The sequence below is a fragment of the Pelophylax lessonae genome (genome assembly GCF_965119305.1).
Source record: "Pelophylax lessonae genome assembly, chromosome: 8".
NCBI lineage: Eukaryota > Metazoa > Chordata > Amphibia > Anura > Ranidae > Pelophylax > Pelophylax lessonae.
This window is the reverse complement of record NC_138775.1, coordinates 21,087,880-21,159,968: the sequence shown is the minus strand read 5'-3', so window position 1 is coordinate 21,159,968 and position 72,089 is coordinate 21,087,880. Positions and strand designations below refer to the sequence as shown.

At 45.2% G+C, this 72,089-nt stretch overlaps 1 protein-coding gene across 1 annotated transcript; it reads left to right on the top strand.

The window, feature by feature from the left end:
* The first annotated feature begins 38,311 nt into the window (after positions 1-38,311).
* LOC309561158 (uncharacterized protein) lies at positions 38,312-60,773 on the top strand. Its single transcript, XM_082264904.1, has 6 exons — positions 38,312-38,392; positions 46,014-47,228; positions 51,390-51,607; positions 56,482-56,849; positions 56,946-57,202; positions 60,556-60,773. Exons 1-6 carry the CDS (start codon positions 38,320-38,322, stop codon positions 60,702-60,704), a joined length of 2,280 nt encoding a protein of 759 aa, XP_082121030.1. The 5' UTR covers positions 38,312-38,319; the 3' UTR covers positions 60,705-60,773.
* The last annotated feature ends 11,316 nt before the right edge of the window (positions 60,774-72,089 follow it).

Sequence of the window (72,089 nt, the reverse complement as noted above, 5' to 3'; positions counted from 1 at the left end):
AGCCCAGGGTAAAGTAACTTTTTGGAAGGATGGTGATGTTGCCTATTGCAGTACAGCATCTGGGGGTGAGCTACTAACTTTTTGGGCTACTCAGCTCTTTTTTAGGAAGGACAGTCGTGTCACCCCTGCAGTACAATGCTGGAAATAAGGTATTACATTTTGTGGACTACTCAGGTTACCCCAGGGTCTCACTGCAAGGATGATGGCATCAACCCTTGCAGTAAGAAAGTTGGGGGTTAGGTACCAACATTTTGGATACTCAGCTTTCCCTGGGACCATGCCAGAAGGATGTTGGTGTCATACTTGGATAAAAAGAAAGGAGTGCCCGGTGTCCAGGGAAATGCAACTTCCAAAGTATGGTTCATAGACATTTATTAAAGAGTAGCACCATGTACATCAAGCCAACGCGTTTCAGGGGAATAGACTCCTCCCCCTTTTTCAGGGCTGTTGCTGTGTACTATTTGATGGGAACAATTCCCATGAATGGTTGTTGGATCTAAGTATCAGAAACCAGAATGGCAGGGTGCCGGCTTTAGTTGCATAGGCAGTAGGTGGTGTCAGAATGGAAGCCCAGGGCTACTCAACTTCACCAAGATTTTGCCATTTTGAGTGGCCTAACCCCCCGCAACACAGAAGTTGAGGGTAATGTACTAGCTTTTTGGGCTACTGAGCATTCCTTAGATCTCACTAAAAGAATAGTGGCATCGCCGCTTGCATTACAGAATCCGGAGATAAAGTATCAGATTGTGGGATACTCAGCATTCCCTGAGATCTTGCCGGAAGGATGGTTGCATTATCCCCTGCAGCATAGAAGCTGGGGGTGAGGTAGGGATCGACCGATAATGTTTTTTTGTGGCCGATATTTTGATAGTTTGGCCATCGCATATCGGTATCGGCCAATATGGGCCGATATTTTGTACATTTAAAGTTTTGAAAATTAAAGACAATTGTTGACACAAATCTGGTACTGAATATGTTAATTTTTGTTTAATGCTTAATGGCTGGCTTGCTGGCACCCTATGGTGGATGGCTGGCTGGCACCCTGTGGTGGGTGGCTGGCTGGCACCCTGTGGTGGGTGGCTGGATGGCACCCTGTGGTGGGTGGCTGGCTGACACCCTGTGGTGGGTGGCTGGCTGACACCCTGTGGTGGGTGGCTGGCTGGCACCCTGTGGTGGGTGGGTGGCTGGCACGCACGGGGACTGTGGGTGGCTGGCTGGTACAGGGCCTGTGGGCAGCTTGCTGGCTGGTACAGGGCCTGTGGTTGGCTGGCTGTCTGGCACCCTGTGGTGCGTGGCTGGCTGGCTGGCACCCTGTGGTGGGTGGGTGGCTGACTGGTACAGGGCCTGTGGGTGGCTGTCTGGCTGGTACAGTGCCTGTGGCTGGCTGGTACAGGGCCTGTGGGTGGCTGGCTGGCTGTTACAGGGCCTGTGGGTGGCTGGCTGGCTTGCTGGTACAGTGCCTGTGGCTGGCTGGTACAGGGCCTGTGGATGTGGGTGGGTAGGTGTATGGCTGTGATACACTCCCGCGAGACTAGTCCCGATTTCAGACGAGGCTGTCCAAGGCGAGGGAGGCGGCCTAAGAAGGCAGAATGATGTCACGAAAATATCGGCAATATCGGCCAGTTTTCCGGGGCCGATTCCGATATATCGAGGAAAGTGCATATCGGGCCCTCGATATATCGGCCTTGCCGATAATCGGTCGATCCCTAGGGTGTGGTACTAACTTTTTGGGCTACTGGTCCTTGGGATCTCACAGGAAGGATGGCGGCAAAACCCCATGCATTGCAAAAGCCAAAGGTAAGTTAAATAAACGTACAATTGTTCTTTTCTTTCCTTTTTAAAGGGGTTCCTTTAGCTGTCAGGTGTTTTATCTGAAAGGTTAGAGGAAGTTCAGAAGCAAAGTATGCTGTACCTTGAGGAGTGGGGTCGTAGCAGAGGGGGGATTTTGTTTCACTCCTCCGCTTAACCTATGCCACAAAGTCATATCACTTTCAGTTCAAATCACTTTGACTTGAGGTTGTAAGTGGAAGCGACCACAGGATACAGATCAGTTACAATAGCCGGGTGTGGTCACATGATTACAGGAAACCCTGCAATAAATACAGGCTGAGATTGCTATATGATCTGAAATCTGCTAACTCTACCTGCTCATGATTGGAATTTACACTTAGCTAAAGGGTTTTACTAGGAGGTTACAGAGAGTGATCAATATTATTTAACCACTTGCCTATTGGGCAGTTTTAGCCCCTTCTTGCTCAGGCCAATTTTCAGATTTCAGCGATTTGAATGACAATTGCGTGGTCCTGCAACACTGTACCCATATGACGTTTTTATTATTTTTTAAGACTGCTCTTTCTTTTGGTGGTATTTAGAAACCACTGTGTTCTAATATTTATTTGCTAAACAAACTAAAAAAGTTTTTAAAAAAAAGTAATTTTTCTCCTTTACTGATATGCGCTGATGAGGCTGCACTGATTGGCACTGACTGATGAGGAGGCACTGATGGGCACTGATAAGGAGGCACTGATGGACACTGATGAGTAGGCACTGATGAGGCTGCACTGATTGGCACTGACTGATGAGGAAGCACTGATAAGGGGGCACTGATGAGTAGACACTGATGAGGCTGCATTGATTGGCACTGATGAGGAGGCACCGATGAGGCTGCACTTATTGGCACTGATGAGGAGGCACTGATGAGGCTGCACTGATGAGGCGGCACTGATTGGCACTGTGGAGGAGGCACTGATGAGGAGGCACTGATGAGGCTGCACTGATGGACACTGATTGACCGCACAGATGGGCACAGATTGGCAGCACTTGTGGGCACTGTTGGGGCTGCACTGATAATCAGGACACTGCTGATAATCAGTGCCCTGATTATTAGTGTAGATGTCCCCTGTGTGGATTTGCCAGTTATCAGCTCTCCTCTCCTCAGGCGCTGTAAGCGTGAGGAGAGGATTGCCGATAACAGGAAAATCCTGTTTACACTGTGATCATCTGTGATTGGACATAGCTGGTCACATGGTAAAGAGCTGCTCTGATTGGCTTTTTACCCCTATCTGTGATCAGGACACAGCAATCACAGATCGGTACCAATGCGCGCCACAGGGGGCGCATTGGGAAGCGCGATCATGGGAGGATGTCCATAGATGCCCACCCGGCAATGTGAGCCCGCGCTGTAGGCGTCTTTCGGCTATAGCGCAGGTGGGAGGTGGTTATACTGATCTTATATTATACTAAATGTAATGATTCGTCTATTTGTCTATTATGCTTACAAGGTTAAGGCACCCTATATACAGTTCTCTACATGTCTCCTATAGAAATTTTACACCAATCAGCCATACCATAATGACCACTGACAGGTGAAGTGAATAACATTGATTACCTGATTACAATGGCATCCGAAAGTGGGTGAGATATATGATGTAGCAAGTAAACATGTTGTCCCTGAAGTGGATGTGTTGAAAGCAGAAAAAATGGACAAGTATAAGGATTTAAATGACTGTGATAAGGGCCAAATTGTATTTGTCTAGACTGGGTCAGAGCAACTCCAAAACTGCAGCTCTTGAGGGATGTTCCTGGTCTGCAGTGGTCAGGACCAACCAAAAGTGGTCCAAGCAGTGGCGGCCGGTGCATAGGGGGCGCCAGGGCGCCGCCCCCCCTGAAAAAAGGAAGAAAAAAAAAAAGATAAAAAAAAAAAAAGATTGCAAAACGAGCAATAAAGTTTGAAAAAAAAAAAAAATTGCGTTCGCCGCCGCCGCCGCCAGCCGATGTGGAGGGGATGGGGGGGTGGGGTTACCACCCAGAAGAGGCGCCGATTGGCTGCCTTCTGGGGGGCGTGGGGGGCGTAACCTGGGCGCAAGGCAGATTCCTTGGAAACCCCCACTTCGTGGATTCCTGGCTGTGATTGGTCCAGCCTCCAGCCTGGACCAATCACAGCATCCAGGACATCCAACGCTGACCCCGCTGACGTCACTCGCAGCAGTGGACCGGACCGCGGGCGATGGAGTCGGACTCGGGTGGACACCGGACGGGAGTGACGGCGGCACTGGAGAGGAGACCAGACCACCGGAGGTCATCTGCTGGAAGAAGACATCACCACCGGTGAGTCCTCGTGGTCCTCCTGTCCTGTCAGTCCTCCATGACCATCCATCCAGCTTTTCCACCGCCATCCCCCTATGCTCTGCCTCATCCCATGAGTCATGGGATGAGGCAGAGCAGAGGGGGATGGCGGTGGAAAGGCTGGATGGATGGATGGTCATGGGATGAGGCAGAGCAGAGGGGGATGGCGGTGGAAAGGCTGGATGGATGGTCATCATGGGCCATGACCATCCATCCATCCATCCATCCAGCCTTTCCACCGCCATCCCCCTCTGCTCTGCCTCATCCCATGACCATCCCTCCCACCGCCATCCCTTTGCCTGATCCCATCTCTCCCACTGCCATACCTCTGCAGGGGGCATGTACGCTGGTCACTACATTGAAAGGGGGCCTGTATACTGGTCACTACATTGAAAGGGGCATGTACGCTGGTCACTGCATTGAAAGGGGGCATGTACGCTGGTCACTACATTGAAAGGGGGCATGTACGCTGGTCACTGCATTGAAAGGGGGCATGTACGCTGGTCACTACATTGAAAGGGGGCATGTACGCTGGTCACTACATTGAAAGGGGGCATGTACGCTGGTCACTACATTGAGGGGCATGTACGCTGGTCACTACATTGAAAGGGGGCATGTACGCTGGTCACTGTATTGAAAGGGGGCCTGTATACTGGTCACTACATTGAAAGGGGCATGTACGCTGGTCACTACATTGAAAGGGGGCATGTACGCTGGTCACTACATTGAAAGGGGGCATGTACGCTGGTCACTACATTGAGGGGCATGTACGCTGGTCACTACATTGAGGGGCATGTACGCTGGTCACTACATTGAAAGGGGGCATGTACGCTGGTCACTGTATTGAAAGGGGGCCTGTATACTGGTCACTACATTGAAAGGGGCATGTACGCTGGTCACTGCATTGAAAGGGGGCATGTACGCTGGTCACTGCATTGAAAGGGGGCATGTATGCTGGTCACTACATTGAAAGGGGCATGTACGCTGGTCACTGCATTGAAAGGGGGCATGTACGCTGGTCACTACATTGAAAGGGGGCATGTACGCTGGTCACTACATTGAAAGGGGGCATGTACGCTGGTCACTACATTGAAAGGGGGCATGTACTGTGTGGTCTGTGCTAGGGGGTCTGTACTGTGGGGTTTGTACAAGGGGCCTGTACTGTGGGGTTTGTGCCACTCTGTCAGTGTATCCCATAATAGGGCCCCTGCTCCCTATTATGGGATATACTAGTACTGATGGAGCCCTTAATATGTGATATATTGGGAGAATTGGTTCACGCAAGCAAAATACAGGGGACAAAATGGGTGGGGTCTATAAGGGGTGTGGCTTCTGAGAAATGGGAGGGGCCAAAATAGAAGGGCGGGGTCTTGCGCCCCCCCATCTTAAAACTTCACCAGCCGCCACTGGATCCAAGTAAGGAAAACTGGCAACAGGGTCATGGGCATTGATGCACATGGGGAGCGATGGGTGGCACGGGAAATCTGATCCAATAGAAGAGCTACTGTATCTCAAATTGCTGAAAAAGTGAATGCTGGTTCTGATAGAAAGGTGTCAGAACACACAGAGCATTGCAGTTTGTTGTGTATAGGGGTGTGTAGCTGTAGGGTCAGGGTGCCCATGCTGACCCATGTCCGCAGCCATGAGCACCTACAATGGTAATGTGATCCTCAGAACTGGACCACAGAGCAAAGGAAGGAGGCAGCTTAGTCTGGTTAATTCAAGAATAGTTTGAGGAACACAACAATGGGTTTCATGGGTTGTCTTGGCCTGCAAATTTTCCAGATCTCAATTGTGCATGTGTGAGACAAGCTGGAAAAACAAGTCTGGTCCATGGAGGCCTCACCTTTTAACGTTCAGGACTTAAAGGATCTTCTACTGACGGCTCTTCAGAGGTCTACTGGAGTCCATGCCTCAAATGGGTACGGTAGGCGGTCATAATGTTATGATCAATCAGTGTGTATTCCCATTGCCAGCCAATCCTCTTAATTATCATTAATGGCAGCCCAGTTAGCACATAGAAAAATGCCCAAACCTCCAATAACATTGTGACAATTGTCCACTATCCAAAAAATAGCCCGCCTACCAAAGACGTTCAGCTTTAGTCAAGGTTTATTGCAACGACCGCACACCACTCTTGTCCATGGCTTTGGAAGTGAGTGAGCGCTGTGATTGCAATAAACTTTGACGGGAGTTGAACGCCTTCGGTGGACGGTTCTTTAATTGGATGGTGGACTACAGTGGAGCAAAAGCGGACTCCGCGGCCTTGGCACCCGACTGATTGCAGGAAATCGAGGAGGATACAAGCTGGCCATTGAGTGGTGAAATGGGTTGGGTTCATTTATAATTGTTTCACCCAAATTTCACCCAGTATGCACACATTTTCACAACTGAATCCAATGTGTGAATCCAGTAGGTGAAAGCAGCGTAAATCTTGTGTGAAAACATTTATAAATAGACCCACAACTCTGTCCCATGGCCTAATTCACACGGCTGGTCAAGGCCATACACCTCCAAACCCCGAAACATGTTGGGGTTTTTTCTGCTATGAACCAATTTTACCATTAACAACTTTGAACTCTTGGCGCTCTCATTGGACTGTATATACAGTACATGGATTCCAAACTCTGGGTTCCTTCCTTCCCCCCCCCCCCGCCATTTTCAATGGGTGTCCCCGTTTTGTGGAGTGCTATTGAACTTGAGCTAGTGTTCCCAGTGATAATTCAATTGACCTATTAAAAATCTGTATCTACAGTAGATCATTTTCACTGGTTTCATGGCTTGTTCAGGCTAGCTTTGGTCTCTGAAGAGTGATCCATGTTTGGATTGCTCTCCACAGAGCATTTGGCAGGCAGTAGGGAGGCATTGAATCACCTCCTCACCGTCTGCTTTAACCCCTTGATCCCTGCACTAGCATGCTACAACTGTTTGCATTGGAGACCCCATTCACTGGTGTAACACCCTACAGGTAGGTGCTAGGTAAATGCATAGTGGGCCTTGTCTGCCTAACAGCAGGGCCATGATTACTTTTTGTCAGGGTGTCATGGCTTCCAGGTGTGTCTGCTGAGAGGGGAGTCTCCCCACTGACTCTGTGAGAGGCTTCTCATAGGGAAGTGGAGGAAACCCAATCAGGGACACATTCGGGCTTGTAACTACCCCAGAAGGCAGATTCTGCTGCAAAGGATTCTGGGAGTGGGTATAAGTCTGAGGGGAATGCGTGACTGAGCGTCTTTGGCGGGAGCAGAGTCCCAGGGGGGAGAGAACGGCTGTCTCTCCTCCTGTTTGAGGAAGTGGATGTCTCGGGGTGCTGTCTGAGAATCCAGAGGATGCTGAGTTGAGCTGCGGGGATCCGGTGTGCGGAGAACCAGCAGAGGGAAAGAGGGGTCCAGTCCCAGGAAAGCCTACACCAGGGTCCTCAACCTTGTGGCCACAGGATGGAATAAGAGGACAGTGATTTCTCTATATGCTGCCCCCGCCCCCCTATCCAGGTGTACAGGGGAGCCACACAGGTCCCCTGGAGCATGGGGCCAGGTTGCAACCCCTGTAGTTATGCCCCTGCGTTGTGGCATGAGTACACCCTCACAGCAGTGCTGTGCTGGGGGGTGCAATAAAAGCGTGGCTGAACCGTAGGGTTTTACCCCAGCCTCTAGTGTGAATGAGCCCTTCGAACTTTACCAACTTGTTTCTTTCTGTCTGTGTCACCTGTACTGGTGACACCTGCCCCCCCCATTTTTTGTTTAGGTGTCACTTACACAGGAAAATCTGCTCAATGGGGTCAAAGACTAAAACAGAAACCTTACCTATTCTCTCCACAATATAAAAATGTATGGAGTTAGATCTCATTCATACACAGTCAAAAATTAGCGTACAGCAGGGGAGAGATCACAGGTGTTATGAGGAAGGCTATAGAAATCAATGACAGGTCAACATGTGCCACAGCTGTATTCATGTAGATGGACATCCAAAGGTTTTATATCACTGACTGTGCTGTTTCTCCTTTAATTGGCCAGTCACAGGCTGGGGGCGGGTCCAGCATGACCTGGGCTCTGAAGAAGTCAGTTGAATGATACTTGTCACCAGACTGAGGACATCTAGTGGTAGAAAAAAAGTACTGCGAGGAAAATCTCTAGATCAGCCTTTTTCAACCAGGGTGTCCAGGCACCCTGGGGTGCCTTGAGGTTTCCTTGGGTGCCTTGGCAAAATGCTTAAAAAAATATCAAAAATTGTATACAAGCCAGCAGGTGGATCCAGCCTACCTTTTAGTTACACAACGCCACAGGTTTTCATTATGCGCCATTATGACTTTCTAGACGCTGGCATCCTAACAACCAATGATGTCATCAGTTTATAAGGAGTATGTCTGTTGCTTCCTTGTTTGACCCTCCTGTGCCCCTCCCCCTCAGCACTGGGGTGACATTAGCTGACTGATGGAGAGAAATTGAGGGAGAAGAGAAACATTGGAATACTAGTCAGTACCAGTGTGCAACAGTGTGTGTGTGTGTTTGCCTTGGAAGTAGTGCCATCTTAAGAGCATTAAAGGGCCCCCGGGTAATGCAGTGCACTGGGGCCCCCGTCTACACAATCACCCACAAAAACAAAAATGCAAATTATCGATAAGGCGATATTTATTGGTGCCTCCAACAAAATTTATGTTTAAACATTAACACAACATTTGGACAATATAACACAAGCTTGAAAAACAAGAAATTACAGACTGAAATGGCGCAGTAAGAAAGCACTATGAATTATTTATTACATTTGCGATACTTTGGAGGGGTGGAGGGAGAGAGAACGAGGGATGGATGGAGAGAGAGAGAAAGAGGGATGGAGGGAGAGAGAAGGAAAGAGAGAAGGAGAGAGATGGATGGAGGGAGAGAAAAAAGAAAGAGGGATGGAGGGGGAGAGAGAGAAAGAAAGAGGGATGGAGAGAGAGAGAGAAAGAAAAGGATGGAGAGAGAGGGATGGAGGGAGGGAGAGAGAAAGAAAGACGGATGGAGGGAGAGAGAAAGAAAGACGGATGGAGGGAAAGGGAAAGAGAGTAATAGAGAAAGAGGGATGGAGAAAGAAAGGATGAAAGAAAGAACAAATGAGGGATGGAGGGAGAGAAAAAGAAAGAGGAATGGAGGGAGAGAAAAAGAGGGATGGAGGGAGAGGGAAAGAGAGTAATAGAGAAAGAGAGATGGAGAAAGAAAGGATGAAAGAAAGAACAAAAAAGGGAGAGAAAAAAATAGGGATGGAGGGAGAGTGAGGGAAAAAAAGGGATGGAAAAAAGAAGGATGGAGGGAGATAAAAAGAAAGAGGGATGGAGAATGAAAGAAAGTTATGGAGGGAGAGGGAAATAGAGGGATGGAGGGAGAGAGAGAGATATCACCTCCATATGATTTAGCTTTCAGGATGTAGACCGTATAAGCAACATTTATAATGACATATCACCTCAAGCAGCAGTCATGCAATTTCCCTTCCGCAGATGAAGGGAAGAGGTGGGTGCAGCCATACATTGTGTAATAGGCGCAGATGAGGACGAGGAAGATCCTCCTCCACTCTGCATGCTGGGTCCTCTCCTCGGCCTCGCTTTCATCCTCGGGACGTCACTGGTTGCTAGAAGCCAGTCGGCTGGCTATCCTACCAACCAGCCTAGCAAAGACTAAAGCGGCCAGTGGAGGAACAAACTGGTCTCGGGGCCACCATGTAAATTAAACTAAGGGGGGGGTCCGATCGGGGGAAATTGCCACCCTGTGTGGGGCACCCCAGCAAGTGGGGTCCCCGGGCAACTGCCCATCGTGCCCATTCGGAAAAACGGCCTTGCAGGGAAGAATAAATCACCTCCAACATTGGGTGCACTACGTGTGGATGTTGCTGCATTGTGTAAAGCTATTAGAATTATTTTTTACATTTTAGAATGGGGCACCTCCATAATTTTAAAGGGTGCCTTGACTGAAAAAAGGTTGAGTAACACTGCTCTAGATTGAAGGTGAATATTGCTGCAAAAGATGATTTTGTTATTTTATCTTTTAATGGTTTATTCTGTGTTATCTTGTTGTTTTTGGCTAGAGCTCTGTTTTAACATTGCAGGATTCCAAAAAGAAACTGTAGAAAAGTTTTAAAAAGTTACAAAATTTTGGCTGGTGTTTCATTTTTTTTTTTTTTTTTGATCACTGATGTGCGGACAAAACCATTACTTAACACCAATCTTCTGTGTGCCTGCATTTGATGTGGACATCTGTTTGCTGACACATCCCTGGTGGTTGTCAGACAGTTGCCCTGTATGTGTCACATTCCTCGGGACCTAAACCACCCGGGGGCCCCCCCCCCGTGTATCAGACGCTTTCCCGAATTCCGGATTCGCCGACCTGCACAAAAAAAAAAAAAACACACATGGTAACAATATGACTCCGGAGAGGCTGATTAAATGCTTTAGGTGGATCAGATTAATTGTGCGCAGAGACTAATCTCATCATAATGGAGCACTGAGAGCTCTCGGCTATTCCGCAATCTGATCACCGACAAATCCTGCAGAGGATAAGCGTGCAGGGAAAGTGCACATGCAGGAGAATTATACTATAATACAGAATGATACTATTTGTAGCCATTTATATCATACCAAGAAATTCCTCTGTGTTATTTGAAGACTTGAAAACATGCTATGCCTTTGTCCAAAAAGCTTACAATCATATCTCCCCATCGCCATCAGATACAGCACACTCTAGTCTGGCCATGGGCCTAAAGTCTATGTAATTGATTTGATTTTATTTTCTCACTTATTTGATGTCATTTTTCATGTGGCTCTTATGAGCATCCTGCTATAAATAAAAACAAGTGAACAATCAGCAAACAATGAGACTACCGGCTCCATTCACATATAGGCGTTTCGGATCGCGGGCAGAATTGCCGCGATTCTGCCCGCGATCCCGAACCATTGAAAGTTGCGGGATGCCCGTGCGATTCCTGTTACTTGCAATGGCACCCCAAACGCGGTGCGATTTTGCCACCTGACGAATCGCGGTAAAATCGTGCAAACACAATCGCGGGACGCCTGTCGCCCAAAATAAGTTCTTTTACTCCTAACACAAATCCCCCCCCCACCATATTACCTTATGTAGCACAAGCCCCCCAGATAGGGACATCTTAATGAATGGGCATGCTGGGCAGTTGCCCAGGGGCCCCACTTGCCCGGGGGGCCCCACCTGCCTGGCAACCCAGCCAAGCATTAGTCCCGATTTCCGTGTGCTTCCCGCTGCCGAACTTAGCACATGGCAAGCGCCTGTCGGCCCTGCGCTTCTGTCAGGCCACTTGGGCTGTGGAGGGGGAGCCCACAACTTCAGGAATGCCTGTCCGCCTCCACGGGAACAGGCACACACAGGACAGTCGAGTCTGACTCCCGTCCGTGTGTGTGTGTGTGTGTGCACCGGAGCTTGTGGGTGATTGTGTAGGCAGGGCCCCAGTGCACTGCATTGCCTGAAGCCCTTTAATGCTCTTAAGATGGCACTGCCCCCAGATCCCCCGAACCTAGCACAAATCCTCTTCCCCCATCTCACTCCCCCCAAATCACCATTCCTAGCACACCTCCCCAAATTTCCCCTCCTAAAACAATTCTTACCCCCTGCCACCCCTCCCAACACAAATCCACCCCCCCCCAATCTCCTTGTGGTGCCCCTGTATATCACATAATACCACGGTGCCCAGGGCAGCCGTCTCTTCTGCCCACCCTTTGTCCCGGCCCTGATTGCTACTTATAAGGCTGTGGGCTGGTGGAGTGCTGAGGATCATCTTCAACACTTACCCTCGACTTCTCCTTCTGGTGGAATCAAAGTGTGTATGACCTGCTTAGGTGAGCACATTGTATTACTTATGGATGAAGGGATTCTCACCTGAAGTAGATTTTTTAGCATGTGGCCAGATATGTACTGTGAGTTCTAACATTTTTTTAAACTGCCCACTAGATGGCGCTTTTCCCTTTCTATACACACAGGAGCAGGAGGGGGGGAAATCGCATGCGATTTGGACAGGAATTGCACCGCAGTGCGATTTGCGCCAATATTTTTTTTTTTGTATGGACACAGACACACCGCAAAGTATCGGTACTCGGTGTCGGCTAGTACTTGACTGAAAGTATTTTTATTTTAAAAAATTTAAAAAACGCCCTTACAATGGATGAAAGTTTCCAAGCATAATTGTGAACCAGGGGACGCTACAATGGGTTCCACCTGTGTTCCAGGAGGCGTAAGTGGCGTGTCACATTTAGTCCCACCCTACACGTTTTCGTCAGTGTGCGTCTGACGTCATCGGGATTCACATGTTGTTGTTATTAACCTTTTTTAAAAAAAAATACTAGAACATACTGCACTATGGGAGGCTTTGTATTTAGACCTACAGGATTACCGTCACTGATAGGCTCTTCCGGATTCATCTCTCTACAAGTGGGGATTTCTATTTCATGCAGGTTTGACTACCTGTAATGGGGGGGTCAAAACCGTCTGGTGAGTGGGATACACATATGAATGTTGGTGGATAGGAGACACAGGCAGCTGCTCCTGCGAAAACCGACGTAGGTATACGTCGGTCGCGCGCCTGCAGCTAGGGGGCGAGCAGCACACCACCAGCGGGGGGCTCCCGCCCCTGCTCGGCAGCAGGGACTCAGATTGCTGCCTGATACCCGCGATCGTTCCCCGCTGAAAAAGAAGGACGGGCAGCTGTTGTAAACACAGCCGACCGTTTTTGTCCCTGAAATGATCACAGAGCGCCTGTGATCCTTCTATATAGGATCACATGTCTCTATGATCATTTCACAAGCCCCACCCCTTACAGTTAGGATCACTCCCCTAGGCTCACATTTAACCCCTTGATCACCCACAGTGTTAACCCCTTCCCCGCCAGTGTCTTTATTACAGTAACAGTGCATATTTTTAGCACTGATTACTGTAGTAATGTCACTGGTCCCCCAAAAATGTCAGGTAAGGGTCCCATCTGTCCGCTGCAATGTCACTGTCCCGCAAAAAGTCGCAGATCGCCGCCATTACTAGTAAAAAAAAAAAACAATAAAAATGACATAAATCTTTCCCGTAGTTAGTAGGCGCGATAACTTTTGCGCAAACCAATCAAAATACGCTTATTGCGGTTTTTTTTTTTTTTTACCAAAAATATGTAGCAGAAAACAAATTGGCCTAAAATATTAAAAAATTTAGATTTTTAAATTTTTTTTTGGGGGGGGGGGGGGGAAATGTTATATAGCAGAATGTAAAAAATATTGTTTTTTTTTTTTTTCAGAATTGTCGCTGTTTATAGCACAAAAAATAAAAATTTCACAGGTGATCAAATACCACCAAAAGAAAGCTCTATTTGGGGGGGGGGAAAGGACATTCATTTTATTTGGGTACAGCGTCGCAGGAACGTGCACTAAAAGTAACGCAGTGCCGAATCGCAAAATATGGCCTGGTCATTAAGGGGGCAAATCCTTTCCGGTCCAGAAGTGGTTAATTGTCGCCAATGTCACCTTCCTCAAAACAAAAAAAAAAAAAATATGTCTGCAGCTCTGCTTCTCGGGGTGGCGGGGTTATTCTATTGGCAAAAAATGAACATATCCGTGGAACAATTCTAAAGCTGCCCATTGGAATTTTGGACATACATAGAGATCATTATCAGGTTTTTTTCCCCAGTTCTCCCCACCAATCAGTCACTGGCCTGTCTGCTCAATGTAACACAGGCAATGATACATGGCGCCATATAAGCTGAGAAAAGAAAGTCAGCAGTAATACAAATAGATGTCATTGTTACAGATAATATCAGAATCAGACTGTGCTGGCTCACATTTTTCCTTCTCCTCCTAAGCGCTTTATCACTAGAAAGCATTGTCCTGAATCTCCCATATATGTCTCTCCAATCGGAGAACTATGCAGGGAATGCAATGTTTAGATGATGTTCCCCAGCATTCGGAAACTATTAGAGTGAGATCAACTCACCGCTGTAATCAATATCATTCATTTCATCTGAACTATAGCGCCACCTGCTGGCCTCTTGTGCTTAACCACTTCTGGACCGGAAGGATTTGCCCCCTTAATGACCAGGCCATTTTATTCCGATTCGGCATTGCGTTACTTTAATGGAAAATTGCGCGGTCATGCGACGCTGTACCCAAATAAAATTGATTTCCTTTTTTTCCCCACAAATAGAGATTTCTTTCAGGTGGTATTTAATCACCTCTGCGGTTTTTAGATTTTGTGCTATAAACAAAAAAAAGCGACAATTTTGGAAAAAAAAAAAAAGCCATATTTTTTTACTTTCTGCTATAAAACATTCCCAAAAAAATTTAAAAAAAATTATTTTTTTTTCAGTTTAGGCCAATTTGTGTTCTGCTACATATTTTTGGTAAAAAAAAAAAATCCCTAAAAGCGTATATTAATTCGTTTGCGCAAAAGTTATAGCGTTTAAAAGCTACGGGATAGATTTTTGGACTTTGTATTTATTTTTTTATTAGTAATGGCGGCGATCTGCGATTTTTAGCGGGACTGTGGCATTGCGGCGGACAGATCGGACCCCTAACTGATATTTTTGACACTTTTTGGGGACCAGTGACACTAATACAGTAATCAGTGCTAAATAATATGCACTGTTACTGTATAAATTACAATGGCAGGGTAGGGGTTAACTCGGGGGTAATCAAAGGGTTAAATATGAGCCTAGGGGGTGTTTTTAATACTGGGGGTGATCAAAGGGGTTAAATGTATGCCTGTATGCTTACTGACTGCGTGTGTGTGTGTGTGGGGGGAAGGGTTTCTGTGACAGGCACAGACAGATCGGGGTTGTAGCTTAGCTGAAACTCCTGATCTCTCCCTGCCTGTCTGACAGAAGATCCGCCTGCTTTGTTTACATAAGCAGGCGGATCTTCTCTCCATTTTCCAGATGATCGCTGGAGGGCAGCAGCAATCGCCGCCTCCCGCAGCCCGCCTCCCGCTGTGTCTGAAACCACATGCACTCCAGTCACATAGTACTATGTGACTGGACGCAGCCGAGCCGCCCTGCCGCAGTTAAAAGGCGGCGGGCAGTCGGCAAGTGGTTAAAAAAAATTTAAAAAATCCGTATAACTTAGATATACGGCGGCAAAGTGGCACAGCTGCGCCCAATCACGTACCTAGTATGTGATCCGACACTTCCGGGTCTGGGGCACGCATGCGCGCCACCTGCGGCCTGCTCCTGCTGTGATCACAGCCCAGCGGCGGGTACCGTGGACTCCCGACACCAGCCGATTCTTCAGTACACAGGCAGACTGTAAGCAAAGCAGATCGCTGTTCTGTGAGTAAGGAAGGCATGGATCCTTTGTTCTCACAAAGCAGGGACATGGATCTATGCCTTCTCCTAGTTAAAGCACCTCCCCCATAGTGAGTAAACACTGGCTAGGAACACATGTAACCCTTTGATTGCCCCTGATATTTAACCCCTTCCCAGCCAGTGTTATTAATACAGTGACAGTGCATATTTTTTTTTAGCACTGATCAATGTATTAGTGTAACGGGTTCCCAAAAAGTGTCAGTTAGTATCCGGCTTGTCCGCCACAATATCGCAGTCACGCTTTAAGTCCCCTCTGCGATTTTTTTTTTTTTGCGCTATAAACAAAAAAATAGCAACAATTCTGAAACAAAAAAAAAAAAAACAATATTTTTCACATTCTGCTATATAAAATTCCCATAGAAAAAAAAAATAAAAATTTGTATTCTGCTACATATTTTTGGTAAAAAAAAAAAAAAAAAAAAATCCCAATAAGTGTATATTGATTGGTTTGCACAAAAGTTATTGTGTCTACAAACTAGGGGGAAGATTTATGTCATTTTTATTTATTTATTTATTTTACTAGTAATAGCGGCGATCTGCGATTTTTAGCAGGACTGCGACATTGCAGTGGACAGATCGGACCCTTAACTGACATTTTTGACACTTTTGGGGGGGGACCAGTGAGATTACTACAGTAATCAGTGCTAGAAATATGCACTGTTACTGTAATAATGACACTGACAGGGAAGGGGTTAGCCCAGGGGCGATCACAGGGTTAAATGTGAGCCTAGGGGGTGTTTTCTAACTGTGGGGGGGATGGGCTTGTGAAACCAACACAGAGACCTGTGTTCCTAAATAGGAGGAACACAGGAGCTCTGTGCTGATTCCTAAGAGAACAACGATCTGCTGTGTTTACAACAGCAGACCACCGTTCTCTCTTCACGGGAAGCGATCGCGGGTGCCCGGCGGCAATTGCAGCTGCTGGCCCCTGGATCGGCTTGCCCGCTGGCGAGTGTGTGCGCATGCTCCAGCGAATCGCCGTACAGGTACGCCGATTCGCTGGAACCTGCTGACCTGGCGACAAAGAACTGCTGGTTGGCAACTGGTTAAGCACCTTTTTATGCATTCCCCTGGAATGTATTTTGCTGATTTAAAATGAAAGTTCAGTGTTTGGTGTGTAGACGATTGCCAAGAAAACATGCAAACTCCATGCAGATGTGAGTTTTGTGGTAGTGTCAAACTGGCGGCCCTCCAGCTGTTGCAGAACTACAAGTCCCATCATGCCTCTGCCTATGGCAGTCATATTTGTAACTGCAAAGCCTCATGGGACTTGTAGTTCCGCAACAGCTGGAGGGCAGCCAGTTTGACACCAGAGTAGACATTCCTACCCTTCGGAGGTACATTACTCCAATGTTTCCATGCAGATGTGGTCTGTCCCCTATCCTAGCCCAGGACCCCAAGGCTGCAAAGCTATCACATATGAGACAATGTCACAACATGTCTCCAATTGGCAGCCAACTAGGTAATAAGTTCCTTTGAATTTGGTAAGCGCAGATATTCATTACAAGGAGATGGGCTGTGACACCAACCTCACCTCTTCTCACTCCTGGATACAACCTAAACCCTAATGAACTATCCACAATACCAACTGATGAATTATGCAGAATACGTCCTAATGAATAATCCATACCAGTGTAAGCCATCAATAATTTGTGTGGTTTAATTATGTACCATCCACAACAGATGCCTTTCATCAAAGTTTCACAAAGTTCCCAAATGGATCGTTTTAAACATTTCCATTATTGACAGTCTGAGAAAGAAAGCAACACTGAGAAACCGAGAAGAAACCTCTAAGTTCGTCTTTTTTTTTGCCAAAACCTATGTCAGCCGCCAGCGTTATTATTACTATTCATCTATATGGCACCATCATCGGCTGGGCAACATTTTATAATCAGGTTATGAAAAGACAACATGTGTACAACACTAATAAGGTTCAATGATTTATAGATTGAAGTCTGCATTAAAGTTTATTTGTAACGTATATCTCTCCTTAATTATAAACTTAAAGTGGAGTTCCATCCTAAAAAGCGACTTTTCCCCATCTTCTTTCTCTCTGTCACCTGTAAAACAATTGGATAATCACAATTTTTGTTTTTCTTTACTTACCTTGTTTTAGAAGAAAATATACTCACCTTACTTCCTCTTCCTCCCTCTGCGGACTCGTCCGTGCCGTTACTTCATTCTTGCAATGATTCCTGGGAGCTGAACGTCATCGCTCCCAGGAATCAATGCACCGGCCCCGACGTCAGTTCCGGTGCAGGCGCATCATTTCCGGCTAAACAGCTTCTGGGCATGTCCAGAAGCTGTGCAGGGATGACACGCTGGCCCCAGAAGTGACGGCGGGGCAGTGCAGTGCATTGTGGGAGCGAAGAAGACGGAAGAGGACACAGAAGGGGACGCAGAAGGGGACGCGACCTGGGACAGTTCAGAGGCTATCCATTGTGCACTAGCCCTAACTGTCCCGGGGGTATTTTTATCTAAAAAAAATTTTCCAGCAGGAACTCCGCTTTAAGTGCATATGACACAGAGTGCATGATTCAGGAGTGCATAATGCACAGAGCGCAGGGTTCAGGAGTGCACAGGGATATGGGAAGTGTAAGACATAGAGCAGGGGTAAGGAGAGTATATCATACAGATTAAACAGGTCAGGATTGAGAAATGCACAGAGTGTAGAGATCAGGAGAGCATAATGCACAGGTCAGTAGACAGAGTACAACAAAAAATTACTTCCCTCCCCAAGCCAAAATTTTCTCCCACAGCACAGCTCTCCCCCCTAGTACAGCTTCTTCCTTCCCAGTACAGCCCCACCCAGTAAGCTCCCCCCCCGCCCCCCAGTACAGCTCTAGCTTCCTACAGTGCCACCCCCCTCTCCAGTACAGCCCTCCCCACCCAAGTACAGCTCTCTCCCCCCCCCTCCAGTATCACCCCCTCTGAAGTACAATTTCACCCCAATACAGCTCTTTCCCCCACTCAGTACAGCTCTCTGTCCCCGATACAGCTGTACTTACTTAGTACAGCCCCCCTTCCCCCAGTACAACTTTGCCTCCCCAAGTATAGCTCTGCCCCTCCATAAAACACACTTACCAGACCATAGTAGGTCATAGTAAGGGAAGTCTTCCTACGGCTGGGTCATGTGACCAGAGCCACAGAGGAGCACCCTATCTTGCTCTGAACTAACAGGCTGCAGGAGTGGCTCCTGTTTTGAGTGCCCAGCACGGCTGTCAACACTAGCCCCCCCATATCTACACCAGTGCTCTATCTACACCAGTGCTCTATCTATCTATCTATCTATCTATCTATCTATCTATCTATCTATCTATCTATCTATCTATCTATCTATCTATCTATCTATCTATCTATCTATCTATCTATCTATCTATCTATCTATCTATCTGTAGCACCCTCTAGTGTGTGCTGGAAGTAGTTGTTAGTATAGGAAAATTTGGCTGGACTGAGAGCCAGGTCTAGGTTGTGAGTCTGGGTTGGGCTTCAGTGGCTTAGGGTTCAGTGGCTTAGGGGCTGGATGACTCATCTGACAGCTCTTCTATTTCTGCCCCCTGTTTTCTGGAACATTGGAGAATGTTCTAGATGTAGTGGGGGGAAGCTAGGAGGGGCTGTCATGCATATCTATGAAGCCTCGGCCAATCTTAAGAAATGGGCTGGAAAAGGGCAGGCCACCTCATAAATAGGCATGGGTCATGCCAGTAGGGGCAGTCGGATGAAAGATGGAGATGGAGGGCTTAAGAGGCTGTCGGTGGCCCTTGAGGGTGCTCCCTAGTCTGGGGGGGGGTGACTTTGGGCCTTGGGCTCGGGTGCTGGAAGACTCCCTCTGAAACACAAGGAGGAAACCCTTTCTGGAGGCACGGGAGCATGGAAAGGACAGCTGGAGCAGGTCAGCACGTCTGGAAGATCTCCTGAGAGTCAGCTGGGTGGGCTGCGGGGAGAAGTTGGCCTGGAGGGCTAGTGAAAGGGGCAGCTGAAGTCAGGCGGGTTTGCGGTGCCTGAAGAGATGGTGCTGGGGTCAGTAGCCACAGGAGAAATGTGAGCTGGACCCTGAACTTCTGCTACATGTCCAAGGGGCCTCGAGTTCCTGCCTATAACAGGCTATTGCGCTAATCTGACAGTGATTTGTCAGATCTTTATTTTATTTTTTTTAATAAATCTGTTTTATTAAGTTTAAAGTACTGAATAATACAACAAACAACAAAAAAAACACAGTAAGGCATATTTTATGTTGACCACGCAGAGGTGGAACTTGTACATAATCATGAGCAACACTAGTGCAACTTCTAAGTACAATCATACACAGAAAACCCTAATGTAGCACCCTACAGGAAGGTGCTAGGCAAATGTATAGTGGGCCTTGTCTGCCTAACAGCAGGGCCATGATTTCTTTTTGTCAGGGTGTCAGGGCTTCCAGGTGTTCCAGGTGTTCAGGTCTTCCTGCTGAGAGGGGAGTCTCCCCACTGGTTCCTGTGAGAGGCTTCTCATAGGGCAGTGGAGGAAACCCAATCAGGGGACACATCCCAGCTTGTAACTACCCCAGAAGGCAGATTATGTCTCAAGGGATTCTGGGAGTGGGTATAAGTTTGAGGGAAGTGCATGATTGGGTGTCTTTGGCTGGAGCAGAGTCCCAGGAGGGAGAGAACGGCTGTCTCACCTCCTGTTTGAGGAAGAGGATGTCTCGGGTGCTGCCTGAGAATCCAGAGAGTGCTGAGTTGAGCTGAGGGGATCCGGTGTGCCGAGAACCAGCGGAGAGCGAGAGGGTTCCAGTCCCAGGAAAGCCTACACAGGTCGTGAGTACTGAGGATTGCCCCTGGGGTCTGCCTGAAGTGTTAGAGGGGACCACTCCGGAGACAGTTCTAGGATCCAGATATCAGCTAGCGGACAAAGGGGGTACCTAGGTTGAGGATCCTGAAGTGACAGAGGGGGTACCTAGTCAGGGGACCCTGAAGAGTTAAAGGGGGCACCTGCAGTTTGGGCCCTGAAGAGACAGTGTGCAGTGTCTTAGTTGAGAGTTGCAGCCATACAGGATTTCACAACAGTCTACCTCAAGCCGGTGCAAGGTTGGAGGAAGGAGTTAGTGACCTTGCAGTACCGCAGTGTTCGTAGCTCATTGTTCCACAGTCCTGGATCTTCTGGACTCAAGGTCGAGGATCTAGCACTTCTTTCAAGTTACAGTGTGTTCTGAGTGTCAGTGAGCGTTGGATAGCATCGGCTGGTGTCAAGACAGCGAAAAACAGACAATTCCTGAGAAAGTCCCAAGTTGTACTTAGTTGAGCCTAAAGGATTATCCCACTCATTCCCTTCTCCCATCCCCTTAATTACAATAAAACAACAAAACAAAGATTCCGGAGTCGTTCATGTCTCAGTTCTCACACCCAAGGTCGCAGCTCACATGGGCTGGAGAGGTAACCGGTAACAATGGCAGACCCACATCAGGCCCAATGCCTGGAAAACCTGCTACACTACATGAGAAGAACCAGGGTATAGAGTTTAAAGAAGGTATCTTCAAATTAGTTGCAAGAAACGGAACACATGAAAAAGAAGGCACTGTTAATACTCAAATGACACAGACCCCCCTAACCACACTCCCATTCTAACCAGATGAGGCAGTGGAGGGGTCCACCAACCACTTGGACCATATTTTATCATACTTAGTGGGATTTCCACTGGAAGTTTAAGTATCCTTATACAGTGGGAGATTATTATTGTTTGTTTCCAGAAGGAGATAAAAAGAGGGAACCTCTTCTTCCAATGTAAGGCAATCGCCTTCCTGGCATAAAAAAGCAGTAGGCTGACCATAGTCCTGCTTGCCCTAGTCGGGATGAGGGGATCCACTAGGCCCAGCAGGCAGACATCAATTGTCAATGGGATCGGAGTCAACACAAACGCATTGATGACGAACAATACCTCCTTCCAGACCTCCACAATAGGGGGACAGGTCCAGAACATATGGGTGAAATGACCCAGAGCTGGACCACATCTCCAACACTCTGGGGATGGATTCATCATATGAAGTCTGGAAGGAGTATAGCAGGCACTGTGCACTATTTTAAACTGGATAATTCTATCTCGCAGGGAAACCAATGTGTGGAACGGGAGGTCCCAGACTTTATCCCAGTCATCAACATCTAATTGTTGAACATCTCGTTGCCGCCGGGTCCTCAGGGAGTTTAGAGGGGGCGATTTGTCAGATCTTTACAGTGTGTCATCTGGGTTTCTGTAAGCGAGAGCTGGAGGAAGAACTGGAGTGTATATATGACTGTATATAGGAAGAGTTGTCCCTGTAGTTGTTCTAAAGTCAAGTAGGCATCCCATAACCTCCCATCCCTATCCAAGTTAAATAACAAAAACAAAGTCATGGACTGTTTACTTGCGGCTCCTTAGGGGGTACGCTATCTCTGTCTGTCTGTCTATCTATCTATAGCCTATAGTGTTCTTACTTTATAGAGCCCCACAAAACTATCAGGTCTTTATATGATGAGAATAATAACTGTTATGATAACTTTTTTTATACCAGAGTTTTTGTTGTTTATGTAGCGCTACCCCTGCAGGAGCCGCTTGAATATTGTTGGTACATCACTCTACTACAGGGGTGGGGAACCTATGGCCCGGGGGCCGTATGCGGCCCTCGAAGTCATTTGGTCCGGCCCCCCGTGCAGCTGAGTCTGTGTCTCTCAGCTGACCTGTCAGAATGGAGCCGATGCTTCCTGTATAGTTCCGGCTCAGTTCTGACAGTCTGAGTGAGTCACAGCCGGAGTGATATCAAATGCACTCTGCCTGTGACCAATACAGGAAACGTCGCCTCTTCCTCCAGAGCGGCGCTGCTGCTAGCCAGCATTTCCTGCCAGCAGCACACACAGCAGTATCAGCCAGAACCAACAGTACCAGCCAGAGCCAGCAGTACTCACAGCAGTACCAGCCAGAGCCTGCAGTATCAGCCAGAACCAGCAGTACCAGCCAGAACCAGCAGTGAGCCAGCAGTACCAGCCAGAACCAGCAGTGCCAGCCAGAGCCAGCAGTACCAGCCAGAACCAGCAGTACTCACAGCAGTACCAGCCAGAGCCAGCAGTACCAGCCAGAACCAGCAGTACCAGCCAGAGCCAGCAGTACTCACAGCAGTACCAGCCAGAGCCAGCAGTACTCACTGCAGTACCAGCCAGGACCAGCAGTACCAGCCAGAGCCAGCAGTACTCACAGCAGTACCAGCCAGAACCAGCAGTACCAGCCAGAGCCAGCAGTACTCACAGCAGTACCAGCCAGAGCCAGCAGTACTCACTGCAGTACCAGCCAGGACCAGCAGTACCAGCCAGAGCCAGCAGTACTCACAGCAGTACCAGCCAGAACCAGCAGTACCTACAGCGGTACCAGCCAGAGCCAGCAGTACTCACAACAGTACCAGCCAGAACCAGCAGTACCAGCCAGAGCCAGCAGTACTCACAGCAGTACCAGCCAGAGCCAACAGTACCCACAGCAGTACCAGCCAGACCAGCAGTACCCACAGCAGTACCAGCCAGCAGTACCCACAGCAGTACCAGCCAGCAGTACCTACAGCACAGTACCAGCCTGAGTCAGCAGTACCCACAGCAATACGAGTCAGCAGTACCAGCCAGCAGTACTAGCCAGTAGTACCAGCCAGCTATACCCACCAGCAGTACCCGCCAGCAGTTCTTTTCAAAACTTACCACCACAAAGAGTCGACTGCGCTCCAAACTGACTGACGCAAACCTGGAAGACCAGTTGCGAGTAGCAACATCATCAATACCAGCTAACCTCACACACCTCACCAAAGAGAAGCAGTTGCAGCCATCACATTAGGGGTGAGTTAATTAAATGATTGACCAAATATAACAGGCACATTTTTGAGTTGATAATTTTGTACGGCCCCCGAATGATTTTTTAAATACCCAATTGGCCCTTGGCAGAAAAAGGTTCCCCACCTCTGATCTACTCTATAGGTATGAATACCCATGCAATCCGATTCTGGTGCGGACCATAAAAAGGGTCCTGCACAACTTTGGTTCAATTGCGATGCAAATTCAGCCATACAATCTGTATGGCTGAATTCACATCACACAGACATTGCATGTGATTTGCAGAGCAGTGCAGTGCGATTCACATGCGATGTCTGACATCGCTATAGTGTGAACCGGCAGAAGGGGGGGAAGGGGGAGGGGGATCCCCCGCAGGTGCTGACAGGAATGTGAGAGCCTCGGTCAGCTTGGAATGGCGCGGGAGATGCGAGGCACCCGCTACATTTATTAAAATTCCAAGCCAACACTGTGACCATTTCACATCTTTGTGCTGAGCTGATAACAGACTAGAACAAACAAATCCAGCCAAGATTGACTCAAATGCCTTTGTGCCACCCTAAGGCTGTTTTCTTAGCTGAAAACACAATCACGCCTGCAGGGGGTATGTTCAGGTCACAACATCTACGCACAATTCCTGATTGACCGCATGCCCCCCAACACAGACCGCCAAGTGTTTCCCCATCTAGACAGATGTCATTGTTGTCAGTAAACACCACCCAGCCTGCTCCTCATTTTCTGCCTAATTCACCCTTCTGTTTTTTTATTTAGTTTTCGAAATTCCCAGACACAGCTTTCCCAAGCATCCGATGGTGTGGATAGAAGGAACCGGAGTCCTATCTGCAGGTGAACAGCTTGTATGGAATGTTGCTTGAATCACAGGGTCAACCACAAGGTCACCCAGGTCAGGTTCTCGCTTAACCGCCTGTGGCAAAGGGCCCTTCGTCACCTCTGCCAGGTGGCACATTAATTGGCCCGACATTCCTCCCAAATTGTTATTTGATCTTTTGTTAATGTCATTGTTGCAGCTCACTTTTACTTGTTCCTCCAAGTCCTCGTCATCGGCCAGCTGTGGGAGGACTATGGCGATGGTGACGCCATTATGACTAATTCCTTTTCAAAGGGTTTTGTGTTGGCTGTCGTAAAATATATCATTTGCACGTTTGTGATCTTTTTCTATCACAGTAAAAGTACTTGCAAGGACCTGCTTGCTTTTTTTGCAAGAAGGACTTTAGTAATGGCCTTGGGGGGGGTAGTGTAATGGTTACCTAGGTATTGAGCTGAAGGAGGTTGTAATGCCTAGGTCAACGAGTATAGCTGGTGAGTGTTTCTTCTCATTATAGTGTAGGGCAGTGATGGCAAAACTTGGCACTCCAGATGTTTTGGAACTACATTTCCAATGATGCTCATGCACTCTGCAGTGTAGTTTAGCTTTATGGGAAATGTAGTTCCAATACATCTGGGGTGCCAAGGTTCGCCATCACTGGTGTAGGGTGACCAAACGTCCCCGGTTTCCCTGGACTGAGGACTCTGTTCTTGGACCAAGTCTGTCCCAGGATTTGTCCCCAGATTGGATTTGAACAGGGGCCCAGGCTATTTCAAAGACAGTCAGAGCAGAATTAAAAAAGAAAATTCTGAATTACACACCCCTGCTCCGTCACTCCAACTAGCTTAGGGGGGTGTATTTTTTCCATTATCTGTGCCCCTCTGATGATCATGTGCTGGTCGGAGCGAAGGGAATATTTCTTCAATTATAAGCACATGCTCATTCCGCTCGCATGTTCTTCTGACTTGCCTCAAGTCCTGGGCCAGCCGCCTGCCAGCTATCCTTTTAGACCCCCAGATTCCTCCACAAGAGTACCTGTCAAAATAAATAAATAAATAAACATTTTTGTTAACCACTTGCCGACTGCTCACAGTATATTTACCGCGGCAGTCAGCCCCTCACAGGCAGAGCGACGTAGGTCTACGTCGCTAGCCTGTGAGACTCTGGGGAGCGAGCGCGCGCCACCGGATGCGCGCTCCCGCTCGGTCACGGACCCCCCCGCGCGTGTGCCCGGCGGACCCGATGTCCGCCGGGCACTCGCGATCGTCCGTGACACCGGGAGAAAGGCAGGCGGCTAATGTAAACAAGCCGCCTGTCATTCTCCCCTGTGTAAAAATGGTGATCATAGAGTTCTACTATGTAGGACCAGAGATCACTGTTCTTACACAACTAGCCACAGCCAATTATAGTAAGAATCACGCCCCTAGGGACAAACATAACACCTCCCTCTCAAAAAAAGTTAACCCCTTCACTGCCAGTGTAATTTTACAGTAACAGTGCATATGTATAGCACTGATTACTGTAGAAATGTCACTGGTAACCCCAAAAGTGTCAAAAATGTCAGTCAAGGGACCGATCTGTCCGCCGCAATGTCGCAGTCCCGCAAAAAAAATCGCAGATCGCCACCATTACGCGTTAAAAAATAAATAAATCAAAAATGAAAAAAATCTTTCCCTTTGTTAGTAAACGCAATAACTTTTGCGCAAACCAATCAAAATACGCTTTTTGCGATTTTTTTTTTACCAAACATATGGTAAAAAAAAATTGGCCCAAAATGTTAAAAAATTTAGATTTTTTCTTTTTTTTGGGGGGGAATTTTATATAAAAAAATGTGAAAAAATATTGTTATTTTTGCAAAATTGATGCTATTTTTTTGTTTATAGCGCATGATCAAAAAATCACACAGGTGATCAAATACCACCAAAAGAAAGCTCTGTTTGTGGGAAAAAAAGGACGTCAAATTCGTTTAGGTACACGACCGCGCAATTGTCCGTTAAATTCACGCAGTGCCGAATCGCAAAATACCCCCTGGTCAGGAAGGGGGTAAAATCTTCCGGGGCTTAAGTGGTTAATGTACGAAAATATTGGCCAATATCGGCCGATACCGTTACGCGATCAAAATATCGGTATCGGCAATAAAAAAACGATATTGGTCGATCACTAGTCAAAAGTGTCACTTAGTCCCTCTAAAAGTCGTTAATTGGCGCCATTACTAGTAAAAAAAAAAAAATGTCCCCAGATTTCATTTTAAACTCTGGTCATCTTATTAAAGTGGCCCATATTCCCTTAGGCCCCACACAGGCTTTGTTATTGCAGGAATGAGCTTTCCCATCTGTAATTCTAAAGCGCAATTTCCATGTGTTTCTAAGTGTCTGGCATAGAGCACCCTATTCACTTCAATGGGCTGCCCTATGCACGTTTTTCATCCAAAAGAAGCTCCTGCTCCTTTTTTTGGGCCACAAGCTAAGCACCATTTTCAAACACATGTTTTGCCGCGATTGCTTCCCGATTCTAAACACAATATTCCCAATGCACACGGTCATAAAAAACTGGTTTCCCCTATTCCTGCACAGCCAGGCAACACGCATTTCCAACTTTCAGTTAGACACAAGAAATCAGTTAGTGGGCTTATTATGGTTGTTTTATTGGGGAAAACAACATGGATAGGGCAAATGGATTATGGTATACCTAACTTGACTTGAAGAACAACAGATTGAGGACAAACTTCCTTGCTATGTACAGAGAAAAGATCCTGGACTGCTCTCCTTGCTAGAAACACCCACTCTCTTTGGATCAGTGGCAAAGGCCATTACAGACCAGGAGCTCTCAGACCATTTGGAAAATAGCACAAAATGTTGCAAAACTGCGTGCGCCTCTCCTCCTGTAGAACTGCTCCCAGCTCCACTGCCTGAAGGTACTACTAGCCCTTCTGGCTGCTTGTCTACGAGCCCACCTGGCTGCTCTGAAGATCTCCCAGGACAAGGGATAAAGAGTTAATCACAGCGCTGTCCTTCAAAAGCTGGCTGCATGTGGCAGTCTCTCCCTTTGTGAATCCCTGGGTGTGCTGATGTACTCAGTCTGTACTTGTTTCCTGCTGCTCTTAGGCAAGATTTCTTATCAAACTGGTTGCTAAAAGGATTCTTCCCAAACAGCCCGAACCCCAGCCTGAAGGCAGAGCCCCCCCCAGACTCAGAGGCCCACTCCTAGGCCACCAACAGACTCCTCAGCACTCCATCTTCCACCCGACTCCCCTGCTGGCCAGGCTCTCCCCTATTTAAGGGCTGACCCATCCACACTGACAGACCCTCTGCCTGGGGATTGGCCAGATTCCCTCATGTATGCAGATCAGGACCCCCTGGCCTCCGCCCGCTAACTTCCAGAAGCTTCTCCAAGCCTCCAGATCCAGGAGGAGATACCAGAGACCCACTCTGTATAGCCACCCAGCCTGACCTGCAGTAACCTGACCTAAGTACAGATTCACACAGTTACAGTGAGTCATGCCAAATAAATGTATCTACACTAGTTGTACACTACAGTTACAAAGCAACATTTCAGAGACTCACAGGACCCCTTCATTGGCCTTGTGACTTCGGGGCATGTGACAATCGCAACAGAATCGCACCATGTTTGGGGTGCCATTAAGAATTATGACACCCAAACATGCATCACGCATTTTCCGATTCTACCCGTGGTTCCAAATAACCCTTTTTGTGAAGGGGGCCTCAAGGCAAGCACTGGGACTGAACAAAGTAACAGGAAAGGGTACCTGTATATATATATTGTACCTCTGGAGAAAGATCAGGCATGAGCCATAGAACTGCAGGAAAGCCTCAAGAGGCTGGTCGTCTGAACAGACAGTAGTTGGTAGCGTTATCCTGGGACAGTCCGAGGTTAGGGAAGACAGCGGGCAAGCATGGTCAAGAAACAGGTAAATATAATACAGAAAACAGTTCATGGTCAAGGCAGGCAGCAATCCGAGCTACTAGCCCGTATTCCAGGGCAATTTAGATGCTCCAAGGTCTTAGTAAACAAAGCAATATTTCTTGGCCTGATGGCACCAGGTCCGAGCAAACGAAAAGAACACCTGTAGTCTTGAAGCAGATCACTCATGAGTTATAGGGCTGCAGGTGAGCATCCAGATTAATGTCCAGAGGCTGATGATGGTCTGAACAGGTGGTGGTTGGTAGCATTATTATTAGACAGCCAGAGGTTAGGGTGGGCAGTGGGCAAGCATGGTCCAGAAACAGTTCCAAAATCAGGATGGCCAGTAGGTACGTAGAATCCAGGAAACAATACATGGTCAATGAAGGCAGCAATCCAAGACAGTAATCAATATTCCAGAGGAACTTGTTTGCCCCAGGTCTTGGGACACAGAGCTATGGTTCTTGTCCTGATAAGGAAGGTGACAGAAAAGGGTATGTTTGGCCTTTACGCAGATCAGGTATGAACAGTAGTGCTACAGAACAGAGTCTGTATGAACTTCCAGAAGCTGGTGGTGGTCTTATCAATTAGTACTGTAGCATTATCCTGAGACAGAGGAGGAAAGAAGGAGGTTTTTGCAGTCCAAATACAGATGGGAGCCTGTAGTGGTGTGCCTCTTTATCCAGATTCAGGTGCAAGTCCCTTTAACTCAACTCCCCACAATTCTCTGGGCTCCCAGCATCCCCTGAGCTCCTGGACATGCCCAGGGAGTATAAATGCCAGCTCCTCCCAGCTTCCTGTGCTCAGAGAGATCCTACCTGATGGGACAGCAGTGACTGGGCATGTGAGCTGTCCCCAGATGCTGTGTCCTCCCCTGTTAAGTCTGGTGTGCGGGCCACCAGCAGTGAGCACAAGAGCACGCAGCATCTGTCCAAGCCCCAGTCACTGGAAAGGACTCTGTTACAGTCCATCCGGAGAAGCTATCCATGTAGTGAGGTGGTCCTATCTACAGCCCCCGGAGCCTCCTGACCGAAGTCAACACCAGCAGTGCCAGTGTGAAGTCTGTGTCAGCAGGAAATCCCCTCAGCTCACAGTCTGCTGAAAGAACGATTACTATCTTGGACACCTGAGATTTCTTTAGCTCTCTCCTGTCAGTAAACTGAACTCAGAGCACTCTGCTGCTATCCAGTGGCCATTAGTTGAACTGCAGTAGAATTGTATTCATATTTCTAACCCTGCTTTCTTGCTGTTCGTATTATCGTTTTGTACTGCAAACCCCTGTTCATATGATCTCCTGTGTAATCAAGAATTTCATTGTTAAGTAAAGTAGAATTTGCACATCACCACTGGTCTGATCATTTGGCTGATAACGTTAAATAACAAGCCTAGTGTTACAACATTGTGTCTCTATAGATGCAGTCCAGTGAGTGTTGTCATCCTAAGACAGGAAGTGTGTTTCTGGCAGGACCACCATGTAATACAAAAGCCTATAAAAAAAGGAAACAAATGCAACCACCTTATATAAGGTCTCTTGAATGGGGTCGCACGTTAGGCATATGGTCAAAGTGCGTTAAATACACTTGTTGTTTTGGCGCCCGGGATCCACAGCTGTTTTGTATTTTGGTCCATTAGGAGCAATACATAAAAATGCAGATTGCGGCTATAAGGGCATAACAGTGTCACACGCGCATGTGATTGGGAGTATTTTCAACTTTTTCAGATATGGCTTTTACCAGTCAAGATTGTGCTGAGTCCTTGGAAAACAGGAACACAGACACAGGAAATGACCTATTAACCATGTAGTTCCACCACACAAAAGAAAATATTATATTATACCAGTGTTTCTCAAGATTTTTCGGTGAAGGCACCCTTCAAAATTATGGACAATCTCGAGTCACCCTCACAAATTATGGAAAGTCTTGAGGCGCCCCATTCTAAAATGTAAAAACTATTCTAATAGTTTTACAAAATGCAGCAACATCAATACACGTAGGACACCCAAAGTTGGAGGTGATTTATTCTGCCAAAGCAAATACGCTTTTGCAAACTGGTACTGACCAGTATTCCAATGTTTCTCTTCTCTCTCTGTTTTTCTCCTTCACTTAGCTAATGAAACCCCCAAAGCTGATGGAAAGAAGCAAGGGAGGGTCAAACAAGAATAGATTGCAGGCAGGGCCGGTACAAGGGGTGGGCAGGAGAAGCGGCTGCCCTGGGCACTGTGGTACAATGTTAGGTGGGGGGGCACCACAAGGAGACTGGGGGAAGGGGATGTGTGTTTAGAAGGGGAATTTGGGGGAGGCCGGGGGTAAGAATTGTTCTAGAAGGGCAAATCCAGGGAGGTGTGCTAGGAGTGGTAATTTGGGGAGATTAGTGTTAGGAGGGGGGGATCATTTATGCCAGGAGGATGGGGGGGGGTCATTTATGCTAGGAGTTGGGATTTGGGGGGTTTGTGCTATAAAAGTAAAACATTTGAGGAGAAATATGTTCTTGTTTGGGGGCAGGGGGATTGTGCTACTAGAGATGATTTGGGGGGGGGGGTATATGTGCTAGAAAGGGAAATTTGTGGGAGGGATTTGTGCTAGGATGGGGGTAGGGGACTTTGTGCTGGAAGGCAGGATTTGGAGTGGGGGGGGGGGTTGTGCTAGGAGGGGCACATTTTTGGGGAGGGATTTGTGCTGGGGGCATATGGGGGGGGAGGAGCTGGGAGGGGGGATTTCAGCAGGGGGCAGATTTGTACTGAGGGGGGACAATTCATGCTTAGGCGCAAATTTTTTGGGAGGGATTTGTGCTGGGGGCATATGGGGGAGGGAGAAGCTGGGCGGGGGGATTTCAGCATGGGGGCAGATTTGTACTGAGGGGGGACAATTTATGCTTAGGCGGTGTGCATGCACATTAGTGCTCGATTTGTTTTGAGGGAGGGGGAATTTTTGCTGACACATAATGCTCATACATCTTGGGAGAAAGGGGGGGGGGCGCGCAATTTGGCATGTTCGCCCTGGGCTCTAGATGACCTTGTCCCTGCACTGATTGCAGGTAACTGACATCCTCCTTATCAACTGATGATGTCTTTGGTCAATAGGTGTACAAAGAAAAGGCCTGCGTGTAACTAAAAGGCAGGTTTTATCTACTCATCGGCTTGTATACAGTTTTAGGGCAATTTTTTTAGGCATTTTGCCAAGGTACCCCTAAAGAAACCCAGCTGGTCACTACATTGGGGGCATGTATGCTGGTCACTGCGTTGGGGGCACACACGCTGATCTCTGCATTGGGGGAATGGTATGCTGGTCACTACATTGGGGGCACGCACGCTGATCTCTGCATTGGGGGCATGTACGCTGGTCACTGCATTGGGGGAATGGTATGCTGGTCACTGCATTGAAGGGGGTATGTATGCTGGTCACTACATTGGGGGCATGTACGCTGATCTCTGCATTGAAGGGGGCATGTACGCTGGTCACTGCATTGAAGAGGGCATGTACAATGGTCACTGCATTGAAAGGGGGCATGCTGGTCACTGTGCATTGAAAGGGGGCACGCTGGTCACTGTGCATTGAAAGGGGGCACGCTGGTCACTCTGCATTGAAAGGGGGCACGCTGGTCTCTCTGCATTAAAGGGGGCACGCTGGTCTCTCTGCATTGAAAGGGGGCACGGTGGTCACTGTGCATTGAAAGGAGGCACACTGGTCTCTCTGCTTTGAAAGGGGGCACGCTGGTCACTCTGCATTGAAAGGGGGCACGCTGGTCTCTCTGCATTGAAAGGGGGCACGCTGGTCACTGTGCATTGAAAGGGGGCACGGTGATCTCTCTGCATTGAAAGGGGGCACACTATACCCTAATTACTGAAGGCCCCTTTCACACTTTTGCAACCTCAAAGTCACGCAATTTTTTACAGCGTTTTTTGCCGCAAAGCAATGCCTATTACATTTTTCTGTTTGCGCCCCCCCCCCCAAAAATTTTGAGCACCAGCCTCCACTGAAGAAACCTCAAAGCACCCCAGGGTCCATCTGAAAGAAATGTACAAAGCGCACCAAGGAAGAATACACACGATTCCTAGACAATATTTGCTTATCTCAGAGTTCAGCTTTACATCTTTATTTTCATATAAATATTCAATATTTAAAAAAAAAAAAAACATTACAAACTGTCGTTTTCTTTGCGTATTCCTGCACAATTGTTCTGCATGCCATTACAGATCAGACAATCTGCCGGTGGATCTGGGTTGTTATAGTGCGGGTAAAGCTCTTCCTTTGTATAGTGCGGGTAAAGCTCTTCCTTTGTATAATAAAATGAGGTATTTTTTAGACTGATGGGGATTTGATTCCGTCTGATAAGTTATTACGGAGGACAGGCCGGTCTCGCCTCGCAGTAGAACGATTTCTCCGGGAAGTCGTATTAATAAACTTTCCTACATTCTCCAGTCTAGTTTACAGTTTGAATTCCTTCATGATAAAGAAGTATGCCAGGCAGTCAGCCAGCACTACATAGGACGTGTTCAGCCACACACTTATCACAGTGCTGCCTATAAATAATTATTCACATTATTTTAATAAATGATTCAATTAAAGCAGTTGTAAACCCGAAACCAAGAATGTAATATATTGCAGCTTACCAATCATTGGATGTGGTGGCTGCTTTCGTTTTTCTTTATTTAGGCTTTTTCTTTTTTTTGTTTATGTGGTGATCCAGCCAGTAAAACATTTCCTGTATTACAGTGCCCCCACTCTGGACGAAGGAGCACAGGGGAGCATTAGATGGACTAGCAGATTTACAGTGCCTTGAAAAAGTATTCATACCCCTTGAAATGTTCCACATTTTGTCATGTTGCAACCAAAAATGGAAATGTATTTTATTGGGATTTTATCTGATAGGTCAGGGTTTCTTAAAGCGGAGTTCCGGCCTATTTTGCAACTTTAGTGATTCCTGGAGTGCTCGCTATGCTGATCAACAATTGGGCATTTTCAATTTTTTTGGGGGTCCCTTACCTTATTTTCAGGGCATTTTTGATTGTACTTCCTCCTTCTCCCCCCTCTGTGGCCACGGCCACCGACATCACTTCCGCCTTTGCATTGCATCCTGGGAGCTGTTTGTCATCACTCCCAGGAGGCTGAAATCAGGAAGAACTCCCAGAACACTCCCTGGAATCAGGAAGAAGGACGCAGCAGATTACACTGCCGCTTCAGATGCCCACATCCAAGATGGCTGCGTCCAGACAGCGCTTTTAAAAGTAAGATTTTGACTAAAATCCAATACCGTACACCTTGTAAGTATGAGAATAGCGGTTCTGTAAAGGGCGATGGATCAGTATTATAGAAGTATTTTTAGTTAAAAAAGATATTTGAGGCCGGAACTCCGCTTTAACCAGGGTTCCTCCTGAGGTTGCTAGGGGTTCCTTTACAAATGGGCAATTTCTGCCTCTCAGATAAGTTCCCAGTGACACCATTGTTCCTTTTAGTTATTAGTAAGGGGGGTAATTCTTCCCAATGATGAGAAGAGTAAGGAGCATTCTTCCCACTGACTGTAACACTAATGTATCAGGAGTTGTAGATTTTTAATATTTAGCAGGGGTTCCCCAAAACCAGAAATTTATTTCAAGGGTTCCTCTGTGTTGAAAAGGTTGAGAAAGGCTGCGCTAGACCGACACAAAGTGGCACACAATTGTGATGTGGAAGGAAAATGATAAATGATTTTCAACATTTTTTTACAAATAAATATGTGAAAAGTGTGGCGCGCATTTGTATTCACCCCCCCCCCTCTCCTAACCCTATCCTTAACCCTATCCCTAACGCTAACCCTATCCTTAACCCTAACCCTATCCTTAACCCTAACCCCTAACCCTGACCCTTTTTACAAATAAATCTGTGAAAAGTGTGGCGTGCATTTGAATTCCCCCCCAACCCCCCCGAGTCAATACTTTGTAGAACCGCCTTTCTCTGCAATTACAGCAAGTCTTTTTGGGGATGTCTCTACCAGCTTTGCACATCTAGAGAGGGACATTTTTTGCCCATTCTTCTTTGCAAAATAGCTCAATCTCTGTCAGATTGGATGGAGAGCGTCTGTGAGCAGCAATTTTCAAGTCTTGCCACAGATTCTCAATTGGATTTAGGCCTAACTGTGACTGGGCCTCAGTCTCAAGTCTTTTGCAGACAGGTTTTCTTCTAAGATTGCCCTGTATTTGGCTCCATCCATCTTCCCATCAACTCTGACCAGCTTCCCTGTCCCTGCTGAAGAAAAGCATCCCCACCACACGATACTGCCACCACCATGTTTCACGGTGGGGATGGTGTGTTCAGGGTGATGTGCTTTGTTAGTTTTCTGCCACACATAGAATTTTGCTTTTAGGCCAAAAAGTTCAACTTTGGTCTTATCTGACCCGAGCACCTTCTTCCACATGTTTGCTGTGTCCCCCACATGGCTTCTCGCAAACTGCAAATGGGACTTCTTATGGCTTTATTTCAACAATGGCTTTCTTCTTACCACTCATCCATAAAGGGCAGATTTGTGGAGTGTAGGACTAATAGTTGTCCTGTAGATAAGATGCTCCTACCTGAGCTGTGGATCTCTGCAGCTCCTCCAGAGTTACCATGGGCCTCTTGGCTGCTTCTCTGATGAATGCTCTCCTTGCCCGGCCGGTCAGTTTAGGTGGACGGCCATGTCTTGGTAGATTTGCAGTTGTGCCATACTCTTTCCATTTTCGGATGATGGATTGAACAGCGCTCTGTGAGATGTTCAAAGCTTGGGATATTTTTTTTTATAACAAGCTCGGAGGGACGGGGCACCGGATCGTTTTCCCCGCTGCTGATGGTGGATCCGGTAAGTGGTAAAAACAACAGGGAAGCGGTGGGAGGAGTGGGAGCACCTCTCCTGCAGCCCAAGGTGATCCAGCGGCAAATCCACTGCTGGGACCACCTTTATGGTAAAGCGGACCGCCCGCAGTTTAACCACTTTTGGACCGGAAGAATTTGCCCCCTTAATGACCAGGCCATATTTTGCGATTCGGCACTGCGTTATTTTAACTGACAGTTGCGCGGTCATGCGACGCTGTACCCAAATAAAATTAGTGTCCATTTTTTCCCCACAAATAGAGATTTCTTTTGGTGGTATTTGATCACCTGTGCGATTTTTATTTTTTGTGCTATAAACAAAAAAATAGCGACAATTCTGAAAACAAAAAAAAAACAATATTTTTCACATTCTGCTATATAACATTCCCAAAAATAATAATTTTTAAATCAACTTTTTTTTATCATTTTTAGGTCAATTTGATTTCAGCTACATATTTTTGGTAAAAAAAAAATTGCAATAAGCGTATTTTGATTGGTTTGCGCAACAGTTATTGCGTCTACTAACTACGGGAAAGATTTATGTCATTTTTATTGATTTTTTTTTTTTTTTACTAGTAATGGCGGCGATCTGCGATTTTTTTTGCAGGACTGCGACATTGCGGCGGACAGATCGGACCCCTAACTGACATTTTTGACACTTTTGGGGGGACCAGTGACATTACTACAGTAATCAGTGCTAAAAAATTGCACTTTTAGTGTAATAATGACACTGGCAGGGAAGGAGTTAACACTGTGGGTAATCAAGGGGTTAAATGTGTACCTAGGGGGATTGTTTCTAACTGTGGGGGCGTGGCTTGTGTATTGACCATAGAGACATGTGATCCTATATAGAAGGATCACAGGCGCTCTGTGATCATTCCAGAGAGAAGAACGGTCTGCTGTGCTTACAACAACTGACCGTTCTTCTCTATCAGTGGGGAGCGATCGCGGGTGGCCGCCTGCCCCGTGCATCGGAGCGCTCGCCCCCTAGCTGCAGGCGCGCGATTGACGTATACCTACGTCGGTTTGAGGAGGAGCGGCTGCCCGGACGGTCGTTAAGTGGTTAAAAAAATACCGACTCTCTGCTGCCATTAACCCCTGGTATGTAACGTCAAAGTACCGATGTAAATACAAGGTGGGTGGTCCATAAGGGGTTAATGGGACTGTTTAAATGGACTTTCATTACCTTAATTTATTTATTCATCACTAATATCGCCACACTTTTTTGATTTAGACATTGAGTTTTGTAAAGATGAAAAAAATCATGTGAATAAAATGCAACCATTGCACAGCCCCTCAACAGTAGCAGATCTTCTATTCAGATGGGCGAGAGAACAGTTAACAGAAAAATTGTCAGATCTTATCCCATACTGACTCTGTATGGTAACAAAGAGTGGTAGCATTGTGCCACCTAGTGGACAGTTTATGGAAAACACTGTCAGAGTTCTCTTGACTTTTTCTCGTTCAAAGTATTTTATTAGAGTTATGTACATAGGATAGATACAACAGAAGTGTAAAAAGGATACAACAAAAATGTAAAGAAGATTAGAAGAGTCCAAATATAGAGGGGGCAAATGGTACAAGATATAGAGAGAGTCAATGAGCGATAATGAACAGTTAATAAGTTCTCTTGTTTTTTTAACCACTTAAGGACCAGGCCTATTTCTGACACATGATGTTTACAAGTTAAAATCTGTATCTTTTGCTAGAAAATAATTTTCTGTTACGGGGGTATTTGCACACTGGTCTTTCAAACACAATACATTTTTTGAAAAAATACATTTCACTGAATTAAAAAAAAAAAATAAACTAAACAGTAAAGTTAGCCCATTTTTTTTTTTTTTTTTTTTTGTATATAGACAGGTGTGTGCCTTTCCAAATCATGTCCAATCAACTACATTTACCACAGGTGGACTCCAATCAAGTTGTTGAAACAACTCAAGGATGATCAGTAGAATCAGGATGCAACTGAGCTCAATTTTAACCACTTAAGCCCCGGAAGATTTTACCCCCTTCCTGACCAGGGCCTATTTTGCGATTCGGCACTGCGTAACTTTAACGAACAATTGTGCGGTCGTGCGACGCTGTACCTAAACCAATTTGACGTCCTTTTTTCCCCACAAACAGAGCTTTCTTTTGGTGGTATTTGATCCCCTGTGCGATTTTTACTTTTTGCGCTATAAACAAAAAAAGAGCGTCAATTTTGCAAAAATAACAATATTTTTCAAATTTTTTTATATGAAATTCCCCCCCAAAAAAATGTAAAAATCTAAATTTTTTTTAAGTTTTTGGCCAATTTGTTTTCTGCTACCTAAGTTTGGTAAAAAAAAAAAACACAATAAGCAAATTTTGATTGGTTTGCACAAAAGTTATTGCGTTTACTAACTAAGGGAAAGATTTCTGTCATTTTTGGTGTTTTTTTTTTAACGAGTAATGGCGGCGATCTTCCGGAGCTGAAGTGGTTAAAGAGGAATGTTTATTTATGAGAAAATAAGAAAAATATAAAATAAATTATTGCATGGAAAGAACCGAATGTGTGATTGCTTTTTTGAAAATAAAATATTTCATATCTACACCTGCCAAACTCACATGGTACTTACCATTAACAAATCAAGCTCATTTCCTCATATTAATCAGAACAAGTTAATATGTAACGTAAAATAAACAACGTTAGCAGAACATGGTGTAGATTTGGAGAAAACAATATACAAACAGAATAGGCAACGCTCTAAAAGAAGTGGCGGCCCATCCATTGCATCCTCTCTGGCTCTTATCACGTGCTTCAAAAAAAAAAAAAACCCCAATTGGATCCATGCGTCCGGCACCCTGCATGTAGATTAGGGGGCCGGACGCATGGATAGGGGGGGCGGACGGTGCCCCTGCGCCCCCAATGGTTGTCACCATCATTCCTGGCTTTGTAATATTCCAAAGGGACAGTTTATCAAAATACGTAGAAATTGTTTTAAAACAACTGATTATCTTCAACAATCAGAGGTTTTGATCAGTAGGTCCCTCTAGAGGTGGCTAGGTGTTCCTGCATTTCGGCCACTAGATGTTGCTGAGTATCATAAGAAACAAGTATGCTCCTCAGCTCCATCTAGTGTCCGAAATGCAGTATTTTCCCCATTTACACTTTTTTTTTCTCAATGAATTGATCTGCAGAAAATATAGCCTGAGAACATTCGATTTTGCCCCAATGGCACAGAATGAATTTACATGCAGTTTTTACAGACAGTTATGCAACTTTCTTTATAAACTTACAAGAACTAAACACCTACAGAACAGATGGTGCTGTTACGTAATGTCAAGGCTGTCCAAGCTTTGTTTTGGCAAGAATCATCCGGTATCACTATATAAACCTAATATATCAATGAGAGCTTAGGCTTAGTACTTGTTCAACAGTCCAATGAAAGTGAATATAAGGAGATAGGACACTGTATAAAATTCTACCAGTCCCGGGACATTAGGGATTTGTAAAAAAGAGCGGATCATGGATCTCCACAATCAAGAAACCCCAAGAAGATATCTGATTCTCCTACTTTTCATGGGAATGTTTGCTGCTGGTAAAGAAAATATGTTTCTTACTTCATATATGAGTTTTTACATTTCAAAGTGGTAAATATTAGATTTAGATATTAGGCTTGTTGTTAAAGTATATTCGCCAATTTCACGTTCTCATGTAATATAGTATATGTAGTATAATAGAAATGTGTAGGAGATAGCAGAGAACGGTTAATTCAGATTTAGTCAGCCAATCGTCATTGTTTCCTAATGGGACAGGGCTAACACTGATTGTGTTTTTTGATGCTCAGATTTTAAAGCGATATTAAACATAAAACCAAAAATAGAACGTACTGCAGCTTACCAATCATTGGATGTGGTGGCTGATTTCATTTTCTATTTTCCGGGGGTCTTTTTTACCCTCTGTTTTCACTTGGTGACCTGGCAAGTAACACACCTCCTGTATTAGAGCCCCACCCTACTCTGGATGAAGGAGCACAGGATGCACATCAAACAGCCGCCTTGTCAGGCTAGGGGGGAAGGGAGTGTTAGGTGTACTAGCAGATTTAAAATGTTGCTAAACCCACAACAGTAAAATCAGTCTGTATATGCAGTGAAGCATGCTTGTTATACTCACTGTGGAACCTAAGGGGTTAATCCTCTGCATTGTGTAAAAGCTGTTTGATCCTGTGTTCTCTGATCCTCCCCTTCTTTTACTGTCACCAATCCATCTCCTGATAGAACAGATCTTCGGAGGCACTCTGCACATGCTCAGATTGGTGTGTAATAATAGAGTTTTTTTTTTTGGGTGGGTGCGTGTAATGAGCACAGGGCCAATCAGCACTGTCCCAACAGAGGGTCAGGGGTTCTGCAGCCGCATAGGACAATTAATGGAAAATGAAAACGTCTCCTACAAGCTTTAACCAGACACTGATAGAACACATAAGACTGCTATATACTGCTGATGAGAAAAGGTATTTAGCAGTTTATATTTACTAAAATAATTGCATTTCTATGTTCTGTGTACTGTGGGAGACCAGATATAGTGAATGCAGGCTCCTGGGGAGACCAGATATAGTGAATGCAGGCTCCTGGGGAGAGCAGATATAGTGAATGCAGGCTCCTGGTGAGAACAGATATAGTGATTGCAGGCTACTGGGGAGATCAGATATAGTGAATGCAGGCTCCTGGGCAGAGCAGATATATTGAATGCAGGCTCCTGGTGAGAACAGATATAGTGATTGCAGGCTACTGGGGAGAGCAGATATAGTGAATGCAGGCTCCTGGGGAGACCAGATATAGTGAATGCAGGCTCCTGGGGAGAGCAGATATAGTGAATGCAGGCTCCTGGTGAGAACAGATATAGTGATTGCAGGCTACTGGGGAGATCAGATATAGTGAATGCAGGCTCCTGGGCAGAGCAGATATATTGAATGCAGGCTCCTGGTGAGAACAGATATAGTGATTGCAGGCTACTGGGGAGATCAGATATAGTGAATGCAGGCTCCTGGTGAGAACAGATATAGTGATTGCAGGCTACTGGGGAGATCAGATATAGTGAATGCAGGCTCCTGGGCAGAGCAGATATATTGAATGCAGGCTCCTGGTGAGAACAGATATAGTGAATGCAGGCTCCTGGGGAGAGCAGATATAGTGAATGCAGGCTCCTGGGCAGAGCAGATATATTGAATGCAGGCTCCTGGGGAGAGCAGATATAGTGAATGCAGGCTCCTGGTGAGAACAGATATAGTGATTGCAGGCTACTGGGGAGATCAGATATAGTGAATGCAGGCTCCTGGGGAGACTGGATGTAGTGAATGCAGGTTCCTGGGGAGACCAGATATATTGAATGCAGGCTCCTGGTGAGAACAGATATAGTGAATGCAGGCTCCTGGGGAGATCAGATTTAGTGAATGCAGAGTCCTGGGGAGACCAGATATAATGAATGCAGAGTCCTGGGGAGACCAGATATAATGAATGCAGGGTCATGGGGAGAGCAGATATAGTGAATGCAGAGTCCTGGGGAGAGCAGATAATAAAAAAATTGTGAATGCAGGTTCCTGCGGAGATCAGATATAGTGAATGCAGGCTCCTGGGGAGACCAGATATAGTGAATGCAGGGTCCTGCAAAAAACAGATATAGTGAATGCAGAGTCCTGGGGAGACCAGATATAATGAATGCAGAGTCCTGGGGAGAGCAGATATAGTGAATGCAGAGTCCTGGGGAGAGCAGATATAGTGAATGCAGAGTCCTGGGGAGAGCAGATATAGTAAATGCAGGCTCCTGGGGAGACCAGATATAGTGAATGCAGGCTCCTGGGGAGACCAGATATAGTGAATGCAGAGTCCTGGGGAGAGCAGATATAGTGAATTCAGGCTCCTGGAGAGACCAGATATAGTGAATGCAGAGTCCTGGGGAGAGCAGATATAGTGAATGCAGGCTGCTGGGGAGACCAGATATAGTGAATGCAGGCTCCTGGGGAGAGCAGATATAGTGACTGCAGGCTCCTGGGGAGACCATATATAGTGCATGCAGGCTCCTGGGGAGAGCAGATATAGCGAATGCAGGCTCCTCGTGAGAACAGATATAATGAATGCAGGTTCCTGGGGCGAGCAGATATAGTGAATGCAGGCTCCTAGGGAGAGCAGATATAGTGAATGCATGCTTCTAGGGAGAGCAGATATAGCGAATGCAGGCTCCTGGGTTTAGTAACACATTAAATAAACTAACATATTGAAGCTAAACTCCAGCTAACACTTTATATTCAGTTATAGCAAACAGTTTTTTTTTCTTTTGTGATAAGTTTTTTACATAAATAAATAAATGCTGATCGCTATAAGCACCCCAGTCAGTGGTAAATGGCTTGTCTCAACCCTCTTAACTGCTACATCTGCAGCAGAGCTTGTTCTGTTGAAAACAAAAAGGCGTACTGGCAGGATTACCTGATAAAAATAACAGAAAGAAAGCCTATAAAAGAAAACGAATGCAGCCATGACATCTAAGAATTGGTAAGCTGCAATATAATAAAAAAAAAATTGGGGTTACTACTCTGCTTCAACATAGACCTAGCATCTGATATTCTTTTTTTCATTTTTTCAAGGCTCCTCTATATACTGCGGCCTTAATTTTATTTTTTGAGAGTCTCCAAATTGTAACATATATAGCAGTGGATAAAATAGGGGCAGGGCTGCTATGTGTGCTCCAACTTAGAGACTCTGAAAACTATAGAGAAAGGGCCGCAGTACACAGAGGAGCCTAGGTGGGGCACTGCGGCGTCCACATATTTTTGCAAATGTGTGCAAAGATACCCTCTCTTTAACATGAAATGTTAGACATGACAATTTGTATTTTTTGTTTTTTTGTTTTTTTGTTTTTTGCAGGCTAGCTGGTAAGTGTGCTGGGAAATTTTTCTTTGTCTGTGATGTGCATTGACCTTCCATGTGCACCTTTCTACAAAGGCTATAAATTGGGGTGGGTGTAGACATGTGCAATTTGTTTTGTTCCCAATCAACCTTCGGATGAACTGTTTTTTATTCGGAAAGTCAGATGTACTTGAATTTCCAAATTACATTAGTAACAATTTTTTAAATATCTGAAATAATAAAATGAAATTCGGCCAAAATTTTAATTAGAAAACAAGAACAGAATAAAATAGTAAAATAAATGAATAGAATATAATTGAATAGAGTAAAACAGAATAGAATAGAAAATAAAAGAATATAATAAAATATAATAGAAATTAAAGGAGTAGAATAGAAAAGAATACAGTAGAATATAGAACGGAATAGAATAGAATAGAAAATAAAATAATTGAATAGAACAGAAAAGAGTAAAACAGAATAAAATAGAAAATAAAAGTATAGAAAAAAATAGAATAGAATATAAAATAATAGAGTATAATAAAATAGAAAATAATAGATTTTTTTTATATATATCAATTTTATTAATTTTTAAATACTGTTTACAATAGAGAAATATGAACCTTTTCATTACAACATTATCTATTATTCCAATAATAGAAATGATTCAAATAATCCCAGTACCCTCCTACTTTCCCCTACACTCCACCTTCTGCCTTATTTATCTATATTAATTTTGATGTCTTTTCCTTTCTTTTTTTATTAATTTCCCCAATATTTATATTTCTTTAATGGATCCGAGGTGTTGATTTCAACATATTTACTGGATTTTTTAAATTCTAACGCTTTTCCCATTTTTTCATAGATTTAAACAGAACGGAATAGATGAAAACAGAACAAAATAAAATAGAAAATAAAAGAATAGAATAAAATAGAACAGAAATTAAAGGAATGGAATAGAAAATAATACAATAGATGAGAATAGAATTGAAAATAATAGACTAGAATAGAAAATAAAAGGATAGAATAGAAAGGAATAGAAAAGAAAAACAATAGAATAGAAATAAAATAGAAAGAATATAACTGTCTTCCGAAATTTGATAGAAATTATTCAAATAATCCAAGTATCCTCCTACCTTCCCTTACCCTCCCCCTTCTGCCTTATTTATCTTTATTCATTTTGATGTCTTTTCCTTTCTTTTTTTTTCCTAATTTTCCCAATATTTCTATTTCTTTAATAGATCCAAGGTGTTGATTTCAACATATTTACTGGATTTTTTAAATTCTAACGCTTTTCCCATTTTTTGATAGATTTAAACAGAACAGAATAGACTAAAACAGAACAAAATAAAATAGAAAGTCAAAGAATAAAATAGAATAGAAATGAAAGGAATGGAATAGAAAATAATACACTAGATAAGAATAGAATTAAAATTATTAGACTAGAATAGAAAATAAAAGGATAGAATAGAAAAGAATAAAAAATAAAAGTATAGAATAAAATGGAATAGAAAATAAGGGAATAGAATAGAAAAAAATAGGTTTTTTTATATATAAATTTTATTAATTTTTAAATATTGTTTACAATAGAGAATGTGAACCTTTTTCTTACAACATTATCTATAATTCCAATAATAGAAATGATTCAAATAGTCCCAGTACCCTCCTACCTTCCCCTACCCTCCCCCTTCTGACTTATTTATCTTTATTCATTTTGATGTATTTTCCTTTCTTTTTTTCTTAATTTGCCTGATATTTCTATTTCTTTAATGGATCCGAGGTGTTGATTTCAACATATTTACTAGATTTTTTAAATTCTAACGCTTTTCCTATTTTTCCATAGATTTAAACAGAACAGAATAGACTAAAACAGAACAAAATAAAATAGAAAATAAAAGAATAGAATAAAATAGAAATTAAAGGAATGAAATAGAAAAGAATACACTAGATAAGAATAGAATTAAAAACAATAGACTAGAAAATAAATGGATAGAATAGAAAAGAAAAACAATAAAATAGAAATAAAATAGAAAGAATATAACTGTCTTCCGAAATTTGAATTTTAAATAGAATAAATTCTAATAGACTAGATTAGAAGAGAATAGAAAAAAAAACAATAGAATAGAATAAAATAGAATAGATCAAAATAGAAAGAATATAACCATCTTCCTAAATCAGAATTTTGAATATAATAAATTTGAATTTGAATCGATAAAAATAGAAAATAAAAAAATAGAATAGAAAAAGACAATAAAATAAAATAGAAAGAATATAACTCTCTTCCGAAATTTGAATTTTTAATAGAATAAATTTGAATAGACTAGATTAGAAGAGAATAGAAAAAAACAATGGAATAGAATAAAATAGAATAGATCAAAATAGAAAGAATATAACCATCTTCCTAAATCAGAATTTTGAATAGAATAATTGAATTTGAATAAATAAAAATAGAAAAGAAAATAATAGAATAGAAAAAGACAATAGAATAAAATAGAAAGAATATAACTGTCTTCCGAAATTTGAATTTTAAATGGAATAAACTTGAATAGACTAGATTAGAAGAGAATAGAAAAAAAAAACAAAGGAATAGAATAAAATAGAATAGATCAAAATAGAAAGAATATAACCATCTTCCTAAATCTGAATTTTGAATAGAATAAAATTGAATTTGAATAGATAAAAATAGAAAAGAAAAGAATAGAATAGAAAAAGACAATAGAATAAAATAGAAAGAATAAAACTGTCTTCTGAAATTCAAATTTCAAATAGAATAAATTTAAATTTAAATAGAAAAGATTAGAATAGAATAGAAAAAAATAGAATAGAAAAAACAATAGAATTGAATAAAACAAAATATAAAGAATATACCGTCTTTACAAAATTTGAATTTCAAATAGAATAAATTTGAATTTGAATACCAATTTGAATGCCAATTCGAATTTTACAAATTCGGTCAAATTGAATTCAGTTGAATTCGGAAAGTTCAAATAAAATTTGAAGACGAAGAAATGAAACAAAGGGAATTCCAAAAACAAATAAAATTCTACGAATTTAACAAAATTAAATTGTTTAAATAACTAATCAAAACAAAATGAAACAAATGTTTTCTTTCTGAACATGTCTATTTGAGAGGAAAATATTAGAATAGAATAGAGAAGAATAGAATAGAAAAAACAATAGAAAAGAATGGAAAAAAATATAAAGAATATACCGTCTTCCAAAATTTAAATTTCAAATAGAATACATTTTAATTTGAATACCAATTTGAATGCCAATTTGAATTTTACAAATTCAGTCAAATTGAATTTAGTTGAATTCGGAAAGTTCAAATAAAATTCGAAGACGAAGAAATGAAACAAAACGAATTCCGAAAAAAAATATTTTTTTTTATGAATTTAACAAAACAAAATTGTTTAAATAACTAATCAAAACAAAATGAAACAAATGTTTTCTTTCTGAACATGTCTATTTGAATAGAAAAGATTTGAATAGAATAGAGAAGAATAGAATAGAAAAAAACAATAGAAAAGAATATAAAAAAATATAAAGAATATACCGTCTTCCAAAATTTAAATTTCAAATAGAATAAATTTGAATTTGAATACCAATGTGAATTTTACAAATTCGGTCAAATTGAATTCAGTTGAATTCGGGAAAGTTCAAATCAAATTCAAAGACGAAGAAATGAAACAAAACGAATTACGAAAACAAATAACATTTTACGAATTTAACAAAACTAAATTGTTAAAATAACTAATCAAAACAAAATGAAACAAATGTTTTCTTTCTGCACATGTCTTAAATATGGTTTCTACTACATCTGGGGAAAACGTAATTTTACTTTGTTTCAGTTTCACTTTCATTATTGAGCTACCCATCACATTGCAGTTATTGTTTGAAGTTTGTATTTTTGTAAAGTTATCTTTTTGTGTCATCTCAAGTTTGATCATTTATCGTGATTACATGTCTCGTGAATAAAACTTTTATATATTCCATACTGTAGACTGTTTTCACTAAGATTGGTATATGCTTTTAAAAAGAAATGAATCAATAAAAAGAACTCGCTACATATTGATTTATGGAATAAGTTGAGATTCTCCTTTCGCACAGATCTTTGCTTATTATTAACCATAAATAGACACTGTTATATTCAGAGCAGTATAAACATTCTGACATAATGGAGGCACAGCGAGATATTATTAATTATTATTAATTCTGACATTTTTGTATTATAAATGAAGCCTACACCTGTATGTTTATTATGATAATCTCTTGTTTCTCTCATTTGTAACACTTTTTGGAAAACTTTTTATACTTCCACAGGAGGGGCTCAGACAAGATTTGTAACAGTCTTCATGGAAAATTATTATGTATCTGAAGAAACAACATTCCAGCTGTACCTTGTCACCTATGATAAACCAGCCACAGTCACCATAACGGTGGCCCTACCAGAATTCAGCCAGACCGTGCACATCGAGAGGGACAGTTATAGCCTGGTGACCCTTAACTACACCTATATGATCACAGAAAAGCAAGTGACTTCCAAGGCAGTTCTGGTCCAATCAGATGCCGCTCTATCTGTCTTCGGTTTTTACACGGCCACTGGCACCGCTGATGCCATGACCTGCCTACCTGTAGAAGACCTGGGCACCGAATATTACATATCAACCCCTGCATCAGGATCAGCAAAACAATTTGCTGTGGCCAACGGTCTGGAAGATACAGCTCTGGTCAATGTGACTGTCTCGGGATCGATCGTGTATAATGGTGTGACGTACACTAAAGGAGAGTCCTTTTCATTTAGTCTCAGATACCAACAATCTATTCAGTTTCAAAGTTCTTCTGACCTGTCTGGCACCAGAATCTCATCCACGGCTCCCGTAGCAGTTTTCAGTGGCCAAAAATGCTTCAGCGGGATAAACGCCAACTGTGATACCCTGGTGGAGCAGTTGTATCCAGTGTCTAGGTGGGGCCACTTTTTTGCTTTGGCGCCTCTCTTAAATCATACCCAAGATTCTATTACCATAGTAGCATCAAGTTCCGAAACCCAAGTATTTGTTGACGGAGCAATGGAACCCAGGGAGTACTTCATTGAGAAGGATAGAAGCCCTGTTCAGATTGGGTTGAAGGAAATGTCCACCATTAATGCTTCTAAACCTATTATGGTCAGCTATTTCCTTCAAGAATCCAAGCCTGGTGTAGTTACTAAATATGGCCCCTTTTTTGTTACCATCCCGCCTTCTTCGGCCACAAGAAGGTATTATAAATTTGTAACACAAAAAACATACTTCAACTATCTTTTGATTGTGACTCAGGCAACGTCAGCAGATGGGTTCTACCTGGATCACCGCCCGCTGAGTCTGTATAGTTTCTCCGTACAATATTTCAGCGGTTACAGTGCATTCGATGTCTTTATGGATAAAAGTGAAGGACAACATGAAGTTTATCATGACTCGACTCCCTTTACGATTTATGTCTACGGTGTTGAAAAATCTACTTCATATGGATACTCTATGGGCCAAGAAACGATATATCCAGGTAGACATTTTTTTTAATTCAAAGCAGTACTTAAAGTGCAACTTTACTCAGAAAATGATGTCCTGCTAGATAACTTCAGGCTGGCCCCTTTTGCAGGTATTGCTTTGTAAAACATTAAAAATAAGTGTTTATACTGTTTAACCACTTGCCGACCGCCGCACGACTATTTACTGCGGCAGTCTGGCTCTCCTGGGCAAACCGACGTAGGGCTACGTCGCTCCCCTAGGAGTCTCTAGGGGGCGAGCGCGCGCCACCAGAGGCGCGCTCCCACCCCTGTTTGTTCACGGACATCACCGCGCGAGTGACTGGTGGTTCCAATGTCCGCCAGTCACTCGCGATCTCCCGCTGGAGAGGGAGAAAGGCAGGCAGCTGATGTAAACAAAGCCGCCTGTCATTCTCCCTGGTGTAACTGCAGAGATCGTACGATCCTGCTATGTAGGATCGTATGTCTCTGTGGTTACATGAAAAGCCACAACCCTTTACAGTTAGAAGCATGACCCTAGGGACACATTTAACCCCTGCATCTCTAAAGTTAACCCCTTCCCTGCCAGTGTCATTTTTACAATAACAGTGCATATGTATAGCACTGATTACTGTAGTAATGTCACTGGTAACCCCAAAAGTGTCGAAAATGTCAGTCAAGGGTCCGATCTGTCCGCCGCAATGTCGCAGTCCCGAAAAAAAATCGCAGATCGCCGCCATTACTCGTTAAAAAAAAAACAATAAAAATGACAAAAATCTTTCCCTTAGTTAGTAAACGCAATAACTTTTGCGCAAACCAATCAAAATACGCTTATTGCGATTTTTTTTACCAAAAATATGTAGCAGAAAACAAATTGGCATAATATGTTAAAAAATTTTGATTTTTAAATTTTTTTGGGGGGAATTTCATATAAAAAAATGTGAAAATATTGTTATTTTTTATAAATTTTCACTCTTTTTTTGTTTATAGCGCAAAAAGTAAAAATCGCACAGGTGATCAAATACCACCAAAAGAATGCTCTGTTTGTGGAAAAAAAAGGACGTCAATTTCATTTGGGTACAGTGTCGCACGACCGCGCAATTGTCTGTTAAAGTCACGCAGTGCCGAATCGGAAAATAGGCTCTGGTCTTTGAGCAGCCAAATCCTCCGGGGCTTAAGTGGTTAATATCCAGTAATACCGTCTCACCCTGTTCTGCACATGCTCAGTTGCTCTCCATTTTTAGACATTTATAGGTAATGCAGAATTTGTAGAGGCGGATCTGCTGACAGCCCTCAAGCAGAATCACACCCTCCTATCTTTTACAGCCAAGGAAGCTGCTTCTGTTTGATCTGCAACTGCCATGGTGCTGCACATGTGAACAGTTATGACACCAGCCATTTGATGGTCTGAGTTTGATTGAGGACACAAGCAGACATGACAGTTAGCAATCTTGGCATTCTAGGAATGTAACTGTTTTTTGAAACTGGTAAATCAATGGGTTTAGTTCCGCTTTATGGTTTACTGCTGTTCAGGGGCTCTGGGCTTCAGCAAAATATTGGCCTCCAGCATGAAGAAACAGGAGAAATGCAATTTACAGCACACTCTAATTGTGGTAGCCTAATTATTAATTTGGTAGGAGAAGAAAAGCAGCGCCACCTCAGTGTAGATTGAAAGGTTACTTATTACATAAGTAACTCACACAGAGGAAATAGTTGAACAGCAAATGGGTGATGGTTCATCTGCAACACTGAAGGGATGTTCGGGAAGTACACTGTGGCGGCCGTGGTCCTGGCTGTGCCGGTGGAGTCCGACACTTCCTGTGTTTCTGGCAGCGTTCAGTATCCAGGCTTACATCCAATAGTGGCAGGGGGGTGCTCGCGTTCGGAGCATGCGTGCTCCTTCCTCATCGCCTGAATTGCCACCATGCCAATTGCTGTATGGGTAAATTTGCAACATAAACCTCCTTCAGAGAGCGTCTTTTTAGGAGGAAGGTAATTTATGACCATAAAGGGATGGGCTTAAGGTCCCTTTAATGGAATCTGATGCCACATATACCTGGATAACGCTTGCACCTGCCCTGGTGACACCTAGATACCTGGATAACGCTTGCACCCGCCCTGGTGACACCTAGATACCTGGATAACGCTTACACCCGCCCTGGTGACACGTAGATACCTGGATAATCCTTGCATCCGCCCTGGTGGCACCTAGGTACCAGGATAACGCTTGAACCCGCCCTGGTGACACTTAGATACCTGGATAACGCTTGTACCCGCCCTGGTGACACGTAGATACCTGGATAACGCTTGCACCCACCCTGGTGGCACCTAGGTACCAGGATAACGCTTGAACCCGCCCTGGTGACACTTAGATACCTGGATAACGCTTGTACCCGCCCTGGTGACACGTAGATACCTGGATAACGCTTGCACCCGCCCTGGTGACACCTAGATACCTGGATAACGCTTGCACCCACCCTGGTGACACCTAGATACCTGGATAACGCTTGCACCCGCCCTGGTGACACCTAGATACCTGGATAACGCTTGCACCCGCCCTGGTGACACCTAGATACCTGGATAACGCTTGCACCTGCCCTGGTGACACCTAGATACCTGGATAACGCTTGCACCTGCCCTGGTGACACCTAGATACCTGGATAACGCTTGCACCCGCCCTGGTGACACCTAGATACCTGGATAACGCTTGCACCTGCCCTGGTGACACCTAGATACCTGGATAACGCTTGCACCCGCCCTGGTGACACCTAGATACCTGGATAACGCTTGCACCCACCCTGGTGACACCTAGATACCTGGATAACGCTTGCACCTGCCCTGTTGACACCTAGATACCTGGATAACGCTTAAGGGAAGAAAGAGGGGGCTTGGAGAAGAGATCCCACAGCGTTATTAAACTACTTACTATACTAAGGGGTCATGTATGTCTGGTGAGTGTGGTGATTGGAGGAGGAGCAAATGAACACTAGAACTGGAGTGGAAAACAGGAATTTATTTAGCAGCACTTTGATTTTGGCAAGACAATATCACAAGAGAGGCTTGCAGCACTTTCTATGCACTTTAATGGACCCTTTGTTTGGTATATGATTTATTGCATTCATTTTTACACATTAAATTGGTATATTTCTCATTGGGTTGTTTGTATTGTTGCACATTAATTTATTGGGAATATGTATTTATTTATAGTGCACTGACTAGTGGGAGATCACAATTATTAGATAAGGGAGTGGTGTATTGTAGCGCCATGGCTAACTGATTTTCCCAGAAGTCTGCACTAATATACACAGGGCCGCTGATTGGGGGGGGGGGGACCACCAGTCCTCCTGTAAGGAGCCCGGGCACAGAGGGGGCCCCAACAGTATGGGAAATTGGGCAGAGGGGCAATTACTGAAGGAAGCCCTGTGCGGCTCTCTGCAGCAGCTGAAAGCCCATTTCTCCCCCTTCTGCCAGCTTTCAGCTGCTGTGGTGAGAGACACAGACACGGGGCATTGTTTCTGTAATTGTTTCTCTGAAACCGATCCCCCTCCCTGTTCTGCCTGTTTCTGATTCCCCCTCTCCTTTTGTACCCCCTTTCACTGCCCCCCCCCCCCTTTCCACCCTGCAGCACTGCAAGCTTCCCTGTCCTGTAACAAAATAACAAATTGTAAAATAAAATAATGGTAAACATTGTTATCATTTAAAAACCAAAAATATCATTTTTTTTTTTATGTAAAAAACAAGTAAAGAGGGCCAATTCACACAGGTTCTCTGTTATGTTTGTGTCCACTAATAATAATTTTAGTGTATTTTTAGTGTTAATATTGCCTTTATATATTCGGTGGGGGGGCTTTCTAACAGCTGCCCTTAATCAGATTTCTGGCATCCCCTGCAACAAAAATGTAATTTTTTTGTGAGATACTCCCAATAGGAACACGTCTAAAGGGGTGAATGCCCAGCAGATTTTCTCATTAGTGCTCTGCAGCTGCACAGCTGATTGATATTTAAGAAACCACTCCCATTAGACCCACTCAGAACAGGGGAGCAAATATGGATTTCTTCAGAATAACAAAAGGTAGGAATCTGCAACAAAGGTCCTTGAAAATCCTTGTAATGTACAGAGATCACCCAGAGGGGAATGTTTTTTTCTCAACAAAAGTGGAGTTATGCTTTAATCGGTCCATTTTTTTTCTTGTTGTTAGATGCACCTTTGCCAATACCCACAGAAGGCTATAAACCAGAGGGAACATTGCATTGTCTATCTAATGGTGCTGAATATCAACTTCCTCTCAGTATGGTAGCTGAGGCTCACCTAGATGTGTCTGATATACACCTCCAAGACCCTCTGTGCCAGGCGGTGGCTGATGAAGAGTTTGCTTTCATTCAAATACCATTCAGTGGATGTGGATCCAAAGTTTTGGTGAGGTTTACGGAACAATTGATACCATGTAAAGCAGCCTTTCTCAACCAAGGTTCTCCAGATCCATAGGGTTCCTTCAGAGGTTGCTAGGGCTTCCTTGAGCAATTCTGCATCTCAGAGGAGTGACCACTGGGGACAATGTATTTTTAGCTATCTGTAAGAGGGGTGGGGACCTTCCCAATGGCCACAAATGTAATATTCTATTTAAATTATTAGCAGGGGTTCCCTGGGCCTGGAAAATTACTTCAAGGGTTCCTCCATAATAGTACTTTACAGGTGTACCTGGGCTGTCTGTATAGCAGGGCATGACCATACTATTCCTCTGGCGAGGGTTCCTGGGAAATGTAGAGAAGCCAAAATCTTGCGAGAAGACACTCCTTTTCAGTGCAAGAAGGTCTTGTCATGAGATTTGGAGTGCTGTACATTTCTCAGGATCTTTCTTTACAGGTATATTTTTGAAGTAGTACCATGCAATGGCTTTTGCAAGGGGAGGATACTCAGACCTAATTGGTGGACCTTGCATTTTGCTTTGAGTGGACCAAATTTAAGCAGAGTAAAAATATTTCTTTGATAGCATTAGTAGATAATGTAATGATTTTTCTTGTTGACTCGTATATATCTATATATATATATATATATATATATATATATCTTCTTTAACCACTTAAGCCCCGGAAGATTTTACCCCCATTCCGACCAGGGCCTATTTTGCGATTCGGCACTGCGTGACTTTAACGGACAATTGCGCGGTCGTGCGACGCTGTACCTAAACGAATTTGGCGTCCTTTTTTCCCCACAAACAGAGCTTTCTTTTGGTGGTATTTGATCACCTGTGCGATGTTTTGATCACGCGCTATAAACAAAAAAAGAGCGTCAATTTTGCAAAAATAGCAATATTTTTCACATTTTTTTATATGAAATTCCCCCCCAAAAAAAAGTAAAAATCAAAATTTTTTAACATTTTCGGCCAATTTGTTTTATGCTACCTATGTTTGGTAAAAAAAATCACAAAAAGCGTATTTTGATTGGTTTGCGCAAAAGTTATCGCGTTTACTAACAAAGGGAAAGATTTTTGTCATTTTTGTTGTTTTTTTTTTTTTAACGCGTAATGGCGGCGATCTGCGATTTTTTTTGCGGTACTGCGACATTGCGGCGGACAGATCGGACCCTTGACTGACATTTTTGACACTTTTGGGGTTACCAGTAACATTTCTACAGTAATCAGTGCTATATATATGCACTGTTACTGTAAAAATACACTGGTAGTGAAGGGGTTAACTTTATTTGGGAGGGAGGGGCTGTGTGTGTCCCTAGGGGCGTGCTTTCTACTGTGATTGGCTGTGGCTTGAGCTGTAAGGACACTGATCAACGGATCTACATAGTAGATCCATGTGATCAGTGTCTTTACAGCGAGGAGAATGACAGGTGGCTAGTTTACACAAGCTGCCTGACATTCTCCCTCTCCCCCGCCGATCGCCGAGTGGCCGGCGGACATCAGGTCCGCTGGTCACACGCGCGGGGGGGTCCGTGACCACGCGGGAGCGGGAGCGCGCCTCCGGCGGCGCGCGCTCGCTCCCTAGACTCTCACAAGCAAGCAACGTAGCCCTACGTTAGTTTGCCTGTGAGGGGCTGACCGCCGACGTAGATAGTCGTGCGGCGGTCGGCAAGTGGTTAATTTTTCATGTATTTATCGTATAAAGTCTGGAGTTTAAGGCCTCATTTATATATACTTGCTTCAACTTTTAAAGCGTCAAGCACTTCAATATGCTTTTTTTTTACGTGTTTTTGATGCTTCAGTGATGCTTTTTTGAAGTTTGAATGAAACTTGGCAAATGCCCCGTGTGTGTTGATTTTCTATTTGTTTTAAAGGGGCTCAGTAGAACCCCTTCACTCAGCAGGTCCCGAGCTCATTAGTACCCTTGTTTTTTAAAGCAAGCTACTGAGCTGGCCAGAACCACCTCTGGAGGGAGTCTATTCCAGCCTTTTTCAACCAGGCTCTTCAGGCACCCTGGGGTGTCTTTAGGTTTCTCCAGGGGTGCCTTCAGGTTTCTTCAGAGGTGCCTTCAGGTTTCTTTAGAGGTGCCTTCAGGTTTCTCCAGGGGTGCCTTCAGGTTTCTTCGGGGGTGCCTTGGCAAAATGCCTAAAAAATTCCCAAAAATTGTATACAAGCCAGCGGGTGGACCAAGCCTGCCCTTTAGGTTCACAAAGTCACATGCTTTCATTGTGCACCATTACAACCTTCCAGTCATTGGTGTCCTAACAACTACCTATAAATGTGAGTACCCAGTTATATTATGTACATTTAGGAAAGAATCCAGGCCTTTTTTAAAGCAAGCTACTGAGCTGGCCAGAACCACCTCTGGAGGGAGTCTATTTCAGCCTTTTTCAACCAGGCTCTTCAGGCACCCTGGGTTGCCTTCAGGTTTCTCTAGGGGTGCCTTCAGGTTTCTCCAGGGGTGCCTTCAGGTTTCTCCAGGGGTGCCTTCAGGTTTCTCCAGGGGTGCCTTCAGGTTTCTTCAGAGGTTCCTTCAGGTTTCTCCAGGGGTGCCTTCAGGTTTCTCCGGGGGTGCCTTCAGGTTTCTTCGGGGGTGCCTTGGCAAAATGCCTAAAAAATTCCCAAAAATTGTATATAAGCCAGCGGGTGGACCAAGCCTGCCCTTTAGGTACACAAAGTCACATGTTTTCATTGTGCACCATTACAACCTTCCAGTCATTGGTGTCCTAACAACTACCTATAAATGTGAGTACCCAGTTATATTATGTACATTTAGGAAAGAATCCAGGCCTTTTTTAAAGCAAGCTACTGAGCTGGCCAGAACCACCTCTGGAGGGAGTCTATTTCAGCCTTTTTCAACCAGGCTCTTCAGGCACCCTGGGTTGCCTTCAGGTTTCTCTAGGGGTGCCTTCAGGTTTCTCCAGGGGTGCCTTCAGGTTTCTTCAGAGGTGCCTTCAGGTTTCTCCGGGGGTGCCTTCAGGTTTCTCCGAGGGTGCCTTCAGGTTTCTTCGGGGGTGCCTTGGCAAAATGCCTAAAAAATTCCCAAAAATTGTATACAAGCCAGCGGGTGGACCAAGCCTGCCCTTTAGGTATACAAAGTCACATGTTTTCATTGTGCACCATTACAACCTTCCAGTCATTGGTGTCCTAACAACTACTGATGTCATTAGTTGATAAGAAGGACACTGGGTGCCTGCACAGCATGCTTGTTTGCCCCCCCTAGTCCCTCTCCATCAGCACTGGGGTCACATTAGCTGAGTGAGGGAGAGAAAAACTGCAACACTCGTAAGTGCCAGTGTGCAAAGGTGTATATGCTTTGGAGGAATTAGTCATGTTGGGTGTTCTACATGTGTGGATGTTGTTGTGTTATATAAAAATATTAGTCTAATTTTTTACAATATAGAATGGGGTGCCTCCAGATTGTACATAATTTTAAAGGGTGCCTTGACTAACAAAAGGTTGAGAAATATTGGTCTATTCCACATTTTCCCAGCTCTTCCTGTAAAGAAATCTATCGGTATTTGGAGATTTAATCTATTTTCTGCCAGACATAAAGAGTGCCCCCCTTGTCCCCTATGATGACCTTAAAGTGAATATCTCAACACCAAGTTCACTATATGGACTCCTTATGTATTTATACATGTTGATCATATCCCCCCTTAATCTCCTCTTCTCAAGAGAGAATAAATTCAGTTCTTCTAATCTTTCCTCATAGCTGAGGTCCTCCATGCCTCTTATTAGTGTAGTTGCCCTTCTCTGCACTTTCTCCAGTCCCCTGATATCCTTTTTTGTAAACTAGTGCCCAAAACTGAACTGCATATTCCAGATGAGGTCTTACTAATGATTTGTACAGGGGAAAAATGATATCTCTCTCTCTGGAGTCCATGCCTCTGTTAATACAAGAAAGGACTTTGCTTGCTTTGGAAACCGCAGCTTGGCATTGCATGCTATTATTAAGCTTATGATCTACCAGAACACCCAGATCCTTCTCCGCTATGGATTCCCCCAGTTCTACTCCACTTAGTATGTATGATGCATGCATATTCTTAGCCCCCAAGTGCATAACTTTACATTTATCAACATTAAACCTCATTCCATATAGTTGCCCAATGAAACAGTGCATTGAGGTCAGCTTGTAAGTTGGAGACATCCTGTAAGGACGGTATTCAACTGCAAAGCTTGGTGTCATCTGCAAACAGTGAAATTATACTTTTATTCCCAGACCCTATATCATTTATAAAGGTATTAAAAAGTAAGGGTACCAACACTGAACCTTGGGGTACACCACTGATTACCTTAGACCAGTCTTTCTCAACCTTTTCGACACAGAGGAACCCTTGAAATACATTTCTGGTCTCGGGGAACCCCCTGCTAAATATCAAACATCTACAACTCATGACACATTAGTGTGACAGTCAGTGGGAAAAGTGCTCCTTACTCTTGTCATCATTGGGAAGAATTTCCCCTTACAGATAGCTAAAAAGAACAATGGTGTCATTGGGAACTTATCTGAGAGGCAGAAATTGCCCATTGCTCAAGGAACCCCTAGCAACCTCAGGAGGAACCCTAGTTGAGAAACCCAGCCTCAGACAATTCAGAGTAAGAATCATAGACCACTACTCTCTGAATTCGGTCTTTTAGCCAGTTTTCTATCCATTTACAAACAGATTTTTCCAGACCCTTAGACTTTACCTTGCACATTAGCTGTGTGTGGGGAACTTTGTCAAACAAAATCCAAGTATACCACGTCCGCAGCCACCCCTCTGTCCAAGGTTTTACTTACCTCCTCATAAAAAGAAATCAGATTTGTGTGACTGTCTGTTGCTTAAAATACTTTTTTTCCAGTAAGAACTCATCTATGTGGTCTTTTTATTAAAAGAGTGAAGATAGAAAAACCTACTATGAGAACACAGTCTATGGAACAATCCCGGGGACCAGCATCCATCGTATTGAAATCCCAGTGAAGTGTGAAATGCAGATGAATGAGACCCTTGGGATGAGCCTTCACCCTAAAGTGACTGATGTAGTCTCTCTAGGTCACTATAATGTCTCTCTGCAACTCTATCAGTCCGAAGATTTCAGTGATCGGATTACAACGTATCCTTATGAGGTCGACATCCATGGACGCTTGTATGTGGAGTTTAAAGTGGTGTCCAGTGACGAGAATCTGCAGATACTTGTAGAAAACTGTAAAGCTTCTCCATCGCTGGAAGACAATGAGCAAATCTACCGTCTCATCCAAAAAGGGTAACTATCCTGTACATAGTGAGCTAAAGCTTCACTTTGCTTCTGTATTCCTGCATTCTGATCTTTTTTTTGTGTTGAATTCCCTTTTATCCTTAGGTGCCCCCAAGACAACACTCTGCAGACTCACGCGGTTTCCGACCAGAGGCTGCAGCGTTACAGCCTCCATGTTTTTAAGTTTAACAGTTTTGGGGAGGTATACCTGTCCTGTAATGTCATTGTCTGCCATAATGGAACTTCTCCAAATCGCTGTACCCAAGGGTGCCAAAATCGAAGGCACAGACGTGACACTCGTGACTCTCCAGTACATATGGCCGCTGCCAGGTTGTCTCAGGGACCCATTGTGTTTAAATCTGGTGAGGTTTTTTGCATTTTAGGTTCATTGCAATTCTGAGCCAAACACAGATCTTTTTCCAGTCTCAGCAACTAACTGAACCTTGTCTAGGCACATTAACTGCTGGAGTCTAGGCCATATACAGCTGTGTTACCTTACCTTATTACAATTTAGAGAAGGGGTCTCCAAACTTTTCAGTACGAGAGCCACATCAAATATTTTACAAATATTCACCCACCCCCCAAAAAAAAAACAGTTTTTAATTGAATGAACACATTCCCATAAATAACTTCTTGGATCAGAAGAAGCCTCCCCCCCCCCCCCATCACATCAGATCCCCCTACACTTAAGAGTCCCCAGTCCCCCTGTCCTACCTTACAATCTTCACCATAGCATGTATGGCACAGGGCAAGGAGGGTGGGAGGTGAAGCAGGCCCTCTTCTAAATGCTAGGGGGGCACTCAGGATCATTGTCTCACACTTTCATGGTGCTGTTTGACTGGCCACTAGTGTCAAAGCAACGAATGACGTCACATGTTCTGCTCAGCCTCATTGGTCGGTATGGTATTGGCTGACAGCCAACCCATCTGCACCACATTGCTGAGGGCCAGGTAAGATCTTGTAGCCGGCTGGAGGTGGCCCACAGGGCTTAGAGACCCCCGATTTAGAGGACAAGTCAAGGAAATTAAAAAACACTAAAGCTCCCTTCCCTAACTTACTAAATATGCCCCCCCCCCCCCCCAGTACCTCCTCCAACAGTGGTGGCCTTTTGAGTTTTCTGCAGCCTAGCAGGTAGGAACTAATGCCCACGCCCGCGCATTAGACTTGAATAAGACGTACCTGTACTGCAGGAGCGACAGCACATTTAAAGCAGAACTAAACCCATCAAACCCAATCCAGGCCTGTTTTCAGCCTGCCGGCTAACCAAACAAAATTGAACGGATTCTACCATTCACGCTAAACTGCAGGGATAGAGTAATGCCCCCTGCAGGGCTACTGCATTCTGACAGCTGGCATCCACAGTTATCAAAATACCTCAAGAGTGATGGCAGCTGATTGGCTGCAGTCACTATTTGGTCAACAATTTTCAGCCCAGCTTCTTTGATCTTCAGATCGAAGTTTGTTGAGCCATTTAGTGCTGTCAGGGCCAACTACGGATTGTCAGGATACTGCCAAAAAATGTAATCCGTGTATGGCCAGCTATAGGCTTCGTTCACATTACGTGATATTGATATGCAATTTTCAATGTGGAGTTTCGCATAGGGCAGCCTATTCACTTGAATAGGCTGCCCTATGTGTGTTTGTCTCCCAAAAAGAAGCTCCTGCTCCTTTTCAGGCATCAAGCTTTACACAATTTTGTTTGCAGCAATTGCCACGCGACAATCGTAGCAGAATCACTTTGCGTTTGGGGTGCCATTGAAGGATAATAGCACCCAAATGTGTGCAGCAATTGCCACGTGATTTGGGATCCTAAATCGCGAGATGTGAACGGTGCCTTAGAGTGGGATTGTGAGAAGGATCAATGAGACATAGCCATTACATAGCACTGCTAAGCATGAAACAGAGCCTGAGTATGCAATTAACAAATACGGTTACCCTTGTGTACATGGAAAAATAACAAACAATACATAGAAAGGATATGAAAAACATTAGCATAGATTGTATATTCCCATTACAGCAAATCTGTTCCTGGGCAAAGCAATAGGTTCGCTTTAAAGCCCCCAAAACATGGTCATTTCTCCTTTACTCCCCTGCTGCTCCATTCAGCCACCAGGACCAAAGAAAATACCCCGTACCTCCATGTACAGAGGAGCATATGATTCTTCCTCCCCTTATTCTACATTGTTCCTGCTTTGTGACTGTCCCATTGCTGTCATACAAGGACAGAGAGAGTCCTCGCCTGGGAAAGTTCTACCTAAAGTGATTTGGACTTTACATGGGGCTTCCTGTTCTTGCTCCCAGTGAACAGAGCGGAGGAAGAACACAAAAGGTAAGTATGTGCTGCTAGGGGGCATTAAAGCAACCCTGTCACCTTACTAATGCTTCCACAGTACCTGTCACCCCCCAAAAAAGGGAATACTTACCCCTCCTGCCAGTTAGACTTTCGCTTTCGACTTTCCTCCCACTGGTCCCTCTGTCACTATTATGTCCTGCAGTAATGTGGAGGTTAGCAGGATAAATCACTGATTGCTGCCGGCGATTAGAAGAGTGACTCGCAGAAGTATTGGCTTCTGAGAAGATTTCAGCCATGAATTTCCTTTGATCAAACAATGCCTTAGGCTTGGTGGTCAGTGGGAGTAAATAAAAAAAAAAAAAACATGCATAGAGCATGTGGATAATAGAAGGAATGGTGCCCTATCATTGGCATCAGTGGGAGGGATAGTGCCCCATCATTGATAACAGCAGGAGGGAGGAATAGTGTCCCATCATTGGTGTCAGTAGGAGAAATAGTACTACCCTATCATTGGTGACAATGGGAGGAAGAGTGCTCCATCATTGGTATCAGTGGGAAGAATAGTGCCCCATCATTGGTGTCAGTGGGAGGAATAGTGCCCCATCATTGGTATCAGTGGGAGGAATAGTGCCTCATCATTTGCATCAGTGGGAGGAATAGTACCCCATCATTGGTATCAGCAGGAGGAATAGTGCCTCACCATTGGTGTCAGTAGGAGGAATAGTACTACCCTATCAATGGTGACAATCGGAGGAAGAGTGCCCCATCATTGGTATCAGTGGGAAGAATATTGCCACATCATTGGTATCAGTGGGAGGAATAGTGCCCTATCATTGGTGTCAGTGAGAGGAATAGTGTCCCATCATTGGTATCAGTGGGAGGAATAGTGCCCCATCACTGGTGTCAGCGGGAGAAATAGTGCCATGCCAGTGGGAGGAATAGTACCCCATCACTGGTATTATTGGTGTCAGCGGAAGGAATGGTGCCCCATTATTAGTATCAGTGGGAGGAATAGTGCCCCATCATTGTAATTAGTGGGAGGAATAGTGCCCCATCCTTGGTGTAAATGGATTTATGCACCACTGTTGGTGTCAGTGGGAGGAATAGTGCCTTGTATCAGCAGGCATTACTGTGCCCCAAGGGGCAGATAAAGGCAAGCAAAGGAACAGATCTGGCCCGTGAGCCCCAGCTTGGAGACCTCTGCTTTAAAGAATTGCATGGGCAAAGCATGGATCTGCTTTATGACTTAATAGGTAGTCCAATTGCCATAATCCATCCACCAAAAGATCACACACATAGCAGGTGTTACTGGGAGTACATATACATAAATATTTTCAGCAATATACAGAAAGTTCAGCCCAGTATATATTCCATGATCCAAGTCACTTTCAATGTGTTTATATAACATCACTTATTTTTCAGATGATCTTCAGACTTCACATACAGTTCCTTCCTTTATGCTCGTGGCTGTGATCGGTATGATGGCTTTACTGACCACGCTGGCCCTGGCGATTCAGAAGCGTGTTTTAAAAAGTCAGGACTACTCTCTATTGCAGTGCACAGAAGACTGAGACACTTATGGGGACCTGTCATCCATAGCATGAGATGTGACACATTAAATGATTTATTCATGTAATCCTGAGTTTACAAGTCATTAAAAATGTGCATATTTAATAAGAAAGGGCAACATGGATCAAGAGCAGGTTTATGGCCCCAAGGGCTCAAGGGTTTTTATTTTTGTATTTTTGTGAAACCCAAAGGATATGGGTCGTTGTTAACCTAATTATGTAAACACTGAAATGCCGGATCACAGGATTACCAACAATGGACATCTGTAGGGACGCAACTTTAGGTGCTGAAAGCAATCCCTTCCTGTAGGATCAACACTCACACAGAACATGTTCTTGACCCTTCCCGGCTTAACCTCTTGCCGACCAGCCGCCGCACTTTTACTGTGGCAGATTGGCTCTATTATGTGAAATGACGTACCTGTAGATCGTTTTGTGTAATAGTAAGTGAGGGTGCGCACTCGCTAATTGGCCAGAAGGGGAGCTAATCAGCGGGTCTGGCGGAAGCCCGCGATCGCTCCCCGTAGAGACAGAACAAGGCAGATCACCGTTCTGTCATAGATAAACACAGGGATCCTGTGTTCCTGCTGTTCAGGAACACAGATCTCTATGTTCATCTACTAAGTCCACCCCCCACACACAGTTAGAAAGCACCCCCTAGGGACACATTTAACCCTTTGATCGCCCCTGGGGTTAACCCCTTCTCTGCCAGTGTCATTAGTACAGTAACAGTGCATATTTTTAGCACTGATTACTTTAGTAATGTCACTAGTCCCCCCAAAAATGTCAGGTGTCCAATCTGTTTGCCACAATGTCGCAGTCCCGCTAAAAATCACCGATTGCCGCCATTACTGGTAAAAATATTTTTAAATAAAAATGATATGTCTATCCCCTAGTTTGTAGACGCTATAACTTTTACACAAACCAATCAATATACACTTTTTTTTTTTTTACCAAAAATATGTAGCAGAATACAAATTGGCCTAAAATGATGAAAACATGAGATATTCTTAATTTTTTTTATAGTAGAAAATAAAAAAACGGAATTTTTGTAAAATCTTACCTGTAAAATTCCTTTCTCTGAGTCCTCCGACAGTCGCCGCCTCTTCATATTCGTCACATATGGGGTATTAGACTTTGCTCCGAAGGAGTAGCTAGGCAACAGAATATGTTAACAATAAAGCTTTAACATATCCCACCCTCAAGGGGTGGTCCCCTCAGTCAATACCCTCCTACTTCCTGCAACCATATCTCAGTTTTAGTGGAATAGCAGTAGAGTATACATTCAAACCCCAAAAGAGGGGCGGGGGCGGCGACTGTCGGAGGACTCAGAGAAAGGAATTTTACAGGTAAGATTTTACAAAAATTCCGTTTTCTCTTACGTCCTCCGACAGTCGCCGCCTCTTCATATTCGTCACATATGGGGACGTCCCAAAGCAGTGCAAACATGAGGGGTGGGAAACGCATCCGCGCCGAAAGGCAACGCAGTCTCCACATCAAAGAAAGGAACCTTACCAAAGGAAGGAAACCAGCTGGGCAACAGCAAAAATAAGTGCTCAACAGGAGCAACAACCCAGGAAAAGACAAAAAAAAACCCAGGGGATACAAAAAACTATCCCAACAGCCAGGAGTCCCCAACAAGGGACCCTAGGGAACAGCTGCACTAAGAACCTTGCGGCCAAAGGAAGCATCCGCCGATGCCTGAACATCTACTTTGTAGAATTTTGTGAAAGTGTGCACGGTCGACCAAGTCGCCGCCTTACACACCTGGGCTACAGAAGCCCCATGACGGCAGGCCCAAGACGTACTCAGAGATCTAGTAGAGTGCGCCTTCACAGGCACAGGGGGAACCTTCCCCTGCAAGGCATAGGCCTGTTCAATGGTCTGCCTGATCCATTTGGCGATGGTAGAGGCCGAAGCCGCCATGCCCTTCCGAGGACCCTCTGGAAGAACAAACAAGGAGTCCGTCTTACGAAAAGACTCAGTCGATTTAAGGTAAACCCTTATCGCCTGAACAACATCCAGAGAGTGCAATCTCATCTCCTTTGGATGTTTAGGCTTCGTGCACAACGAAGGCAAAACAATATCCTCGTTAAGATGGAATTCCGAAACTCGTTTCGGCAGAAAAGAAGGATTAGGTCGCAAGACCACCTTATCCAAATGAACAACCAGGTACGGAGACTTGCAGGACAAAGCCGCCAGTTCCGACACTCTGCGAGCCGAAGTGATCGCCACCAAAAAGGCGACCTTTTTGGACAACATAGACAACGAGATCTCCCTGATCTGTTCAAAAGGAGCACGTTGTAACACAGATAGAACGAGATTCAAGTCCCAAGGGGGCAAAGGATCCCTCCTAGGAGGAACCAGATGCCGCACACCCTGAATAAAGGTGCCAACCAAGGAGTTGGAAGCCACGGGACGTTGAAACAGAACGGCCAGCGCAGACACCTGACCCTTTATCGTAGCCAGCTCCAAACGCTGATCGACACCCGTCTGAAGGAAAGACAGCACACGGGAAACCGAGTACGTGCGGGGTGAAAACCCCCTGGACTCACACCAGGCAAAATAGGCCTTCCAAGTACGGTAATAAACCTTCCCCGAGGAAGACTTCCTCGCGTTGATCAAAGTATGAACGACCTCTGGAGAGAGACCCTTCTCCTTCAGGACCTCGGTCTCAACAGCCAGGCCGTCAAAGCCAGCGACTGTAAAGCAGGATGGTAAATCGGTCCTTGAGACAGTAGATCGTCTCGAAGAGGCAGACGCCAAGGGGCGTCGACCGCCAGATTCACGAGGTCTGCGTACCAGGACCGGCGAGGCCAGTCCGGTGCCACAAGAATCACCGTGCTGCGTTCCGAGTGTAACCTGCGAAGGAACCTGGACAGCAACTGAATCGGTGGAAACGCGTACATCAGCCTGTACTGATGCCACGGGGCCACTAACGCGTCCGACGCGTCTGCCCGAGGGTCGCGCGTCCTTGCCACGAACCTCTTCACCTTGTAGTTGAGGCGAGACGCGAACAGGTCCACATCTGGAAGACCCCACTTCGCGCACAACATCTGGAAGACAGCCGGGTGGAGAGACCATTCCCCCTGATCCAGGGTCTGGCGACTCAGATAGTCCGCCTGCCAGTTCTCCACTCCCGGAATGTGAACCGCCGTTATCGCCGGGACATGAGTCTCGGCCCAAGATAGAATGTCGGCCACTTCTCGAGCCGCTCGGGCACTCCTGGTGCCCCCTTGGTGGTTGATGTAGGCCACCGCCGTGGCATTGTCCGTCTGCACCCGAACCGGGCAGCCCTGCAGCCGGTCCGTCCAGCGATGAAGACAGAGCCTTATCGCACGCAATTCCAGAATGTTGATCGGGAGGGAAGACTCGCCCTCCGACCAGGTCCCCTGGGCGGACAGAACGCCCAGAACACCACCCCAGCCCGACAGGCTGGCATCCGTGGTGATTACCGTCCACGAGATCGGACGAAACGACTTGCCCCCGGACACCAACGGGGACTGGAGCCACCACAGAAGGTTTTCCCTGGTGCGATGACTCAACGAGATCTGAAGATCCAGAGATTGAGGTCGCCCGTCCCACCTGGACAGGATCTCCGCTTGGAGACCCCGCGTGTGAAACTGCGCGAAAGGAATCGCCTCGAAGGCCGAGACCATCAATCCCAGACATCTCATACACGTCCGCAGAGACGAGTGTGGAACGTCCCTGAGGGACCTGACTTCCTCCTGAAGAGTCCTGAGTTTGTCTTCCGGCAGGAAGACCTTCGCCTGCACCGAGTCCAGTATCATTCCCAGATAGGGGAGACGAACCGACGGACTCAGTGTCGACTTTGGAACATTTATCGTCCAACCAAACTCCTGCAGAGTTTGCATTGTGACAGACAGGTCCTCCTCCAGACCCTGTCTGGTCGCAGACCGAACCAGAATGTCGTCCAGATACCCCAGGACAGAAATGCCCTGGGCCCTCAATAATGCCAGAACCGGTGCAAGCACCTTGGTGAAGACCCGCGGAGCCGAGGCGAGACCAAAGGGCAACGCCACGAACTGGTAGTGATCCTCCGCAATGGCAAATCGAAGATATCTCTGATGACCCTCGAATATGGGGATGTGAAGGTACGCATCCTTCAAATCGATGGAGGCCATGAATTCCCCCGGAACGAGGGCAGCCACCACCGAGCGCAGGGATTCCATGCGGAACTTGCGAACCCGCACAGAGCGGTTCAGAGCCTTCAAGTCCAGAATCGGACGAACCTTGCCCTCCTTCCTGGGCACGGTGAACAGATTGGAATAAAACCCCCGAAATCTGTCCCGATGAGGCACCGGAACCACCACTCCCTGAGCCCTCAGGTCCCGCACCGCCAGGTGCAGATCCCGCAGGCGCTCTGGAGACAGTTGAAGATTTGAGGGAAAAAATCTGCTCTCCGGCCGAGAGAGAAACTCGATCTTGTAACCAGATCGAACGATTTCCAGAACCCATCTGTCCCGCACACGGGCCAACCAGGGCTGAAGAAAACCGAGCAAGCGTCCCCCCACCCCAAAACTGGGTGAGGGCGCCCCTTCAGGCCGAACTGTTATGGGCTGCAGGTCCGGATTGGCCGGACTTCTGTTTCCCAGACCAGGGCTTCTTCTGAGAGCCTTGGCCTTTGAACGGTTTGCCCTTGTAGTGCGGCCGAAAGGCACGAAAGGACCCCTGAGGGGGCCGAAAATTAGCATGCTTCTTCCCAGAAGCCCCCTTAGCCTTGGGGAAATGGGGCAAGAGAGTGCTCTTACCCCCAGTGATCCCCTTAATCAACACATCCAGGGACTCCCCGAAAAGGCGAGACCCATCATAAGGCAGATTGGCTAAGGTCTTACGTGAAGATTGGTCCACCGACCAACATTTCAACCAAACCAGGCGGCGAGACAACACCGCCACGCTGTGCACACGTGCAGCCAACGGAATCAGGTCCAGGTCCGCATCACACAGATACATGACACCCTGGTGGATCTGATCCACCATATCCAGGGTCGCCGCCGAGGCCGAATCGGCCACTAAGACGCGCCTAAGCATCTGCGTCCAACTTGCGATCGCCTGGGCCGCCATGAGAGAAGCAAACAGAGCCTTAAGCATAGAACCCGTAACAGAATAAGTACGACGGGCAAGAGACTCCAGTCTCCTATCCGTGGCATCACGGAAAACAGGGGAACCCTCTGCAGGAATCGCAGTGGCTTTGTTTAAAACCGCAATTGCATGATCCACTGGCGGAGGCACACACCACCGTTCATCAGTGGCAGGCGAGAAAGGATAACGCAGCTTGAATTTACTTGGTACCGCAAAAGGCTTGCGCAGATCGCGCCATTGATCCTTAACAGCGCGCTGAAAATCAGCATTGCAGGGAAAAACCTGCGGCGTCCTGCGTTTCCTCTGCGTCCCATAAGCCGCCAAGGCAGCGGGGGGACACACTTCGTCCTGCAAACGTAGCGTCTGCTTAATGGAAGCAATCAACTCATCCATGATTGCAAGCTCTTCAGGCGAGCCAGGGGGAGAATTATCAACCCCCTCAACTTCAGCCTCTACCTCAGACCCCACTAGATCAAGAGAGGAGCGGGACCCCGATAAGGAGGTCCCTGCCAGAACAGCCCCATCACCTTCACCCTCAGAATCAGAGGACAGAGCAACTCTGGGCCGTTTAGTAGATTGAGCAGCCACCAGCATTTGCACCTGGGCAGCAAGGCCAGCCACAATAGTGGCTAAATCCCCCCCTGGGGGGGAAACAGCGGTCCCCTGGCTTTCCACCAATACTGTAGGAAACTTGCCCTCCTGAGAATCCATTGCCCCTGTAATGCCAGACAACCAAGGGTTAACTGCCCCCTTTTAGCAAGCGCGGCAAGCGCAGCCCACCGCACCACACTCAGGCACAATGAGACCCCCACAGGGAATATACAAACTGAATACAGGCAATGGATAGCAAGAACAGAAGGATAAAACCTGAGGAGACCCCGCTGCTGCTGCCGCCTCGATCGGTGTTCCTGGAAAGAGGAAGTGATGCTGCCAGGGCGCTCTATGTAAGCCTATGGAGGCTACAAGAAAATGGCCGCCGTGCATGTAAACCATGCGGCCGCAGCGGGCGCCGGTAAAATGGCGTCGTTTGGCGCCGAAAACGCCGCTCCACAGTGCATAAAAACACACACATTACATCCCAATATAAGGATACATGTTAGATCGCCGCAGCGATCGCTGTATATGCCCAAACATGCCAAGAAAAAACATGCCCCACAGCACACAGCTTCTCACACTGCCCAGCCTGACACACACAGTGTCATACAGCTCCCCCCCCCCCCTTGCAGCCCACAGCATGCAGCCGAGAGATAGGGAGACAAGCAGTGTGATTAAAGGCAGGTTACACAGTCCCAGACTGAGACCCCCCCAGACAGACAGGTCCCCACATAGATACACTTACCTCACATGGCGTGGGGAACCCGCACAGGCGAACAAGCCGCTGCACATGAGGCAGGGAGAGTCGCAATTCAAGACGCACACAATGGAGGTTAAGAAACCGCACAGCGTCCGGTGAGGTAGCCACCTCACCAATCATCCCTGCACCGAACAGGGATGGGTCGTTCACTGTGCCAGGAGCGTTACCTGGCTGAACGCTCGATGGCAGACTGGGAAGCCACTGACCCACGACCTGCGACCAGGGGGATCAGCCCGAGACCCAGTCCGCATGATCCTCTTCGTCCGAAGAACTAACTAATGCTGACAAAAATAACAGCTAAGTAAAGATAGAGAAAAAACTCAAACAAAATATTAAAAAGAAGAAAGAGTCTGGGACAAAAAGTCCCAGCACAGAGAGAGCCAGCCACTCCTGACAAGCTAGACATTAAAACTGAGATATGGTTGCAGGAAGTAGGAGGGTATTGACTGAGGGGACCACCCCTTGAGGGTGGGATATGTTAAAGCTTTATTGTTAACATATTCTGTTGCCTAGCTACTCCTTCGGAGCAAAGTCTAATACCCCATATGTGACGAATATGAAGAGGCGGCGACTGTCGGAGGACGTAAGAGAAATATTGTTTTTTTTTCATAATTGTTGCTTTTTTTGTTTATAGCGCAAAAAATAAAAACCGCAGAGGTGATCAAATAGCACCAAAATAAATCTCTATTTGTGGAGAAAAAAAAAGACATAAATTTTATTTGGGTACAGCGTCGCACCACTGCGCAGTTGTCAGTTAAAGTAACGCAGTGCCGTATCGCAAAAAATGGCCTGGTCATTAAGGGGGTAAAACCTTCTGGTCCAGAAGTGGTTAAAAAATTATGACAATCATACACTGATCAGCCATAAATTTATGACCAACTAATATTGGGTAGGCCCCATGTTTGCCACCAAAACAGCCCTGACCCATCGAGGCATGGACTCCACTAGACCTCTGTAGGTATGCTGTGGTATTTAGCACCAAGCCGTCAGTAGGTTGCAAGGTGGGGCCTCCATGGATCGGACAGCACATCCTACAGATACTCAATTGGATTGAGATCTGAAGGTCAAGTCAACACCTCAAACGCGTTGTGTTCCTTAAACTTGTCAGTGGGTCAGGGCGCATTATCCTGCTGCAAGAGGTCACTGCCATCAGGGAACACCGTCCCCAGGAAGGGGTGGTACTTGGTCAAGTAACATCCACATAAATAGCAGGAGCCAAAGTATCCCAGCAGAACATTGCCCCAAGCATCACAGTCCTACCACCAGCTTGTCTTCTTCCCATACTGCATCCTGGTGCCATCTCTTCCCTAGGTATGTGATGCAAAAGAAAACGTGATTCATCAGACCAGGCCACCTTCCATTGCTCTGTGGGACGGTTCTGATGCTCGCTTGCCCATTGTAGGTGCTTTTGGCTAAAGAGGACACGGGTCAGCATGGAGACCCTGACTGGTCTGCGACTACACAGCACCATACACGTCAAACAGAGATGTCCATTTGTTTGACTTAAACAGACCAGCTTCAGAGACAACATGTTCCCTTGCTGCCTAATATACCCCACCAGTTTCAGAAGCCATTATAATGAGATAATCAATGTTATTCACTCATAGCAATAATAAACCCAAAAGCAAACATTTATTATATTGCAGTTTACCAAATTTTTTATGTTGTGGCAGCATTAGTTTTCTTTTTTTTTAGGCTCTTTCTTTTATTTTCACCTGGTGACCCAGCCAGTAAGGCTAACAAGCTGTCCTGCAGATGTAGCATTTAATAGTGTTAAGGCAAAACATTTACCATTGACAGGGGTTTTTAACCACTTAAGCCCCGGAGGATTTGGCTGCTCAATGACCAGGCCCTATTTTGCGATTTGGCACTGCGCGACTTTAACGGACAATTGCGCGGTCGTGCGACGCTGTACGCAAATGAAATTGACGTCCTTTTTTTCCCCCACAAACAGCTTTCTTTTGGTGGTATTTGATCACCTGTGCGATTTTTACTTTTTGCGCTATAAACAAAAAAAGAGCGACGATTTAAACAAAATACAATATTTTTCACATTTTTTTTATATGAAATTCTCCAAAAAAAGAAAAAGTAAAAATCTAAATTTTTTAACATTTTAGGCCAATTTGTTTTCTGCTACATATTTTTGGTAAACAAAAATCGCAATAAGCGTATTTTGATTGGTTTGCGCAAAAGTTATTGCGTTTACTAACTACAGGAAAGGTTTTTTTTTTAACTAGTAATGGCGGCGATCTGCGATTTTTTTTGCCGGACTGCGACATTGCGGCGGACAGATCGGACCCTTGACTGACATTTTTGACACTTTTGGGGTTACCAGTGACATTACTACAGTAATCAGTGCTATAAATATGCACTGTTACTGTAAAAATGACACTGGCAGGGAAGGGGTTAACTTTATTGGTGATCAAGGGGTTAAGTGTGTCTCTATGGGTGTGATTCTGACTGTCAGGGGGCGTGGCTTGTTAGATCATCACAGAGAAATGCGATCCTACATAGCAGGATCGCATAGCCTCAGTGATGATCTAAGGGAGAATGACAGATGGCTTTGTTTACATCAACCGTCTGTCTTTCTCCCTCTCCTGAGATCGCGAGTGGCCGGCAGACATCGGAGCCACTGGTCACACGCGCAGGGAACGAGCGGGGGCTGGAGCACGTCGGCGGCGGCACGCGCTCGCTCCCTACAGGCTCATGGGTGAGTGACGTACCCATACGTCACTTTACCCAGGAGAGGCTGACTGCCGCAGTATATAGTTGTGCGGCAGTCGGCAAGTGGTTAAAGCTGTTCTTAAGTCATTTCTTTAAAAAAAAAAAAAGTCATCAGCTACAAAAACTGTATCGGGGGTAGGAGAACATTTTCTCGGAGGTGGAAGCGGGTACCTGTCAAACTTACTTCACCCCTTTTCGGGTGCAGTTCCACTTTAACAATGATTGTCTTATATTTATTCACAAAACCTATTATCTCAAAAGGAACAAAACTGTTGTAGCTAATTGTGTAACTGAAGGGAGGGGGGGGGATGGAGTTTGGCTTCAATCTGTTAGTGTATTTAAATCTGCTAGTACATTAAACACTCCCCTCCCTCACAGACTGACAATGCTGCTGTTCAAAAGGTGCCTCTTGTGCTCCTTTATCCAGAGTGGGGGGCGTTTCAAAACAGGAAGTGTGTTACTGGCCAAATCCCCAGGAGAAAAAAGGTTAAAAAAAAAAAAAAGCCTAAAAAAAGAAATCTAATGCAGTCACATCTGATAAGTAAGGTGCAATCATTTTTTTGGGTTTAAATTAGGGATCGACCGATGCCTGCAGCTAGAGGCATCACCCCGATACCGGCGTCCATAGCCGACGGTCGGCTGTCTTGTAATGACAACCGATGCGGCTGAGAAGCCGCTCTGCTGTTATTCCAAGGAGCGGGAGGGGACGTCCCCCCCCCCCGATCCTTCCGCAGCTCGCCCGGGTCTCCTGTCCCACCGGAAGACCAGGGCATCCTACCTTCACCGCCGCTGTATGGCGGCGTCTCCATCTGCCCCGCTGCCGTCTGACCACTAATGTCTGAGGTCATTGCACACACCACCATCACGTGAGGGACGTTCCCCGGATGAGACGCTTCGCCTCCTCATACTCATCAGTTTGCACTATGGGCAGCAGTATGAGATGGGGAAATGCTGCCCGTAACGTGCTACAAACTAATGACACAAAACTGCTGGAAAAAATCTTGGGAGTCAATTTGCTGCCCCTCTCCAAGTGCTGCCTGGGTCCAATGGACCCATGGTAGGGCCGGCCCTGTGCTAGGGATAGACCGATATGGTTTTTTTCAGGTCCGATACATTGGTCACAACGTATCGGCCGATATTGTTTACATCCTATGTCAGGGTCTGAGACTAGTCTTCTCCTCCTCCAACCATTAGGTGGTGATGCTCATCTAAGGGTAAAATGATGTCACATGGCATAATTCTGTTTACAAATGTTATTGAATATGCCACTCACATATGTACAAAAGATATAAGCAATTCCACATTAGCAGATCTGCTGGCAGGTCGGTATCTATCACCCACTTGCCGTAAGTGATACCCTGGTGATACCGCTCCGTCCGGTACCCACTCGATACCACGCCGTCTCTCACCCACTCCGTCTCTTACCCACCCGATACCGCTCCGTCTCTCACCCACCCGATACCGCTCCGTCTCCCACACATTAAACCAATCACTAAAGCAAAAAAATTTAATACTTTCCGCATCCACCAAACTTCACCCATAAAAAAACAAAAAAAATAAAATAAACCATACAGAATGGGGGAAACAAAGAATAAGACATACGCTCTGCAGTCTACCAGGAGTACAGTATATAAATATTCATTTATACAACTTTGTACATTAAAAAAAAAAAAAGATCACAGTTCTGCAATATACACAAATAAAATCCAGTATAATTTAAGGTGTAGAGCAGCGGATGCTCAGTCAGCAATGTCCGTGGTCTGATAGAAAAGGATCCGACCGTTATGCGGGATGGGGGTGACAACTCATCCGATTCACAGCTGACCAGTTTGTATTCCAGAGGTAGGTTCACCATCAATGAAGAGATTCCCAAAGAAAAAGGTTTGAATGAATGCTGCAAGAATGACGGGAATCCTGTCAACGGAAGCCTTGTATACAGGCAGTTGCCCTACAATCACAGGCTGAAGTAAGAGGAGGAGTCAGATGAAATCTATAAACATGCATTCCTTGCTGGTCACTGTAGGGCTCTGGTCACACCAGTGTGATGGAGTGTAGGGGCAACCTATCAATTTCAATGTATATATCATGTATGTTGCCACAATGCAAAACATATATTAGTGATCAACCAATATCATTTTTTTGTTGCCGATGCCGATATTTTGGCCATTGCATATCGGTATCGGACGATTTTTTTATTTTTATCACTT

What these genes read in the sequence shown, in the direction of transcription:
- LOC309561158 (XM_082264904.1), top strand. Translation starts at nt 38,320, where the DNA reads ATGGATCTCCACAATCAAGAAACCCCAAGAAGATATCTGATTCTCCTA. An exon ending in GATGTGGATCCAAAGTTTTG is followed by an intron (nt 51,608 to 56,481) that starts GTGAGGTTTACG and finishes TTTTATTAAAAG; the next exon opens with AGTGAAGATAGAAAAACCTA. An exon ending in ACCCATTGTGTTTAAATCTG is followed by an intron (nt 57,203 to 60,555) that starts GTGAGGTTTTTT and finishes CTTATTTTTCAG; the next exon opens with ATGATCTTCAGACTTCACAT.